A 72089-nucleotide genomic window follows, 5' to 3' on the forward strand; every position below is an offset into this window, starting at 1 on the left:
CCTGCTCGTATCGCCAACACTCATGGCCACTACTGAGTGTTGGCCCTCTCGTTTCCCGTCGGCCTGTAGTTGCAGGGGGAACGGCACCGTTTAGCTTTCGCACCAAATCGAGCGTGGTACATACAGAGTCCAGAGGGCTTGTAGCGGTCTGATGCTGTGGCGCCACCGTCGGGCCACGCCCGCGATGTCGGCGGGGGGCCAGTGAAGGTAGGAGCCAGCACCCCGGCATGGGAGGAACGTTGTATAGCGACGAAGAATCGGTCAGCCTCCTTTGCCAGCTCACGGGGATCAGTGATGGTGGAGTTAGCGAGCGCAGTCTGGACGTGGGGCGGCATGTTGCGCAGAAACAGCTCCATAAACAGGAAACATGGCTTTTCTTGACCCAGTAGGTTTAACATCCTGCTCATTAGCTCCGATGGTTTGCCATCTCCCAAGCCCTGAATTGCGAAGAGGCGACGTGCTCTCTCCGTTGTTGACAGTTCAAAAGTTTCAAGGAGGAGATGTTTAAGTGCGGCGTATTTACCATCGGCCGGTGGGTTGGTTATGAAACCGCTTATCCTGGAAGCCGTAGCGCACCCCAGCGCTGCCACTACGTAGTAGTACCTGGTCTCGTCTGCTGTTATGTCTCTGAGCGCGAACTGTGCCTCAGCCTGCGCGAACCATGTAGCCGCGGAAGACTCCCAAAACTCCGGCAGTTTAATTGCAACGGCGTTCGTAGCCATAATGTGTGTGGTTTCAGAAAACTTATCCGAAAACCGACGTCGGGGTCACCAGTGTAGAGCCGAAGGAACGGAGAAGACCGTAGGTTCACACTTTAGCCGTGTAGGCAACTTTCTTTAATCCACGGTAAATCAGAGAGCAACCAAACCACAGCTCGACTCAGCGGAGGTGGCAAGAATAATCAGAAAACTGGCTGGACAACCATAACTTAACCCTGCGTTAACCTGCCAGGGCAACCATGACTTAACCCTTAGTTCCTGGGTTGAATTCTGTCCCCAATACGTGTCCACCACAGCGTAGTATTGGTAGAGGATCAATGACCACACGGTTATAGAACTCAGGTTTAATCGTGGCTCAGTAGGCAGACGTAATAACCATACATGGTAGTGGTGTAACCATAATAACAGTCCGGGTAGTACATAACACCTAGTGTAGTTCCAGTGGATATACATAGCATTATATCACTACAGGTACCAGCATCTTACGGCCATACATCTCCATCGCCACATCAAAAGCACATCTGGGCTTTACACATAACCCACCACATCCAACTAGGATCACATTCACATCAATTCGTTTCTGGTAAATTATAACTCCAGCCTCTCTGTTTCATTTCAGCTGTTTCACTGATACTGCATGCCATTGAACCACTGTCTTAACATGCCACCCATTGTCACTGTCCCACCCTTCACCACAGGTATGAAGAAAAGACTGTCACTGCTGCCAACCCTGTGAATATTCTGATAAATAACTTTAGAGTCAGTACACAAGTCTTTCAAAGATGTGTAAACTGATCAGCATCAGACATGTCATCATTTTGGGAGTTTGTGGTGCGACCTGTACTGCCTCCTTCCAAATACAGGTCAGCTAGTTTCCCTCAGGCTGGAGCTGGGTGGAGTTGTTGGCACGGCAACTTTGTCTGGTGTGGCCAGGGGCGAGGCAGGCAAAACACATTCTCTCTGACATGCAGTGTAAAATGGTGGTGTGGCTTGAATCATTACACACATTACAAGCTGGCTCTCTGGGACGTCTTTCGCGGGGGGCACGCTGAAACCTCCCACCTCGACTTGGATGGGTAGTATTATGCTGCTGCATTTTCTCCATCATCTCTTGAAATATGTCGACTATATGGGTGAGAAGTCTTTCTTCTGACTTTTGGAGATTTTGTGCTACAACTGGCAGAGAGGCATGTCTTGCAGCACAGTGTGACACACCTTAAACTGGGACAAATGTTGGAGAGGGGCAAGGAGGATGACACACATGATGCTGAGCTTGGAGAGAAAATGGTGATGTATGTATGAAAAAAAGTATATACACATTAGTTATTAACAGTTATAATTTCACTGAGGAAAAACTATGTAAAACACTATACCATAATCCACAGTCTTTTCTTAACATTCTTCTTTTACTTTTTTTTCTAACCACTCAGTGCTGCTGAAATAGAGATCAGGACAGCAGCACAGCATCCAAGGCGACGAGCATCAAGCTGGTCTGAAGATCCCAAGGGTCATGGCACCAATGTAACGGTTTCAAACGGGTCTCACCACCAGTGTAGTGGATCTGGATAGGGCATAGAACGAGGCAACTCTCAATGACTGTTTTTCAGCATTTATTGGCTCCTGCAGAAGACAAACACAACGCACACTTTTGGTGTCTCTTCTGCACCTCTGCTCCTCATCAATGCAATGTGAGGAGAAGGCGGAAGCTATGGAAGCATAGGAGGTACAGAAGGTGTGACGTGAAGCAACATCATTTCCGCAGGGAATATTAATAACCGTAAATTGAAACAATAACTCAATAAGATAAAATTCACAAATACTTAACAAAATTATTAAATTAAAATCCATCCATTCCATTATCCAAACTGCTTATCCTGCTCTCAGGATAGCGGGGATGCTGGAGCTTATCCCAGCAGTCATTGAACGGCAGGTGGGGAGGCACGCTGGACATGCCAACACACACACACACACACACACACACACACACCTGGGGACACTTTAGTACGGCCGATTCACCTGACCTACATGTCTTTGGACTGACTGGGAGGAAATCGGAGCACCCGAAGAAACCCACGCACAAACGGGGAGAACATGCAAACTCCACACAGAGGACGCCCATAAATGTTTCAACTTGATCTCTTTCCCATTAAATCCGAAAAAATTATATAAGGCAGATGTGCCGGAAAAATTCGCGACATTTTTGCTGGTTTTTAAAAAAAATGTATTTAACTGACAGTAGAGAGACAGGAAAGGCAGGGAATGACATGCAGCAATTGGAAATAAAGAAATTAAGTTATTTTTTTTAACTCCGTTACACCTACTACAATGGACATACTGCATATAATTAGCACCAATCCGAAAATCGGAGAATGGCTACAGATGAGCGTAGTGGAGGCGGGGAGAGCTGCGACGGGTAGGGAACGGTAGAAGAGACTTGTTGAGGCATCAGCTGTGCGCCTACGAACTCCATAGGTTACGGAACTGGTGATAACGATGATGAATTCGAAAAACGTGATGGGGGCTCTGTTCTCGGACAGAAAAGCAATGCTTTCCCCTGTACTTGCTCATCCTCCTTTCATATGCTCATATTAAAAGAACACTACGTTTATGGATGGTGTGCCGACGCACAGAGGGCATTGCTTACATATGCATCTGATCATTCAGAGTAGGTCTGAAATTATGGCTTAGAAAACCCCGCACTCACGGCGAACCTCTTCAACTGTCATATAATCAAGAAATGTTCAACGGGCTGATGTCGAGCAACCTCATTAGCCGGCGAATCTAGTATGAATCTGGATTATCAGAATCAACTTTTTTTGGCCAAGTGTGCCTATGCACAGGAGGAATTTGACTCCGGTACACAGCATCTTCTAGCACTTGGAGACGTCCCTAACGCACAACCCCCCCCCCCCAAAAAAAACCCAAACCTAACAAACCCAAACAGTTCAACTAATAATACACGTCTCAGCGAACGAGAGGAGATGGGGTCAGCGGACTATGTGACCGGGCTGGTTACCACAAACCGGAAACCCGTCTGACCTCACGGAAGCTGTGCGCGGGTAGAGGAGGAGGAGAATTGTGACACAGCAGCGGCGCGTGATATCCTTCCGCGGGAGCCTGGCGCGGCCCTTTCCCTCCCGACAACACAGGATGCAAGCAGGCGGCGTTGCTGCTAAAACACGCTATTTTGTCCTACTGCTGTTAGAATTTCGAACGCGTCCAGAGTAAAAAAAAAGAAAAGAAAAAAAAACGCCAGGTGGGGAAGCATTGGGAGCGTAACGCCTTTCTCGCCGGTTTAGGTCGACTCGCCCACGTTCCGGTTAATATCGGTTGTGCACTGAAGAAATATAATCCGGTTTGAGTTGTGCGCGGCAATCGAGCCAGCTAGCTAAGGCGACGACTTCTGTGGAGACAAGCGGCTGCCGGGGGGACGGAATGGAGCTCATCACGATCCTCGAAAAAACTGTCTCTCCAGGTGAATATGCAGCGTCGGTCCGCATCGGTCGCAGCATGTCCAATGTTGACGATTGCGTCTCGATGCGGCTAGAAGTTGGTTGAAATTGCAGTCGGAAAGGCCTCGCTAGCTGGTGAAAGTTTGACTTGGAAAAAGAGGGAGGAGGGTTAATGCTTTGCTAGCTGACGAAGCAGGCAGTTGGTATTGCTAACCTAGCTACGGCCTACTTGCTACAGATGTAGCTTCTTGCTAACGCTAGTTGTCTTGGACAACCGCGCGTTATCTCGACGAGGTGGCTATATGAAATGATGGGCACTATTGGCTGACGAGCCGTCAAAGTGTCAGAGAAATAACATGTTTTACAAGTGGTACAGAAATGTGCCGTTATACGGCACATTTCACCGCCTGTATTGGCTGCCGACCCTGCCCATGCCTCTTCGGTTAGTTTGCTAGCTAGTTAGCCTGCTAAAGTGCCATTCATGTGGAAATAAGTCGGCCCTTCCGTGCACGCCTATACCGGTCGCCTTTCAATAGTTGCAAATTTCAGCGAAACGAAAGAAGACGCGAAATGCGCCATTTTACGAACGCCGTGTCGCAGGATTTAAAGTTAACATTGTCGATATTTGTAATTGGCGTGTAATAACCAGGACAAACTTTCGATAATGTTACCTGGAGAGGTCCTCGAGCAGTGAGTTGGACAGTTAGCATGCTAAAGCAAGAGTTGAGGGGCTTGGGCATATTCATGGCTAACAAGCATGTTTGCATCGGAACCGCATCCTGTAGCCCGCTGTAGACTTAACGTCAGCACTCACCATGTTTGTCAGGCTGGTTGGCTGCAAATACAACTGTACCCGAACATTATGCGCCTCACTTAACACTAGTATAAAACCCGAAAATTAAATCGAAGCTCGGAAAACTTAATTCCCTGTATCTGAGAGCTACATGTGGATATCCCGCGTTGTTAACGAGACAGTTTCCAGCATATTGCTACTTTGTGGGTTTCTCGTGAATGTTATCGCAGATTGTTAGCTGTGGTTTTGTCGTTAATCTTACCGCAGATTGTTAGCTGGCGTTATCAACCTGCTAATTGGCTATGTTACATTGAATAACCCCGAGTTCCCAACTCCCCCCCTCTCTTTCGCCCCCATCAGATCGGAATGAACTGGAGGCGGCACAGAAGTTTCTGGAGCAGGCGGCGATTGAGAACCTGGTTAGTATCGTGTTTATCAATGCAAGCTACAGTGCAAGTTGAAGTGAAAGTAGGTTAGCACTTTTTGCCGGTCACATTCATGGCTGGCGCGCCTCGTGCTAGAACCAGCATAGGGGATGAATCGGTGCAGTGAGAAGCGGGCTAGCTAGAAGTAGCCCACCCGGCTTTTTCTGTGCTAGGCCCACCCTTCCTCATTGCACACCACAAACCCACTATGGCAAGCTTGCGACACACTGTGGCAGACAGCAGATTGGGGGAGCGAATGAGGCCGCCCAAGCATGCTAGCTTTAGCATTCCATGACATGCACTCATCTCATCTGAGAACCACTGGAGCCTGCTGGTTGCATTAATTTCTACATTAAATAATACACTGCATATAAGAAATGCTTTGCCAAATCTATTTTATGCACATTAGCGTGATCCAATTCACTAAACAGATGAGTTTAATTATACATCATGATACCTATACCTTAGGTTAAGCAGATCCTCACAAGTAGGGTATTTTACCCTGGTGTATAACAAACTAGGGCATATGCAGTAGTAATCCTTTTTAGTAATTTGACATAGCTGTGTATGAAGGCCTCATGATGGACCCCATTAATCAAAGTGATACAGTGGTAGAATACCATGAAAATGCTGATAGTGCATTACAATGGCTGACAAGTCTTTTCAGCAGGTAACCAGTTGGATTTGTATGTATGTTTAAAAGAAGTTTGAACATTAAAGACGCACTGATGGTAGACGATCTTGGGTTTAGTATTTTGCCATGGTCTTAGTTCTACGTGAGCTTTACAGACCATCTAATCCAGTAGCTTCATGACCAGGTAGTTACCTAGTGGCCCCAACCAACATCCTAATAATGTCCACTCACTAAAACAAAACTGTCAAGAAGCTTGGGTGTTAATATAGCCATCAGGGGAAGGTTCCATGAAGGGGTGGGGTTTAAAGTAATACCACACTGCAGCCGAGAAGCAAATAGTGTGCCGTTGAATCTGATTCACAGGTGTTATGCAAGGGAAAGATGTAGAGGATTTGCAATGCCACTGATAAGGTGCATGTTTTCACATTTGATTGTAGGTGATCTGAAAACTGGTGTGGGTGGGCAGCCATAGCTTTCATCAGAGTGGCAGAGGAATTTAAATTGTCAGATTTAACACAGTAGTCTGGCTCCCTTTTGGAAACTAGCTGCACTTAACATAGCTTTTGATCTACATATTTATGTAATCCTGGTTGTTGGAAATTGTATTCATCCCTTCAGTTTTGTTAAATATATGTTTTGATTTATTTAAATTCAAAACTTGTTGCATCTTAAGAGATGCGCAAGGATTGGATGTACTTGCAGGAGTGATTGTTTTATTTTTGTAGGGTCGTGACTCAGCTGTTATTCTACTGTGATTGACACTATGCCAACAACGCAAGATGAAATCCAGTTGAGGATCAGAGAAAAGGGTGCACTAAATCTGATGTAGATGGTCTGCACTGGAATTTCAGTATCAGAACTAAATGGCATTGGGCATCCGGGTAGCGTAGTGGTCTATTCTGTTGCCTACCAACACGAGGATCGTCGGTTCGAATCACCGTGTTACCTCCGGCTTGGTCGGGCGTCCCTACAGACACAATTGGCCGTGTCTGTGGGTGGGAAGCCAGATGTGGGTATGTGTCCTGGTCGCTGCACTAGCGCCGCCTCTGGTCGGTCGGGGCGCCTGTTCGGGGGGGAGGGGGAACTGGGGGAAATAGTGTGATCTTCCCACGGGCTACGTCCCCCTGGTGAAACTCCTCACCGTCAGGTGAAAAGAAGCGGCTGGCGACTCCACATGTATCCGAGGAGACATGGTAGTCTGCTGCCCTCCCCAGATCACCAGAGTGGGTGGAGTAGCGACCGGGATGGCTCAGAAGAATGGGGTAATTGGCCAAGTTCAATTGGGAGGGGGGGAAAAAAAGGGGGGGGGAATCCCCAAAAAAAGAAAAGAAAAAAGAACTAAATGGTGTCAAGTGATTGGCTTTACATACAGCCAAGTGATACACTATGAAGTCTTACTAACATTGCAAATCAACTGACCTTGCTAACACCTTAACTGGCCTTGAGTGACCCTCCTGGCTACAATCCAAAACAAATCTCTCTTGAGTTATTTTGATTTACTTAAACAAGTATAAAGTTATGCAGCAGTTTCCTGACATTTCAGTGTTCTCGGGTACTTGGTCCAGCTTTGTTGGTCCAGCTTTGCCCCCCCCCCCCCCGCCCAGAAGTATAAACAAAAATTGGTCATCCTCCATAATGTAGCTTGCAGAAAAACTTAATCGGTGTTTTAGCCTACACTGCAAAAAAAAGGGAAAAAAAGAGTGCAATATTGAAATCACTCTTCAAGCAGGGTAGAGCATTTTTGTAGTTCCACCGAGCTGCTGTAGTGACAATTGTGAGGCAGTGCCTTCATTCCTAATTTGACTAGTGGCTATCTAATGGCTCCATGGCAACTAAACTCAGTTGAGCTCAGACACAATTAAAGCAGCCTGAAAGGGGTTTATGTGATTGCCACATGATTCCTATCTTGGTTTCCAAAGAATCAGTCTCGTTTTATCTGGAATTTTATATACCTATATGGAGGCAGTCCACTTACAATGGAAATAGTGTTTCAATACCAAAACTTCAATAGCATGTTAACTTTGCTTCTTTTGATCTCTCCCTCCCTCTCCAACAGCCAACATTCTTGGTAGAGCTGTCCAAGGTTCTAGCAAACCCAGGGAATACCCAGGTTGCTCGTGTGGCAGCCGGCCTGCAGGTTAAGAACTCTCTGACCTCAAAAGACCCAGATGTCAAAACCCAGTACCAGCAGAGATGGCTCGCCATCGATGTCAATGCACGCCGCGAAATCAAGACCTTTGTAAGACAACAGGGCGACCTATATTTTTGTTCTCCGATGTACATGCCTCCATTAAAACACATCCTTGAGTTAGTACTTGAGTAAGTAAGAACATAAGAGCATCACTGCCAAGATGTAAAACTATGTAAGAACTGGAATTTCCATACATGTGTAGATATTTATACGCATACACACCTATAAAGTCCTCAGTGAGTTCATGACACAAGCAAGATACAGTAACATGAAGAATGCACACTCGTAAACAATTGATGTGTAAACGGATAAGTATTAAGATTTTTCACATGGCAAATAAATATTTTATCAAAATAAGTCGTATTTTTGCCTTAATTGAAGCTACCAAAAAAGGCTATTGGAAGAGCAAGTCCAGTTCAAATGTGTCAATCCCCCCCTTCAGTTGTGTGATACTATCTGATCACCTCTCTTTGGATATTTCGCTCTCTCTCATTTGGTTTTTGGTCTCCCTCCCTATCTGTCTGTCCAAAGGTTCTTCAAACGCTGGGCACAGAAACGTATCGGCCCAGCTCTGCATCCCAGTGTGTTGCAGGGATTGCCTGCGCCGAGATTCCAGTCAGCCAATGGCCTGAGTTGATTCCCCAGCTGGTGGCTAATGTGACTGACCCCTCCAGCACCGAGCACATGAAGGAGTCCACTCTGGAAGCTATTGGATACATCTGCCAGGATATAGTAAGTGAAGGGCAGCTTCCTCATACAGTTATACTTTTTTACCACTGGATACTAGCCATAAAGCTTTTCGTAAATATTTGAGGTTGCAACTAAGAAAATCTGAATGGAAATTCCAATTACAACAAATCCAACTGAAAATTGGATAGTGCAACAATAAGTGGTGTTTAGGAGAGAGATATATCTTTCTCTTTGCATGTACTTGAGTTTGTGTGTCTTTCTTAGTCATTTTGACAAGCCAACTTTGGTTCTCTTGCATGTAAACTGTAGAATAAGCCTGGGCAAATATATCGGCGATTAGCTGAGTCCAGTCAGCGGTTGGGGGGGGTCCTTTAGCAATTTTTTTGTGCTAATTTTGTCCTTTTGCTAATTTAATGGTCTGCCTTCTCAAGAATTAAACTCTGTAAATAATTAACCTGTTAAGCACAATTCAAAGTGTGCGTGAATAGGAACTGGCGGTTTGAGATGGGGCATATGCACGTTCTTGTTGCACAGATTTTCGACGAGTCTTTCATAAAACAGGGCGGTGACTAAAAGACAGTTAAGCTGTCTTTAGTCGTTGCTGTCCGATTGATTGGTGCTTAAAAGCAACGTCAATTCATAAATCATATTTGAGAACTAGACCAAAAACTATGTGCAGTTTTGTACCCTGATCATTTAATAGCAATTATGTTATCTCCACCCGTTTTCATTTGGAGGCTGCATTTAAAAAAAAATTTTTTTTATGTATCATGTCGGATTAGCCGGTTTTCGCAGCTTATTGCTTAGCGAAAATCTCAAGGTGAGTTTATTTTGTTTAATTGAAGAAGAGTAGCCTATAAGCTGTAATGTTTCAGTAAAATAAGATTTTCTGATTAATGCTCATGCATTTTGGTAGTGTTAGAATCTTTTGCCGGTACTAGTCGTTTGCAAAGATGACAAATTACTTCATTTAGGTCCTTCGGCTTGCTGGTTGCATCTGGTTTAAAGCCAAAATAATCCCAAATAGGGGGTTTTGTATTCTTTTCGCAACAAGCGCTTCCATGATTTCATCCACTGAAAATTGGGGAGGGTCAGCAGTGGCCGATTTTTCGGCTTTGGTGGCCGGTAGGAAATTTTTAATGAATCGCCCAACCCTACTGTAGAATAGTGATGCTGGTCCAGTCGGACCACATCTCGGGACGGGAAAATTTTAGCAAGCAGTCAGTTGAAGTGACACAGGAAGCAGCAAAACTACCTGCTACCATCTACTGTCTGTGGACGTGGCGTCTTGTTGATAGACATATCTGTTGAAAATTTTTATGCCCAGTCAAATTAAATGAATGAAAACAGCCCACGTAAGATCAAAAACTAACCAAGACACATTCATGGCACGCAGATAAGATTGTTCTGCAGTTTCTCACCAAGTTAGTGACCTCTCATTCAAAATGAATGGAGGCAGCCATGCTGGGTGGTAGACTTGGGCGATTGGACAAATATATTGGCTGTTGATAGTTGCTGGGCTGACGGTGTCCGGTAGGAAATTTTTGACATCACCGACCCTACTGGGTGGCTTTGCCACTTCTGATTATGACTTCAGCCATGCTGGAGAGATGGTGCAAGAATGAGCGACGTGAATTGGATTTTTTTGATAGCTTTAATGTCAAGTAAACTCTTGCACCATTCTCCATATCATTGTTCTCTCATTATTTTAACGTCTTTGTACATCCTGCCGACAGGGAATATCTTTTATTCGCCTAGAATAGGGGTTGGGAATCTTATCCTGAAAAGGCCTGTTTGGGTGCAGGTTTTTGATTCCAGCCAAGCAGTTGCACACCTGAGACTACGTATTGAGGTCCTCAGGAAAAAACTCTACTAGTTGATTTATAGAATCAGGTGTGCAGCCTGCACCCACGCTGCCCTTTTCTGGATAAGATTTTCCACCCCTCTCCTAGAATCAGCTTGTGGGAGTGCAGATGATTCCATTATTTTTCTCAGTATTTCTAAAGGTATCTTAGTGTTGCTTTATATTTGAATTCAGACTTGGGTAGTTGTATTTCAGCAACTACAAACTTATTTGCTACTGTTACAGCCACAAACTTCAAATGAATCAATGGAGAAAAAGCCTAGATTTCAGCCTTAACTGAATTCATGCACATTTAGCGTTTTTGAATTTCTTTTTCATACTTGTTTACACACACAAATGTACACCTACACTTTTGCATGTTTCTAAAAAGTTAGGAAACATGTTTTTTTTTTTTTGGATTTTCCCCCTTTTTTGTCTCCCAATTTAGTGGCCAACTGATCCCTATTTTTTAGCTCAAACACTCACCCTCCTACTGCATGCGTTCGCCATGCATGCGTTCGAAACATAAACCAAGTTCCAGACAATCCAGCTGCCACTGAAGCTGCCTTACTAAATAGACTCGAGAATCCAGGTGATAACTGTTTACCTAATAGGCTGTATGGCAGTGTGGATACATTTTTAACATGTCTCCACTAAGATTCACAAGCTATTTCTAGGGGACTTCTATACCTACATCATTTGGTTTGGGTTTAATGAACTGTAAGTTTGAGTCATTTTTGCATGTGTGAACAGTGGGGCTGAAAGGACTCAAGTCATTAGAATACCTTGATTTTTAAAAATTAATTAGAATTTTCATCCTTGAGTACTCTACAGCATGAAATTTGGCAGAGTAGGCAGACAGTGGATGTGGGACTAGGAACAATCAGAAATTGTCACTTGGCGCATTATGTCTGTGAACACTGAGCTATCCCATTTTAAGAGTTCGTCTTTCGTGTGAAAATAAAATTTGAAATAAAAGCATATGGATTCACTGAAGCTTCACCAGATGTCACTCATTTAAAAAAAATCTCTTTCTTGCGCTTTTACTTTAGCACTGGTTTTGCTTTAGATGCTTGTTGAGAGAGAAGATGCGCTTATGACCTCTGATGACTTGTAGCTCTCCTGATTTCCTACGTTAAATGCACTTATTGTAAGTCGCTTTGGATAAAAGCGTCGGCTAAATGACTGTAATGTAATGTTATGGCTACTGTTGGCTAGCTTTCTGATAATGCATTAAAACAATATTGTAAACCATTCAATACTAGAATAATTGTGTTCTTTGCTCTCAGTGCACACCAAGCTCATCCAAGACATTGCCAAATTTGGGTGTCGGTCCATCTCCAGACTGTGGTGCAGACAGTTTCTGTTATGAAAGCAATTTTAAAATTACAAACAAATTTGAGGAAATGATAACGTTACTCTAGTTTAATGACGTTTTTTTTTTTTTTTAAATTTCTGATTTTTCCCCTTTTCTCCCAATTTAGTGACCAATCGATCCCTATTTTATTACAAACACCCACTCCCGTACTGCATGCGTTCGCCAACTGCATCTGTCCGGCTGGCAGTCTTGAAGGAGATGCCTTGTCACGAAAGTGGCGAGGCGAATCCAGGCCAAAGCACTGCTTTTTCCGACACACACAGAGACGCATTCATGTGACGAACACAAACCGACCCCGCCCCCCTCCCGAAGACAGCGTTGCTAATTATTGCTGCTTCATCGAGCCCGGCCATAGTTGGATCTGACGAGACTGGGGCGTGAACCCCAGTCCCCAGTGGGCAACTGCATTGACACAAAGCCAATGCTTAGACCGCTACACCACCTCCGACCCCTAATGACATGTTTTGATTACTGTAGAGTTCTAAATGCAATATAACCTTATAGACCCAGTATGTAGAAAAAGCCTTTTGCGTTAGTTTCATCCTCTAATGTTCAATCTGGTCCCTGTGCTGTTAGGACCCAGAGCAGCTACAGGACAACGCCAACCAAATCCTGACGGCCATCATCCAGGGCATGAGAAAGGAGGAGCCAAGCAACAACGTCAAACTGGCTGCTACAAACGCTTTGCTCAACTCGCTGGAGTTCACCAAAGCCAACTTTGACAAGGAGGTAAAAAAAAAAAAAAAAAAAAAAAAAAAACTACCTTTGGTAGTCTTCATTAAAAAAAGAAAAAAGTTCTCGAAATGCGACCAGTTAAAAGCGGTGCAAAAGTACATAAAATGCTTAATGTACAATAGGACGACTACAGCAGCTGTTTTCTTTTTCTTGATCTGCACGCTTTGGTTTATTATCTTAACTATTTCCCTATTCTCTGTTGGAAAGATGGGGAATTTGAACTTGAGTTTGAATTAGGGCTCTGTGCTTGTCTGTCCATCTCCACCTCTCCCATTATCTATCTTTGTCTCCTTCCTTGTCTCCTCTAGCCTCATTCTCATTTCTGTCCAGGCAACTAAGACATAAGTGGAGATTTGTTTTCCATACAGCACAGCATTAGCTCATCAGAGCCCAGTCCATCAAGTGTTTTTCTTTTTTTTTCAGGCAGGGATGAGTTACGTGTTCCAAGTTAAATGTTTTCACACAAATCGGTTATTTTCAGTTTAATTTTCAAATTATGTTTTTATACATAATTCTTATGTCTGATTTGGGTTAAAAGCCATTCATTTTTTTGCATTTGTTGCAGACGGAGAGACACTTCATCATGCAGGTGGTGTGTGAAGCAACGCAATGCCCTGACACCAGAGTGAGTAACAAAGATGGCCATTAAGAAAGAAGTTTTAAAAGGTAGAATCGGTAAAAAAAATAAATAAAATAAAAAAATTCTAGTGAACGCTATCAGGAATTGTAACAACACGGGCAAACATCCTACAACTTCGAAAGCTACCTAATGTAGAGATCCTGCCAAAATGTCAGGGTAATGTTGTTATAAAACTTAACAATATTTATAACTTCTCACATGTCATTAAATGACAATGGTGCTTACTTGTTCTTCAGTGGCATGGCCAGCTTAGCATTGTTTGTTTCTTTTAATGCCTTGATAGTTGCAGTTTTTGCTCCCTCTCGAAAGCGATATCTGTATTTATTCTACTTTTGGGGTGGCATTTGTTGTAATTTCTTTTCTGCTGGATGATGCTTTTTGAATTCTTGATGGTTGCGTTGTAAAGCTGGAACGTTGAAACATGCACGAGATTAACATATGGGTACCTGTCGTTATGTGGAAGAACATTGAATTTCTAAAGAGCGAGGAACTCTCAACTGGTTTGTTTGCCAAAATAAAGATTGTGGACCAGAATGTAGGTTTTGAAAGCCAGAAATTTCAGCATCTGGTAAAGCTGTCGTTTACCATTCGGTAAACTCTTGATTGGCAACTACACTCACCGGCCACTTTATTAGGCACACCTGTCCAACTGCTCGTTAACGCAAATTTCTAATCAGCCAATCACATGGCAGCAACTCAATGCATTTAGGCATGTAGACATGTTCAAGACGATCTGCTGCAGTTCAAACCGAGCATCAGAATGGGGAAGAAAGGTGATTTAAGTGACTTTGAACGTGGCATGGTTGTTGGTGCCAGACGGGCTGGTCTGAGTATTTCAGAAACTGCTGATCTACTGGGATTTTCACGCACAACCATCTCTACGGTTTACAGAGAATGGTCCGAAAAAGAGAAAATATCCAGTGAGCGGCAGTTCTGTGGGCGAAAATGCCTTGTTGATGCCAGAGGTCAGAGGAGAATGGCCAGACTGGTTCGAGCTGATAGAAAGGCAACAGTAACTCAAATAACCACTCATTACAACCGAGGTATGCAGAAGAGCATCTCTGAACGCACAACACGTCGAACCTTGAGGCAGATGGGCTACAGCAGCAGAAGACCACACCGGGTGCCACTCCTGTCAGCTAAGAACAGGAAACTGAGGCTACAATTCGCACAGGCTCACCAAAATTGGACAATAGAAGATTGGAAAAACGTTGCCTGGTCTGATGAGTCTCGATTTCTGCTGCGACATTCGGATGGTAGGGTCAGAATTTGGCGTCAACAACATGAAAGCATGGATCCATCCTGCCTTGTATCAACGGTTCAGGCTGGTGGTGGTGGTGTAATGGTGTGGGGGATATTTTCTTGGCACACTTTGGGCCCCTTAGTACCAATTGAGCATCGTGTCAACGCCACAGCCTACCTGAGTATTGTTGCTGACCATGTCCATCCCTTTATGACCACAGTGTTCCCATCTTCTGATGGCTACTTCCAGCAGGATAACGCGCCATGTCATAAAGCTCGAATCATCTCAGACTGGTTTCTTGAACATGACAATGAGTTCACTGTACTCAAATGGCCTCCACAGTCACCAGATCTCAATCCAATAGAGCACCTTTGGGATGTGGTGGACCGGGAGATTTGCATCATGGATGTGCAGCCGACAAATCTGCAGCAACTGCGTGATGCTATCATGTCAATATGGACCAAACTCTCTGAGGAATGTTTCCAGTACCTTGTTGAATCTATGCCACGAAGGATTAAGGCAGTTCTGAAGGCAAAAGGGGGTCCAACCCGGTACTAGCAAGGTGTACCTAATAAAGTGGCCAGTGAGTGTATTTCCAATTCCCTTGATAGATGATGGTCATTTTTGCAATGATTGTCAACATTTTACTAATGGTACCTTTACAGGCAACTCAAAATTTGCATCTGCAGCTACACAGTATAAGTACAAAAGCCTCAAACTTCATGTCAAAAGCCATAAATATATGCAATGTAGGGAGCTGCCCCCTTCCAGCGGGGTTTCAACACCAAGAAATGGCCAACATCTTAACGAGGCATAGATGATTAAGTTTAACAGCATGCAATATCACTAAAGAAGAAATTACGTTCATGAAATGTAAATATGCTTATGAAAAAAATGTCTGTCTGCAAATCCAACATACAGACTAAAAAAAAAGAAAAAAAGAAATGCTGGGTTGAATTTAACCTAACTTGGGTTGTTTCTGTAACCCAGCGCTGGGTCAAATATGGACTAACCAAGTGTTAGGTTAATTTGACTCAACATGTTGGGTTATTCATTTAACTCCGCAAGTGGGGTTGATCATTCAACCCACTTATTGGTTCATATTGACCAGAATGCCGGGTTAATTTTAACCTCATAAATGGATTGTTATTATTGTTGTGTTTCCTTACAGTAAAATCCACAACAATGTTGTTTAAATAGACTATACATAAAATAGCTTGGATATGTAGGCTTAATCCAAAATACATTTTAAGATTTGGTCATGCAAATTATAAATTTTTGCAATAAACACATTTTTAGAAAAAGTTCTTAAAAAAATTCTAGACATTTTACAAAAATGAAGAAAAATGGCAATTTATTTTAAAGTGGAAGTAGACACCTTTTCAACACACACACACACACCATCACGTTTCCAAGTGATATTATTGTTTGCGGCACTCGCAAAGACAACCGGATCATTTTTTATTTATTAGCAGCCTGGCAACTGTCCAAAGAAAAACAACCGTAAGAATCACAATTTGAACTAGGAACCCCATTCTCAGTGCTTTGATAAAGACAGAGTAAAATATCACAATTTGAACTAGAAACCCCATTCTCAGTGCTTTGATAAAGGCAGTGTAAAATATCTGATAATATTAATAAGTAGGCAGGTTGTGTTGCTGATCAAGTAGAAATAATACCAACTGAAAGTAGGTTTGGAACCCTCTCAAGTCCTAGGGCTCTCCAAGTGAATTGCCGTCCGAGGTTCACTTTTGTTTTATCTCGTCTATCACGCTCCCTCTTTGCCTTGTTTGCCTCCTCCATCAACTGGGTTCTTTTTTCTTTTGCTAGGTAGAGTTTCCACAGTTACTTCGGTTGCCCACTACTGGGTGGTTGATGCACTTCCTGTGTCATAAATCGATTTGCTGGGAAAAATCCTTCCCGGTGGCAGACAGAGTTGCATAGTGAATGCAAGGCGTATAGAGAACCAATCTAAATGCCGATGGTGTCATTGTTCTATAGCCATTACACTGTAATATCAACATTTACTTTATAATGATAAGTTAAAGCAAAAAAAGTTGTGTACTTCCACTTTTTTTTTAATAAATTTATTTCTGATTTTTCCCTTTTTCTCCCAATTTAGTATCCAATCGATCCCTATTTTAATTCAAACACCCACCCTCGTACTGCATGCGTTCGCCAACTGCATCTCTCCGGCTGGCAGTCTCGAAGGAGGCGCCTCCCCACTTTCGTGACAAGGGGAATCCAGGCCGAACCACTGCTTTTTCTGACACATCCAGAGACGCATTCATGTGACGAACACAAGCCGACTCCGCTCCCCTCCGATGACAGCGTTGCCAATTATCGCTGCTTCACCGAGTCCGGCCATAGTCGGATCTGACGAGATCGAGGCGCGAACCCTGGTCCCCAGTGGGCAACTGCATGGACACAAAGCCGATGCTTAGACCGCTACACCACCGCAGACTTGTCTACTTCCACTTTAAACATTAAATTTAAGTAAATCTTTGAACGTCAACTTTTTGAATAAACTCCCACGCAGGAGCACGCTGCTTGGGGTATTTGATGTCAAAAATACAAAATGCCTTGAAGCACACATCAACTGCCTCAAGCAGTGTGCTTTGCCCTAAGGCCTGTCCTGCTAGGATAACAAATGCTTGGGAGAACAGGTGTTCATCTCCAAGTGAAAAGGCGTAGGGGTATGCTGTTGACACCTCAGCCTGTTGGAGGTACTCCACCATGTTTGTTCCAACCTATGATAGAGACAAAGAAAGAAATGAAGGTAAACACGGTAAAGATAAATTTAAAAAGCAACCAGTCAGTGGGATAATGCATTTTCAGGGCCTTTTCTTTGAATTCTAGCTTTGAGAGAGAGTGGTGCATATTCAAATATATAGACTGAACTGTCCTGGGTCCCAGGAATAACATGTGAATTCCCAAAAGGAATTGCATCCCCCTTCAAATATCCTAGATCTTACTTAAAGACCGAAGGTCAATGAAGGCCTGTCTGGCCTCGTCAGTGCTGGGCCAGACCTCTTTTCGGCCAAGTCTAAAAACAGGAGGTGGAAGCATGATGGGTAGCAGCCTCAGTGCATTTCCCCCTTGGCATCTGTAGGAAGAAAATTTTATGGGTATCAATTTGATATGGATTGGCATAGCTGTGATTTGGTGGTTTAGTAGCCTAATATACCAAAATCTATGCTAATATTCACATTTGTGTTGTAAGAGGGGGGGGAACTTTTCATACATCTGCATGTGTAGTGTTTGTTTGCTGTTGCGGTCCAGTCAAAAATCAATTCCAAAAAGCTGAAGACTTGAAATTTCCAATAATTTTCCAAGTATTCCAGTATATCAATTTCAAAGGGCTGAATTCGGTTACTATTAGCACTTAAAACTCCTTGTGTAAGCCTCAATTCTACACTGTCAGTTTCTTACCTGCAGTCAAAAACTCTTATCAGATTTGGCTCTGTTATTCTAACAAACTTTTGGACATCACCAAGTTTTGCTTTAAGCAGCATGTTCCCTGCAGAGAGTATCAGCTCATAATTTCTCATAGTTAAAAGTTCATATGCTCATTATTACAATAACAAAAAACAAATACATGTATAACAATCTCATGCATTTTAACGGAACAGGCCTGCTGCAAGACCAACTTTTATGAGATGAATCATGTTCAATGTATTCTAGATAAGAAAAGGTGTTGTTTCAAGCCACCAAACAGCTGACAAATAATCGGCTCTTTTGTAGAAATGGCCAGCAACGTTTAATTCTGCTTATGTTTAATCATGTCTTGTTGAAGGTGCCAACTGGCACATGAAATCACTCTACAAATCACGTTTCGCTACCTGGGTCCACTACCAGCATAGTAAGAGGCGAACTGGCTCCTATCTAGACTCAAAACACATGTTGCAATAATTAAAAAGATTAATTTAATTAACACGGTTGAGCAAGTGGTGTCTCCTAATCATCACTGAACACCCGGGAGATTGTCTGACATCAAAAACAGAACGGAGTTTGTCAACACCTGTAGTAACATTAGTTTATTTTAACATTACTGAGACAACACTATCAAGTTAAATTTATTACCAAACACATATTAGAGAGGGCTACACGACCCGAATGTCAATCTTCCTCGTGAACGTCAATCTCCCCAACGGCTGAGCCACCTTGGCCATGGTGAACATCAGTGGTTTGTGGTCCACAAATGCCGTGAACTGTCGGGCCTCCAGCAGGGAATGGAAGTGTCGAATGGCAAGGTAGGAAGCGAGGAGCTCCCAATCGAAGGTGCTATACCTCTGTTCGCTGGGGTGTAACTGTCTGCTGAAGAAAGCAAGCGGCTGCCAAGTGCCGTTCACCCACTGCTTGTGCACCACCCTGTCTGCGTAGTCCGAAGCGTCTGTGGTAATGGCGATTGGAGCCTTGGGTGACAGATGCATTGTTGCGTCACCCAGAGCAGTCTTAGCGTCCACAAACGCCTTGTCCCTCTCCACAGACGAGTCCACAGTGTGTTTGGCGGCCTTGTCTTTCAGGGCCTCATACAGTGGTCGCATGAGTTCAGCAGCTCGGGGGATAAAGCGGTGGAAAAATCACCATGCCAAGGAACTCCTGTAGGGACTTGACTGTGAGTGTTCAAGGGAAGTTCACGACGGTGTCCACCTTTGATGGGAAGGGTACCGCCCCCCCGTCTTTGGTGACTCGGTGTCTGAGGAAGTCGATGGTTGCAAACCCGAACTGGCACTTGACTGGATTGATGATCAGCCTGTGCTGGCTGAGTCGCTCAAAAAGAGTCCGGAGGTGGGACAGGTGTTCCGCTTTGGAGGTGCTGGCGATGAGGAATGTTGTCTAAATAGACAAAAATGAAAGGCAGCTTCCGTAGCACTGAATCCATGAAGTGCTGGAATGCCTGCGTGGCGTACTTGAGGCCGAATAGCATGTGCAGGAACTTGAACAGTCCAAATGGGGTGATCACCGCTGTTTTGGGGGCATCCAGCGGATGGACGGGCACCTGATGGTATCCACGGACAAGGTCCACTTTGGAAAAGATGACTTTTCCAGCCAGGTGGGCGGAGGAAAAAAATTTTTTTTTCAATTTATTTCTGATTTTTCCCTTTTTCTCCCAATTTAGTGGCCAATCGGTCCCTGTTTTAGTTCAAACACCCACCCTAGTACTGCATGCATTCGCCAACTGCATCTCTCCGGCTGGCAGTCTTGAAGGAGACGCCTCGCCACTTTGGTGACAAGGCGAATCCAGGCCGAACCACTGCTTTTTTCTGACACACATGGAGACGCATTCATGTGACGAACACAAGCCAACTCTGCCCTCCTCCCAAAGACAGCGTTGCCAATTATTGCTGCTTCGTCAAGTCCGGCCATAGTCGGATCTGACGAGACCGAGGCGCGAACCCCGGTCCCCAGTGGGCTTACACCACATCTTATAACTATGAACATTTTCACCAACACTGGGGGGCAAGCTGTTACACGGGCGAATTTACTGTGTTGTGAACGTGGAGGACTGCTCTATGAAAAGAATCGGAAAGACCACTCGTTAAAAAAGCCTTTTCTACGCCGCAGGTAAGCCAGCAGCTGAGTTAAAGTTACCCAGCTCCTGAGCAGGTACCAGGTGGCGGCTACATGGTAGTAGTGAAAGAGAGGAGGAGGACAGTTTTATCTGCATTGTTTCAGCTGTCACTGAGAGTGACCCAGCCACTAACTCAGCAGCTGGGCTGTACCAGAACTACCCAGCACCCTGGAAAAAACTAAATAAAATGACTAAAAAGGCTCAACCCAGCATTTGGGTAGATTTACAATCATCAGTTGAGCCGGGGGGTCCGGGTAGCGTAGCTGTCTATTCCGTTGCCTACCAACATGAGGATCGCCAGTTCAGATCCCTGGGTTACCTCTGGCTTGACCGGGCGTCCCTACAGACACAATTGGCCGTGTCTGCGGGGGGGAAGCTGGATGTGGGTATGTGTCCTGGCCGCCGCACTTAGCGCCTCCTCTGGTCAGTTGGGGTACCTGTTGGAGGAGGGGGAATAGCGTGATCCTCTCACGCGCTACGTCCTCCTGGTGAAACTCCTCACTGTCAGGTGAAAAGAAGCAGCTGGCGACTCCACATGTATCGGAGGAGGCATTTGGTAGTCTGCAGCCCTCCCCGGATCGACAGAAGGGGGGGAACAGCGATCGGGACGGCTCAGAAGAGTGGGGCAATTGGACGGGTACAATTGGGGTGAAAAAAATCATCAGATGAGCCTTGCAAATATAAATTATTTAATTTGTGTTGATAAAAATCCTTTGACTGGGCATCTTTATTAGGTGTGAGCATGGTTGAAAAGACTTTTACCACAAAGTTTAGCTTACATTATACTTTGTAGAACCTGCATTCACTATCTCCATTTCAACTCAGTAACTTTTCTGTTCTATTACCATACTTTTTGTGTTTTATTGTATTGAAGGTTCGTGTTGCAGCCTTACAAAACTTGGTGAAGATCATGTCTCTGTACTACCAGTACATGGAGACCTACATGGGCCCTGCTCTCTTCGCGGTAAGACACTGCTCACATCTTTATTGCAGCAAATGGGAACACACTGAAAACCCCAAAAAAGAAAAAAAAAACTTGGAAAAAGTCTGAGCAGCTCAAAGACGATGTTTTCCATGTTTGGAAAATGTTTTATTTTGAAATGATTTGGAAATGTATCTTTGTACACAAGTGGTCAGTTGTCAGTATAGTAATTCTTTCTGAACTGAAAATAATTCATAAATGACTGACTGAATTCCCAAATAAGAGGTAGCCACCCCCAACCTTGGTCCCAAACCTGGCCACCAGTTCTCCAAAAGAAAAAAAATTACCATTCTCTCAAATGAGAAATGACAAAAATGTCTTTACTTAATAGCACCCAAATGCACAGGTCCTCACTTGTAACACAAGTACTCAAATGCATAACTTATGTGTTTATGGTCTATGATGAGAAACCATGCACCACGCTGAATATGTGATGTATACCCCTACCACAGTATCTGAGACCGACACAAACCACACTGTAGATGAAAATTTTGGTCCAGCTTGTCCTACAAACTTTTAGGATCACGTCTTTCCCAGAGCACTTTTCCAGGCCTGGAAAAGTAAATGCTTGCTAATGTCATAGAAATGCTTTTCTACAAATGTGGTGGGGACCCCCCCCCCCCAGTGGTCAGTAGTTTTTGTTGGCTAGTTCTAATAAAAAAAAAAATTCAACTGAAAATAATCCATAAATGGATTACATGTTGACTGAAATCCCAAAATAGGAATTTAGCTTACTGAAAGAAAGCACAAAAAAAGAGTCTGGCCCTCAGATCAGATATTTGGTGAAGTAACATTTGTAAGTCTGTGATGAAGAACATTGGATATAAATGTTGCCTTATTTGGTTTGGAATAATCATCATTTATGCCCCCCCCCCTTCCTCTATGTATCACCTCATACTTGCTTTCCCTTCCCTCCTTTCTATCCTCCTTCCCTTATCTGTTTTTACCTTGGCCCCACTTTTCTCCCTTCCTGTCTTCACTTTCTCTCTCCAGATTACTATAGAGGCCATGAAGAGTGACATAGATGAGGTCGCCTTACAAGGCATCGAGTTCTGGTCCAATGTCTGTGATGAGGAGATGGACTTGGCTATTGAAGCCTCTGAGGTGTGTGTGTGTGTGTGTGTGTGTGTGTGTGTGTGTGTGTGTGTGTGTGTGTGTGTGTGTGTGTGTGTGTGTGTGTGAGGGAGAGAGAGAATGAGATGATCCTAAATTTGTTTAAAGGATAAACGTAATTAACAATTTTAAAATTCAACACATGGCTACAGATGTTTTTGCTGTGTACACTATACTTGGTCTTGTGGGGATTTTTGCCCCCCCCCTTTTAAAACCAGATTATCTTTTTGCTATTGTCCTGATCACACTCCTCTGACTGTTCATCGTTTCCGCCCTCTAATGACAGGCTTCCGAGCAGGGGCGCCCCCCAGAGCATACCAGTAAATTCTACGCCAAAGGGGCCTTGCAGTACCTGGTTCCCATCCTCACCCAAACCCTCACTAAACAGGTATATCAGTATGGCTTCTGTTCTTGTCTGTCTGTTTGTCCCTCTCTGTCTGGCTGTAAAGCCTATAAATATAATGTTGCCTGTAAATGTGATAAGAGTATAGCTGTAAATGTGATCACTGTAAAATATCTCATGTTAGACAATGAGTTTGATAATGGCATGTGCAAAAATGACTTTCTGTCTAATTGAAATAATTAATTTATTTCCTGAATGAAAGATTATTAGCTAAGAAGGATAACTGTCCCTAAATGCTCAATAATCCAAGTAAGAAAATCACAGAAAAGTGAAACAGTTCATCTGGACACAACATTTAGTTGGAGAAACGTTTCATCACTCATCCAAGTGACCTCGTCAGTCTCAACTGACTGCAGGTGTCCCCACCCTTATAAACAGTACAGTTGCATAACGACCAAAACCAATGATTGATTTCATGTGCAAATAGGCATGACCACCAACTAGAGTTTCAGTGGCCATGTATACTATTCACAGAGGATTGGGAAATAGTTGCAATCACAGCATTGTAAGATGGCTACAGATGTACTCGTAAGCCCCCCCCCCCCCCCCGGTTCAGGGATGGTCATTCCCTCTTCACATAAATGGCCTCTTTGACTCCCCATCCAAACCAGCATTCCTCCCTATCAAGGATGTGCACGCCCTCATCCTTGAAAGAGAGGCCACTGGCCTGTAGATGGGTGTAGACTGCTGAGTCTTGGCCTGACGTGTTAGCTCTTGTTTTGTTTTTTTGTTTTTTTATTTTCCCCCTTTTTTCTCCCCAATTGTACCTGGCCAATCACCCCACTCTCTGCTGTCCCGGTCGCTGCTCCACCCCCTCTGCCAATCTGGGGAGGGCTGCAGACTACCACATGCCTCCTCCGATACATGTGGAGCCACCAGCCGCCGCTTTTCACCTGACAGTGAGGAGTTTCACCAGGGGGACGTAGCACGTGGGAGGATCATGCCATTCCCCCCGAACAGGCGCCCCGACCGACCAGAGGACGCGCTAGTTCAGCAACCAGGACGCATACCCACATCCGGCTTCCCACACGCAGATGCGGCCAATTGTGTCTGTAGGGATGCTCGACCAAGTCGGAGGTAACACGGGGATTCAAACTGGCGAACCCCGTGTTGGTAGGCAACGGAATAGACCGCTACGCTACCCGCAAGCCATGTTAGCTTTTCTGTGTTGTGCCATCCTCTTGGTCTGTTTGGTTTCCCCGATGTACAAGTCACGGCAATCCTTCCGGCACTTAACAGCGTACACTGTATTGCTCTATTTGCCACACATGGTCATTATGCAACTGCTGTTTATAAGGTTGGGGGATACCTGCAGTCAGTTGAGACTGACGAGGTCACTTAGATGAGTGATGCTTCTGTTTCTCCCACTAAACGTTGTGTCCAGGTGAACTGATTTCACGTTTCTGTGACTGCTTATGCTGTGTGTGTGAATCTATATGATTTCTGTGATTAATGCAGAATGGACTGAATTATAAACGGCTATAGGTAGAAGTTGAATTTTTCAGTCTGTTTGATATAAAATGTTGATGGCGTAGTAGGCAGATTAGCTAATGAAAAAGTGCTTTTCTGATATAAGAAAAAAATGTAATAATTTTTCAGTCCAAGTGATTTGACGCAAGTAAAAGCAACTTGCTTCCAAGTGATAATTTTACAACTAACGAGCAGGAAAAACAGTCTGGTTGGGTTTCAGAGCTATTCTTTTGCCGGTAACAGCAGCTGCATTTTCACCAAGCCTTTGAGTGATGGTGTAAGTTATGACTAAAATCTCATTTATAATGCACAAATGTTTCACTCATTTTTCAAATTTCAACATTAAACAGTACTTTTCACCCCTTTTCCTTTTTTGCGGCTGTAGCGTTAGTTCTGTGTACAAGGAGATTGTTTTATTGCTTATAATGTACTAATAGAAATGCAATCAATTAAAATATTTCAATTGTCAAAAGGTCTTTATATTAACTTAGTTTGAATGGAAAAATGTTTGCCCCTGTGCTTAAAACCCTCTGGTATAGAGGCCCAAGTAGCACTTTGCCAATAATCCCACTTTGGGAGTGTTTCGTTTGGGCCAACCAAATTCACTACCTGGGAGTGTAGCGGTTCATGTTCTCGTTAGATATGGGGCAGAAGACGTGTTTGAATAAACTCAAGAGTATGTTCAATTTTTTCGACCCAAACCTGGTTAAAATGTTGGCAGGGATCTTTTAGAATTGTACAGATCAAAACTTGACTGATTGTTTCAATATTGAGAAACATGTCACTTCACTGAATCTTCTCACTAGCTTCAACACAGTCCAATGGGACAGTTGTTCAAGCTATCAAACAGTGATATATCGCCTTATATCTCTTTTGAAAAGGAGACTGTAACAGTGTTGGCTGCACCCTGCTCAGATCTAAAACATTTTGGTCTGCATTACGGTTGGTTTATAATTTAAAATTTTTTGATACCGATACATTTAATTCAATATGATGCCTTCACGATACTTTATATTATGAAAACTTTATAGGACTATCAGCCAACTACTTTTCTGTAAATGATTATATAGTGACCAACATAATTCATACAGTGGAACATTGTTGTTTTGGTTCTGTACTCCAGCACTTTGAGATTGAAAGCGTACAATGACAATGAGGTCAACGTGCAGACTGGCAGCTTTAATTTGGATCTTTTTTTCTTCTTCTCCTTTTTCCTCCCCAATTGTATCTGGCCAATTACCCCACTCTTCTGAGCCATCCTGGTTGCTTCTCCACCCCCTCTGCTGATCCGGGGAGGGCTGCAGACTACCACATGCCTCCTCCGATACATGTGGCATAGCCAGCCACTTCTTTTCACCTGACAGTGAGAGGAGTTTCACCAGGGGGGACGTAGCACATGGGAGGATCACCCCATTTCCCCCCAGCCCCCCCTCCCCCGAACAGGCACCCCGACCAACCAGAGGAGGCACTAGTGCAGTGACCAGGACATATACCCACGTCCGGCTTCCCACCCGCAGACACGGCCAATTGTGTCTGTAGGGACGCCTGACCAAGCCGGAGGTAACACGGGGATTTGAACCGGCAATCCCCGTGTTGATAAGCCACGGAATAGACCACTACGCTACCTGGACGCCCAATTTGGATTATTTTTTGACAGGATGCTCTCACGTCAGTAGTAACTGGTATCTCTCCATTCAGTCAGAATCCTTATGGGGGAAGATAATCATATCTGCCTTTTCTGGGAGGAGACCCGACCTTTCCATGCTAATTGTCTCCCCAGCTGTTGAGAAAGTGCGCTTAACTGGAATGGAGGATGCTTGGGTACACAAGTACCTAGCACTAAGGTCAAACAAGATTGGCAAAGTCTCCCTTCTCTCCAACCACCAGATTGCTACATTTGTTGAGGTCAACACATCAGGCTTCTATACAGCTCAAACTCCTTTCTTGTCCTCTGCACCAGTCTGTGTGTTGGTGCTGGCACCCTTCACGTTACCGCTGATGGTTAGGGCCTGGTCTTCTTTCACAAAGAGTTAAGCGAGTGCAGTCAGGGGTCCATCTCTTCTGTGGTGGAATCTGGAAAAAAAAAAAACATGAAAGCAACATGGCTCAGAATAGCAACACTCAGAGGACAGTGGCATGGCATTGAGATTATACTCGTAATTTTTTCTTAGCCCTTACATAATCCACACCATCATACTCATTCTCTACCAAAGCTGCTGCTTCTTTCTCCTCCGCCTGGCCATCACCAGATTGATGTTCCTTTGTAAATGGAAAGAGATGTTTACGATTACTTCGATACATATAAGAGAGTCTGTCAGCTTAATATAAACCCCTCCGACGTGCCTGTCTCTGGTTCTGCAACCGCAAGCAAGCCCCTTTCTCAAACCTCATCCACATGACAGCATCCTGGACTTGAGCTTTAAACTGCGGCTCCAAAGCGGTGGCCTCTTTGAGGAACACCTGGATCTTCAGCTCTTGTTAGAGCAAATAAGACATTCAAGTCAAACTTGTGGGGGAAGTTCTAGTACCTCACTATTTAACCTCACTATTTGCTAGTATTATTACTAGAATTCGCTTGGCTTTTTCTCTACAGGTAAGTGGGTATAAAGGTGTGACAGGGAGTTGGGTTTATGTAGAATACGCATTTTCCTAATAGGTACATTAGGTTCAGCGTAGAGGTAAGAAATACTGTAAGTAAGCTTAGGGTGTTGTAGGCCATCAGAACTTGATTCTGCAGCAGAAAAACTAATTCTGAATTGGTTTTAATTAAAATTAATTTAATTAATTCCATTAAATTCCATTATTCAAGCCGCTTATCCAAATTCAGGTCCAGGAATGCTGGAGCCTATCCCAGGAGTCATTGGGCAGCAGGCGGGGAGACACCCTGGAAAGGCTGCTAGTCCATCACAGTAATTTAATTAATTAATTAAATTATTTAATTAAGAAATGAATGAATAAATAAAATCTGTGAAAATTTTGATTTTAAGACCTTATAAATTCAAATTTAAGACTATGTAATGACTCAAGGCCTGATACTTGTAATATTGAATTTAAGACATTTCAAGACTTTAAGAAATAAATCGATAAATAAAATCTTAGAAAATGTTTGTTGAAATTAAGACCATGTAAATTCAGCTTAATGACTTTTAAGGCCTAATATTTATAACTTTGATTTAAGACATTTTAAGACCCACAGACAGGCGCCCTGAACTTACTTTGTACCATTTAGAGAGGTCATCCCAGATGTTCCTCTTGACAGTGTAAGAGGAATCCTCACCGTCTCCAACTTTGAAGTGGGCTTCCAGCTTCTGTATGATTGGCAAAATCTGGCTGCAAGTTGGGATATGCTCTGTACAAACGCAGAGTTGACGTGTACAGGACTCTCATTTTACTAACAAGGTCCTCGGCCTTCTTAAGGGCCTTGTCTGATTTTTTTTCCAGTCTGAAAGAAAACACAGCCTTTTGTACAGTAGTCTAGCCTATAAATTGTAATGCTCTAAACATATACAAAAGCAAATATGCCTCTACAACCTTACCTATCTCTTTTCATTGACCTTCTCAGGCGAGGGTCCATACAAGTTGCCTGAATGGCAGGGTACTGCTCAGTGAATCTCAACCATCAGGAACAATGTATTCCATCTGGTTTTCACATCCAACACTAGTCTGTGCTCAGGGAGGTCTTAAAATATAAAAACAGTAATTAGCTAGGATATTTATCTACATATAAATATAGTTCTCTTTTTATTGAAAATAATTTTGGATACATACTAATGAGGCATCGCTTTTCTTTGAGGATTGGTTTAGCCGAGACTGCTTTCTTCAACCCCAACTACCACTGTGCGGATTCGAGCTGCCCATCTGTCAACACTTTGTTCTGTATAGAGCTTCTGTGCTGCAAGATTAAGACAATGAGCAAAGCAAGGCATTTTCATGTAGCTCATTATCCTGGCCGCCACATCCATATTTGTGGCATTGTCCATTGTAATCACCAAAACCATCTCTTTGATGTGAAACTTATCCAATATAAGCTGCAGTCACATTCACTCCTGTCTGCACTTGGTAGACGGGTTTGGTCTGAAGAACTCTCTCCCATCACTTTGCCTGACTTTATGAAGTGGGCCGTCACTGAGAGATAATGGTCCTTTGCAACGCTTATCCATCATCCATCACAGGTCAGCTCCGCCTCCTTCACTTCCCTCAACTCCTTGTTCACTCTCCCTCTACCTTGTACCTAGCAGGTACTACAGTATTGACAGTATGTCTCTGGATGGGGGCTGGTAATGCTGATTTAGGGCTGCTACCATCTCCCTTAATAGAGAAAAAAGGAACTATGTCTTGCAGACTGTTCATTCAGAGGTGGAAAACCTGTCTTCAGTAAGTAGAAGCACTACTAACCATGTAATTGCCCCACCCAAGCACTAAACCAGCTGATTCTAATTAACACAGTTCTTCAGACTCCTAGGTGAACTAGTTTGTGAAATGGGCTAGTTTAGTCCATTATTGGAGTAAATATATTACAAACATCCAGTGCGTACCTCTACTTTCTCAAGCCAGATTTTACAAATATAAGACTGTTATGCTTACTTTCCCTAGTAAAGTCATTGCAAACCTACCTAAGAATGATGATTCGATTGTGTTGAAAGGATGCAACCCCTTAAATATAGAGTGGATTACAGCATAGTGGCATTCGTCTTTTTTCTTTCCTTACCTTTGCATTACTAACTGCCATAATAAAGAGAGTCATGGAGGGGTTGGAATGGGCTGCACTGCTGCTGGCTTGGACAGAGGGGCCTTAGTTTAAGATGAAATGGGAGTTAAAGGCAAATGCAAAGCCAACTAACTAACGAGGTATGCCAACTAATGCGGTAATGTAACTAACTTGCTAGACAAGTATCGGGGTTAGTATTAGAACCAAAAGTTGAAACCGTTAACCTGCTATGGGGTGGGGGGGGGGCTGCCCATTGTTCCAACAACCCATTATTCCGAAACCCCGATTGTCCGAGAAATGTCCTCTTGGACCGAAACCCCAGTTGTCCGGCAGCCTGTTATGCTGAAAACAAAAGCCCACTGTTCTGAAGGTCTGTTGCTCTGAAAATACACACTCCCCCTGCAGTTTTTTTTAATACCTTAATATCTTAGTGTATTTTGATGTGCAAACGCAAAGATACCGTTTACTGCTAATTCGCATGAGTAGGAGGTGTAACATTAAAAGCACTTGTCATCTCTACTTCACCAGAAATATCAACTTTTTTACTGTTTATCTCTGGCCAGTTCAGATCAATGATTCACAAAAACATTGGACAGGGTAGATCTTACACCGAAATCTGTGATCCATCAGATTGTGACCATGTGTTTAAAACTTGCTTTTTCAGACAGGATACAGCAGTCAGAGTAATGTGGTTAAATTTAGGCATAAAATTAGAAATGGTTAAGATTAGGCATTCTGTTAGAAACAGTTAATTTTTGGCATGGATTTGGTGTGGTTAAGATTTTGGATTAGTATCTGGGGGGTGGCCAAAATAGTGCATTTTTAGGGCAGAGTCACAAAACTGACAGGTAACAGATTTTGGGGTAACCCTGCCAGTTTCTGAATTAACAACTCCAGGGAGAGTGTATTTTTGGAAGAACCGGTCTTCGGAGCAGTGGCCGTTTCTTTTTGGGATAACGGGCTGTTGGACAAGTGGGCTTTCGGTCCATTGGGACATTTTTCGGACTATTGGGGTTTTGGAATAATTGGCTGTCGGAAATATGGCATGGCACCGCTGTTAGCTTGCCAACTTCTAATGAGAACCTTACCTTTCAAAAACATTGGACAGGGTAGATGTTACACCGAAATAATTGGATAGTTTCATCATTGCCAGCAGAAGAACCAGCACTGGTGGTGGTGCTCTCGCGCTTGCCAGGCGGAGTGTTGTCAAAGATGGTGCAGCTGGCCAGTCTTAAGTTGATGCCATGGATGGTCATGATCATGGATGATCAGATGTTTCATCATATTTGAGGTGTTCCCGGACTTGAACCTTGCAGTGGTTGCATTTTACAGCATCGCTGTCAGTTTTGACAAATTGTAACCATGCATCTTGTCTAGAGCGATGGTAGCTTACCAAATTTGTGAGACCCACTTTCAACTCGGAAGGCAGTTGCGAGTCCATTTACCCAAATAGCTTCATGCTGATTTGTCAGTGAATTCGCTTATATACAGCACTGGTTGTTATAGTGTTCACGTCATCTACCATAAAGTATTGAAAACTTTAATGGCCCCCCCCCCCCAAATGGATACTCGGTAGGACCAACATAATTCAATGGATTCCAAATGGCACTCCCTTTCAATACCCAACCCTAGTCTGCACATTCATATTTGTGATATTGGTAAATTCAGTCTCTGAAATCATAGTGTTTGACTTGTTAAAGCCTGTAAGCATCACTCCCAAGCACTGTCCAACTGCTCCCTTTATCCCTTACCTGCAGGATGAGAACGATGATGACGACGACTGGAACCCATGTAAGGCGGCTGGAGTGTGTCTGATGCTTCTGTCAACGTGTTGTGAGGACGATGTGGTTCCCCATGTCCTGCCCTTCATCAAGGAGCACATCAAACACCCTGACTGGCGCTACCGGGATGCCTCTGTCATGGCCTTTGGGTCTATCCTGGAGGGACCTGAACTCAATCAGCTCAAACCCCTCGTCATACAGGTGATTTCATTGTTTTAACTAACTGGCTAGATGGGTAAACATGCCACTCATAAGGGTTTTGGAGGTGCGAATAATGTTATTCGTTTACTATGTCAGTGACCTGACTACGGTTGACCCCTAATTCCCATCACCTCATGAGAAAAGCCTAAACCAAAGCTTCTAACCCTAAAACTAAGCATGATTTTACATAAACATGCTGTCATAAATGGGAAAATCATTCTACTTAAATTACCCTAACACACACAAATCCTTGCTCGAAATACAGTAATCACACACCCAAGGTATGTGTGTATGGTCTGTGATGAGAAATCATGCACCACGCTGAATGTGTGATGTATACCCCTACCACAGTATCTGAGACCTACATGCATAAGCCATATTGTAGATTTAAAACTCTTAATATTTGGTCCAGCTTGTCCTACAAGCTTTAGGTTTCCATCATTCCCTAGGACCCCTTTCCAGGTCTTAGAAATAGAATCTATTCAATAATTCTGGGTTTTACCTTTCAAGAATCCAAATACTTGGGTAGTTCCCTATGACATAAAGGTAATGAGTTGGTTGTATACCTTGTTGCTCGGCTTGATAATTCTTTGGCTAGCTCAATGCTTCTGCTTAGTCTTGACTCCAATCCTTAATGGACTTTGCTGAGGTAAAGACCATCTCTATGCAGATAGTTTTGTGGCTTTGCAGTCATAAAAGCCTCTCTGTTAGCTTGTGTGAAAGTGGCTACTCTCCTTTTAATTCAAGCCTTAGTATTGCAGATGTTGCCTTGCTTTGCTTCTTGCATTGTACGTTTTAAACTAAATCAAGGGTTCACTATTCTGCATTCATTATCTTGTTTTGCTGTAACGCGTGCACCAGGTTGTAGTTTTTCAGCTAGTTGTCTCAAATGGACTGAGCATGTTTTGTGTCCCCCTTTCACAGGCTATGCCCACCTTGATAGAGCTAATGAAGGACCCCAGTGTAGTGGTGAGGGACACCACAGCCTGGACAGTTGGGAGGATCTGTGAACTGCTGCCCGAAGCTGCCATCAATGAGGTGTACTTGGCCCCGTTGCTACAGTGTCTGATAGAGGGATTGGGAGCAGAGCCTAGAGTTGCCTCAAATGTCTGCTGGGTAAGTTAGAAGGATGGCTACCCCATGTTTTCATATTGGTGTAAGGACAAACTGCATGTGGAGTAGCGCCCCGTGCTTTAAACAAACATGCACAACCGAAAACCTATAAGGGGCGTCCTGACGGACGACCTAGGTGAGGTGAGGGTGTTATGACAAATATTGTCCTTAAAGTGAAATGGTCCAGTTTACTTAAGTTACCTACCCAGTTGTAAATATGATGCCTGATATTTGATACTGACCAAAATCTTTACCTCACCGTGTGTACTTCAGTTATGAATTATTGTGACATAAGTGTTTGAGGCTGTTAAATTTAAAAGCCTTGAAACAAGCTAGTTGGTTCAAATTGTTCAGAAATTTTCAAAAATCTGCCAGTGTAAGAAGAAATTGTAGGTCCTAATGCAAGAATGAATAAACAAGGTTCTAGTGGTTGGTATTGGACAGATTTTACAAGGCCTAAAAGATACGATATTTAAATATTCTTAGACATCCTGAAAATATAATTATGGAACATTTCAGTTGGCCAAGAGCATAGTGCAGAGCAGTCTCCAGCTTCTTCAAGGAAGTGAGAAAAACAGTCGTACTAATAGATGTTCCTCTCTAACTCCCCGGCTCTTGTCCTTTGGCTCTCTACACCTTCCGTCTCTCCCCTTCTCCCAGGCGTTCTCCAGCCTGGCAGAAGCAGCATACGAGGCCACAGATGTAGCGGAGGGCCAGGAGGAGCCTAGCACATACTGCCTCTCCTCTTCCTTTGAAATCATTGTACAGAAACTTTTGGAGACCACAGACAGGTAGGTACAAGAAGACACACAGAAATTTAAGGTATTTTAGAATCACTGAAATGATTGTAAAACAATACCTTCTATAAATACTTTTTTTTTGGCTGCACAATTTGTCAGCCTAAGTATACTTATGATCATGGAAAACCTATTGGCTTTTGTAAGAATCCTACCACATATCAAACATGGTATGGTACTGATGGAATTAGTTAAATGAAATAAGTGCCTTATTTTACATTTGTGTGTGTGCGCATGTGTGCGTCTGTCTTCCAGGCCTGATGGCCACCAGAACAACTTGCGCTCTGCAGCCTATGAGGCGCTAATGGAGATAGTCAAGAACAGTGCCAAGGACTGCTACCCTGCTGTCCAAAAAACCACCCTGGTTATCATGGAGCGGCTGGAGCAGGTCCTGCAGATGGAGGTGAGATAAGGTGTGGGGCGAGGTATAGAGAGAAACATTTGGGCCTGTGTTGAAATTGTATATGTAAAGGTGACTCAATGGTGATGTCAAGTTAGTATTCAAAAGGTTAAAAGGTAAACAGCCTAAGTACAAAAATATTTTGTGACTGTAATCGGCTGGTGTACTGTATACTAAAATAAGAAACCTGATTATACTTGGCCCTGGATAGACATGGATAGACAAGTGTGTTGGGTCAATGCGACAAATAAGATTAGCTGCCTATGATCAATTACTTAATGTCTCCAAGAGAGTTCTCATTTCAGCTTCAGTGATCATTACAGTGGAAACCTGCTGCTACCTTATGCGTTGCCCCCACTTGGTTGTCTACCAGTCACCAAGCATCACTTGGGTATTGGAATAGATGTAGTTAGTTGGAGAGCCAGACTCAGTGAATATACCATTTTTGTAAATAAGTAAAACCTGAAAGTGGGTTAAGCCTCAGCAAAGTTCAGTGTGCCAATTTTGGGATTTTAAGAATTGGCCTTCTACCTCAGCTGAAGAATTGCCTACACTTGTTAACTGCTGTATTTCATAGCCAATGATGTAAAATCCTGTCTCTTAGTCTCACATCCAGAGCACCTCAGACAGAATCCAGTTTAACGACCTGCAGTCGCTACTGTGTGCCACTCTTCAGGTGAGATCACGCACTCGGATACACGAACACTTCTAAACACTTGTATCTTTCCATGTGTTTTCAAAGACGGATTGTTTTTTTGTTTTTTTTTCATTTCACAGGAATATCTTTACATTTGCTGAAGAGTTTAAATAACTTGAAATTAGTAAGATTAATGATGCATAAGAACTTGGTACAGCTACTACAACGCAGTCGTGCCAAGTGCGCTTACTTTCAAGGTTTATATATATATATATATATATATATATATATATATATATATATATATATATATATATATGTCATTGCAAGCTTAACTTGTTTGTTCTGCAGGTATGGCGACCAAATAATGAAAAATTATATTTTAACCTTATGAGAACCAGGTCTAATTGCAATAGCATTAGCTGTGACCAGCACCTCCACATGTATTTTATTGTCCCCTGCTAAAGATAGAAGAGCCCTACTGGTAATGGGGGTAGGGCTCAACTTCTAACACTACCTCTTGCAGAATGTGCTTCGTAAGGTTCAGCACCAGGATGCGCTGCAGATCTCAGACGTGGTGATGGCCTCCCTGCTCAGAATGTTCCAGAGCACCGCAGGCTCTGGGGGGGTACAGGAGGATGCCCTCATGGCTGTCTCGACACTTGTGGAAGGTACACACCGGTGATCACTCACACTAACAGTTAGCAAAGAGTTGGCCAGGAAAGAATTGTCAGTGATTGTGAAACTTTTCAGGTCCTCAAAAGTGTATGCTCAATGTCAAGTCCTTCAGTGCAGCCTATATTGGGTTCTTATCCCATTCCTCATTCTTTGATTTAAGTTTTTTTCCCCCTATTGTTTATTAGCTTTGACAGAAATATCAGTGACCATTAACAATATTTCACTGTGCCAGTAGCCTAGTACAGATCAATCGTGAGTAGAATTGTCATTTATAGACCATAGTCTACACTTAGACCGCTGCAAGGGATTAAGATGAATGAAAGTAAAATACTTCAGTGTATACACACGAAATCAAATGTATCCACAAATACTCTCTCACACACAAGTAAATCACTATTACTGAAAGTATTTGTCCAGTGGATTCAATGTTTTATGTTTATGAAATTTTAACTTATCACAATATAAGTTCATTAGTATACAGAAGAGGAGCTTGAAGCTGGAAAATTACTGAACCAGTTGGGTTTTCTGTTTGTCCTCAGTGCTGGGTAGTGATTTCCAGAAATACATGGATGCCTTCAAACCTTTCTTGGGCATTGGACTCAAGAACTACGCTGAATATCAGGTAGGACACACACACACACACACACACACACCGAACATGTTCTCGAATGGCATTCACTCAATAGATGCATTATAGCTTTTACATCAAGCCAGTCTAGTTTTTTAGCTGCAAGTAAGAAAAGCTGATTGGCAAAGCCAAGTTTAAAAAAAAATTATCAAAACTTTTTAAAGCTTGCCTGAAGTGAAAAAATAGACATGTTGATAGATTTTAATAAAAACAGTGTAAACTGTTAGGTTGGGGATAAACTCTGGGGTTTCTGCCATTTGCCTGATGACTTCTCCAGTAAATGTTGCGAATCTCTCTCCATTTTCCTTGTGTATGTTTTGATTATGTAGTCCCTCACGTCCTGTATAGAGGGATGCTGTAGCACATAGAAGCCGCTAAAGACTACAACACACCTGACATGAATCCCCCCACCCACACACACAGAAGAAGTTTGACTAAAACGTGCATTGCATTTGGATAGAAATGTGCCTAGTGTCTCTTTAATCCCTGCCAATTTATTTTCACGGTCATTTAGCAAGATTGAACCAAGTTGCTGTGTTCTAGCTGTCAAGGGCTCCATCCATACCGTAATAATGGACTTCCTCTTCAGCAAGGTCAAAGTGATACAAAGTACAAAGTGAATACAATAGTAACACTCGTCACAGTGGGCAGTTTTTCTTGAGGAATATGGTGGAGGAGACACAAGTGGAAATTTAACATTTTCAATACTGCCGTACATAGTATTGCATTGCAACTGAATTAAATAAAAGCTCACAACAAAGTGCTTAACCTATAGTTTTAAGTTATTTCAAATGCTGTAAGGGACGTGAGGATATTCAGTAGCAAATGGTGTTTCCTGTGAAACAAAAAGTTTGCCATGGGGACAATGTGAAAGGGGGGTGGTCAGTGTTTCCTGTGGCATGAGAGTCTCTGAAGAAGTCACTTGGATCACAGATGAACTGATTCAACTCTCTGGGATTTCCTTACCTGGATTATTGAGCATGCACTCTTGGTAACATGCCAGTTAAGCAAAATGTACATTTCCATCTCTTTAATTGAATACATTCAACAATATAATCATGCTATTTTCAACACTTTGTTGTTGTGGATTACTTACCTATAGTGTTACTGTCCTATTTCTGTCACTGCAGTTCATGTGTTAATTTTCCCGAACTGCATTTTGCAGTAACATACAAGTGCCACACGATGGCATTTATATATTTGAAGTACCATATGGAAACCGCGCAACTCACTGAATTTTCCACAACGCATTCCAGTAAATGTTTCACAATAAAAGCCTTTTTAGGAAGTGAAGGGATTCTGTCCACTGCTTTAATTTGTGGTAAAATTCTCGCATTCTCTTGTTATCTTTCAGTGACAGTAATAGCTACGTTTTTCTAAGTTAGGTTAGCATACCCGTCCTTTCTTGTTTGCAATGGTGATGGACAGGTTGTCGGACGAGATCAGGCAGGAGTCTCCGTGGACTATGATGTTTGCGGAGGACATTGTGATCTGTGGTGAGAGTAGGGAGCAGGTTGAGGAGAGGTGGATGTATACACTGGAGAGAAGAGGAATGAAAGTCAGTAGGAGCAAGATGGAATACATATGCGTGAATGAGAGGGAGGACAGTGGAATGTTTCAAGATGCAAGGAGTAGAGGTGACAAAGGCATATGAGTTTAAATACTTGGGGTCAGCTGTCCAAAGTAACGGAGTGCAGAAGAGCGGTGAAGAAGAAAGTGCAGGCAGGGTGGAGTGGGTGGAGAAGAGTGTCAGGAGTGATTTGCGAGGGTACTAGCAAGAGTTAAAGGGAAGGTTTACAAGATGGTTGTGAGACCAGCTATGTTATATGGTTTGGAGACAGTTGCACGGACGAAAAGACAGGAGGTGGAGCTGGAGGTGGCAAAGTTGAAGCTGGTAAGATTTTCATTGGGAGTGACAAAGGAGGACAGGATTAGGAACGATTATATTAGAGGGACAGTTCAGGTTGGACGAAGACAAAGCAAGAGAGGCAAGTTTGAGATGGCTTGGACATGTGTGGAGGAGAGATGCAGGGTATATTGGGAGAAGCATGCTGAATATGGAGTTGCCAGGGAAGAGGAAGGCCAAAGAAGAGGTTTATGGATGTGAGAGGACATGCAGGTGGCTGGTGTGACAGAGGAAGATGCAGAGGACAGGAAGAAATTGAAACGGGTGATCAGCTGTGGCGACCCCTAACGGGAGCAGCTGAAAGTAGTAGTAGATTAGCATACCCATATAATTGCAATAACATTAATTTACACTACAAAATTTTACCTGTCTAGATATTATGCACATAGGCACATAGTCTAGCTAACTAAATGCCTGCCCTGTTTACTTCGTCTGCTTTTCTTTTTCTTGGAAAATATCTGAGTAAACCAATTTTCTTAAGAACTGTGCTGTTAATTTGTTACATGAACTGACTGGATTTTGTAATGGGGGCGGTGTCAGGCTTTGAGGGTAGAGTAACAATCCCCCCCCCAACACTTTATTAGCGGAAACACTGAAATAAACAGCTACTTTCAAGTTGTTATGTGTGAACACACTTTGGTATGCTGTGGTTTTGTGAAGATGCATACCAGGGGTGGAAATTAGCACCCGCTACACGCCAAATGCGGGTGGATTTGCGTATTGGCGGGTGAATTTGCTCAACCTACCAGCCACGGTGGCGGGTAAAGAAAAGTAGCAATTTGTGACATACTGAATCGCGAATCTGCGTTATTTTCCCCCCTATGACCCGCCCTACTCTTTCTCTGATTGGCTAGTACTTGTTGCCATCGTTGGTTAGCCAATCAGAGGCAGAGTATAGGGACGCTTGTCTTGCGAGTCTGCTAATTCACACAGACACTTTCGAGGACGAAGAGAGAGCCAGAAAACACAATGTGGCGTTACATCGCAGGGGTTAAGAGGTCTGCAGAGAAAACATCCCAGGAGGAGACACAGGTTAAAGAGGCGAAGACGAAACGAAAACTTTTTTTAATGAGAAGTGGAGAATAACTGACAAGGCAGACAGAGAGTCCCGTGATCAGTTAGTTTACAAGGAGACAAGCCAGACAATGTTCTGTTTGGTATGTCGTCAACACGCTTCGGATGCCAACAAGAAAGCTAACAGTTTCATTATTGGGACTAAAAACCTAAAATTGGAAGCCATAAAAGACCATGAATCATCCAAATGCCACATCCATGTAATAAAGATAGTACAGGGAAAATCGACCCCACAGGATACCGCTGCCATGAAGGCACTAAACAGCCTGAAGACGGCCCAGTTGGAGAGGATGAGCCTACTGTTTAGAAATGCCCACGCAATCGCGAAAAAAGGAAGGCCATTTACAGATTACGTGTGGCAATGCATACACATCGTAATTTTAAAAAAATCTATTCACTAAAGTTAGATTAAGTGTTGAACTAAGGTCAGAATATAGCTGTCATGTAATGTCATTAGCTAGCTAACGTTATGTGTAGTTAGCAAATGGAATCGTCATTTACTAACGTTAGATTAAGTGTTGAACTAAGGTCAGAATATAGCTGTCATGTAATGTCATTAGCTAGCTAACGTTATGTGTAGTTAGCAAATGGAATCGTCATTTACTAACGTTAGATTAAGTGTTGAATTAAGACCCATACTGACACAATTCCTTCTACTTGTTACAGTCTTGGTTTATGTAATAATAAAGGGAATTTTGGTGGCACTGATACACTGGTTATTTTTTGACAAATATGTTAAATGTTTTAAAGGTAGTGCACACAATTTTGAAAACCATAGAAGAGTAAACTAGATTTTGAAAATAGTATTTTAAGAGTTTAAATATTTAAAATAGCCTATTGCTTGAATGTTGTAGATCTTGTTTTATTATTTTTCACATGCAGTTACACACTGCCGGTTAAAACAAGAAAGTGGCTGGTAAAAAAATTGAGTGGCTGGTAGATTTTGGAATCCACCAGCCACAGTGGCAGGTGGACAAAAAAGTTCATTTCCACCCCTGATGCATACCCTCATTCTGGACTGGAGCTCATTATGGTGTGTGTGTGGGGGGGGGGGGGCGTGCATGTAAACACACATGCTGTAATGTGTATTCTGCTGTTGAAGGTGTGTCTTGCAGCAGTGGGTCTGGTGTGCGACCTGTGCAGAGCTCTGATGACAAACATTCTGCCTTACTGTGATGAGATCATGCAACTCCTACTGGAGAACCTGGGAGTGAGTTTTCCGCTTGTTGACTATCATCTTTCTATCGTTAATCTTTCTGCTCATCTCTTCTCCAACTGCTCTTCCTCTCTTCACCTTTTCCCTTATATTAATTTCCCTTCTCATCAACATCCAGTCCTCAGCTGACCTGTCTTCTCTTCTCTTTGCTTTAATCTGCTTTTCTGATTCTCTTCTGCTTCTGTTTTCATGCTTTCTTAATCCCTCTTTCCCTGTCCCTTCTATAAGATATTCTAGACATGACGCCAGCACACCACATGATATATGATATTTGGTTTGATGGAAGTCGGTTGCTTACTTAGCTTTGGGTATGTGCGTTTCAATGTGCAGAATGAGAACGTGCACAGGTCTGTGAAGCCTCAGATCCTGTCGGCATTTGGTGACATTGCTCTGGCGATTGGAGGAGAATTCAAGAAATACCTGGAGATTGTCCTGGATACGCTGGAACAGGCCTCACAGGCCCAGGTTGACAAGGTAACACACGCATACCATTTGAGCAGCCCTTACAAGCTCAAGTCAGCATGGTCATGCACACTGGATCAGGCCTCAAATGGCCAAATCAACAAGGTGACAATCATACACAATGCTACAGGCCTCATTTTCTTGTGTTCCTCCCTAGCATGCACAGTGTCCACTCAAATTAATTCTTGGTTGGGTCAGACTGTCTAGTTCACACACTATCTGCTAAAGGAAGGTAATTGTATCAGATAATGCAGTTCTGTGATGTCACAGTATTGCATACTCTATTGCATGCTCTATACTATCACAAATTGGTGCTTTGAAACTTTTAAAGGGGGGGGGGAACCCTGGCTTTTCTCCCAAATAAATTGCCTGTTTGCAGTTATGATTTTACTCACAATTGCATATGCATGTGATTTTTTTTTTTTTTTTTTTTTTAATGACTGGTGGGAGTCATTGGAATGTAATTTTTTTGATCATTTTGTGTGTGTTTGCAGACGGACTATGACATGGTGGACTATCTGAATGAGCTTAGGGAGGGTTGTCTGGAAGCTTATACTGGGATCATCCAGGGCCTGAAGGGAGACCAAGAGAATGTCCACCGTAAGACACTCATTTAAATGTTTAGTGCCTTGAAAAAGTATTCAGCCCCAACCCTCATTTCCCCCACCACCCCCACTCCCCACATAAAAGATTGTCGTAACCTGGGATTTTGATCTATTTGACCGGGAACTTTTGTGACCCACTGCTTTTCACATTGCAGCTCATGAAAAGAGAAAATTGCAAACCATTAAAGAATAAAGATTAAAAAGCTTATATGTTAGCAGTTCGTAAGTTGTCACTTTTTGGATAAGTGTCTATTAAATTTGCTCATCGTGATGGAGCAAGATTTGCCTGTTCCTCCTTTCCAAATCGTTCAAGCGTTTGCCAAGTTTGTTAGGGAGCGGCGGTGGATGGCAATTCAGAGGTCTTACTCCAAATGTTTGATGGGGTTACAGTCAGGACTCTGACTGGGCCACTCAGGGAAATCAAGTTTTTTCATTTTAAGCCCCCCCACTGCTACTGTGACAGTGTGCTTTGGGTCTTTGTTCTGCAGAAAGACAATTTTTTCCCCCGTATTAAACGTTCTAACACAGGGGAGAAGGTTTTTAGCCAGGATCTCCTTGTTTTGTGCACCATTCATCTTCCCATCAGTCATGACTCAAATGCTGCTGAAATCTATCCCTGTAACTTGATTATACCACATCATACACACCACTTACTGTTCAAGCCAAAACGTTCATTTTTGGTCTATCTTGGAACTGCTTGTGCAGCAGTTTTACTTTGGCGTTTGGGCTGAATAGAACTCTTGAATTCATCACCCCCTTAACCAGCAAATTGTCTTTGCATCAGTGGCATGTTTTTATCAATATCGGCTGACATTTTTTGTGAACTTGCTTAAATGAATACAGCTAATGTCAACTGTAATTGATGTCAGAGTGGCTGGATATGTTATTCACTTGTGACTTGTTAGAGAAAATCAAATACATCTCCCCAGACAGACGCACAGAAAATGGCTTACATGAAGGCAACTTCAGACCAAAAAATGGAGTGGTAACAAAATTGCTATCTTTCTGAAAATCAGGCAAGTATAACCATCGTGTAGGCACACAATCTTTGTCTACACAATTTCTTATTCACACGTAGGAGTTATAAAGTAAATTTGATGCGGTTGTACTGCCATGCAGATTTTGGCCCATGCATACACACTTCTTGGAGATGGTGGGAAATCACAACTCCAATGGCAAAGTAGTAAAACAAAGCATTATGGCCTTTTCACTGAATGCATTTCACCCCATCAAAATGCAAATGTTTATCCACGAATTAAGTATCGGATAAATCCTACATCCAGATGTAGCCTATAGACAGTTTATGGCCTTCCTTCTATGAAAAACACCGATCTTGACTTCAACTCGCATAACTTCATGCTTTTTGGATTTTCCCAAATTACAGTTGATGGAAGGTTTAGAAATATTCACCACCCTTGTACACAAACCATCACACTGTTGTGTAGTTTTTTTGGCTGGTCGAAGGTTTTCATTTTGTGTGGTGTGATATTAACCTACATTACATTTTATTTTACCGTAAATTGTTCGTCCATATGCTAAGCAAATCTATCAGCTCTCAGATGACAGTGGTTACCCATTAGAACTTGGCTCTTTGCCCGCACTACAATGACTTGCATTCTCAGGCTCATTCTGTTGGTCAAACAGACAAGACTAAAAGGTGGTTGACGATATCTGCATTTCGTAGTTCAATATTTCTTTATAAAGTCAATAAAAATGTGTTGCATTGTTAGTGCATGTGCTTTTTGTTGCACACTGGCACAGGAAAAAAAGGCTTGCCGCTCTCCTGAAAGGAGGATGGATGAATCTGACCCTGTCCCACCTACCATGCAGCAAGTGCTGCCACAATTCAGACACATTTTAGATGTGATAGGTTGAATGTAAATGAAATGGCAATAATTGAAATCATACTCGTTGCAATTGTGTTTTGTGGGGTGGGGGGGCGGTTTCCCTGTCCCCCCTGGTTTTTTTTTGTGGTTTTTTTTGGGTGCATGTGTACTACACTTAGACTTTCATGTCAAAATAATTCTTCAAAGTAATAACAGTGCTGCAGTAAGAGCTGGCTGCATTTGCCAATTTTGAGACATTTTGCAGCTTAACATATTCCCTTTTTGTTGAGCTCCAGCTGACAAAAACCACCAAATATATTTTATTGGCCTGTACTTCATCATCCAGTGTCTCCATTTCAAAGTGTGAAATTGCATGTTTTAGTTTTACATTAAGATGTTCCTACTGAATTCGTGAAAGAGTCGTCCATTTTTTGCTTATTTTTGTTGGTAACTGGGTGGGATGAGATGCACACGCGTGCAGTTTTAAATTGTTTGGGACACAGATAAAAGGATTTGGTGCAGGCAAATCTTGTGCATTTGCAATCTTTACGTTAGACTCTATACAATATTTTATAGGCCCCTGTTTATCTTATTTAACGTGATTTACAATGTTTTGGAGATCGGCTGGAGAAAAAAATCTGTCATTTGTTTTAAATTTAGTGAGTCAAAATGTGAAAATGGTTTTGGGAGCTGAATACTTTTCCAAAACAATGAACATTCACTAAAACCATGTGCTCTCATACACAACAACATATATTCATATAAACGATTCTACGCTCATTCCAATACTCAGACTTCCCTCTTAACACTAGAACGACCAAGACGGTTATTATGACCGTTTTGGATTTTTGAAGTTTAATATCTGCGGAGAAGAGAAAAAAAACACAGACGTGCCACTCCCTGAATTTGCCTAAAATTGCATATATTTGCATTTAAAATGTGTTCTAGATCAATTGCACAAAAAAAAGTTATAAGATTACCTAAAACGACAATGAGCAGTCAAAGTGACCGCTTGTAATTTGCGTGTGATGGTGCGCGTGATTTCACTATTTATGACATGTTTTGGTCGCATCGTCTCCTTTGCAAAGTTCATTGCCCCCCCCATCGGTGTTGGTCACTTGTTGACAGACACCGACTGTCAACATTTAAACTGAAATGGCACTTTAATGGACTGTGTTGCACTTAAATGGACTGTGTTGTTAATTGTCTGCTTTTTAGGTTTTGTTCTCTCTGTATGTTTTTAGTGGAATTGTTTTTAGGGAATTTTTGGATGTGTATTTTTATATTCTCTTGCACTGCTGTGTGCTGGGAGAAACGGCAATTCATTTTTATTTATGTGTGCAGGTACATAATGAAACGACAATAAACTAAATCTTGAATCTTGGTCATTTTAGGTAGGAGTGAAATCCTGGTCGTTTTAGTGTTAAATTCTCTCTTGCTCAAACACCAAAAACCCACTGAACTCAAACTTTTGTACACACTGCTGACGTCTGTTCCTCCACCTGTTATAAGTGTGTCAGTGTGGATTTTATGGCGTCACAGATTGAAACAGGGTCTGTTTCACCCAGAAGGGATCAGGCAGCAAGCTGCTGCCCCCTTATACCCTTTTGGTTTTGCGGGACCCTACAAATTTCATGTTTTGATCACATCAAATGTTGTGCTCAAATTTTCGCTCTCCATCCCCTTCACGGCCTTGCTCTCCTGTAAGGCCCTTTCTCTACCTCTTTTCCCAGTCATTGATGATTAATTTTCCCCTCCAATCTGGTTTCAGCCTGTTTCGTTCACCTGTCCTATCACAGTCCACCTTTTTTTGCTACCTTGCCTGCCTACACCCTGTCTCTTCCCCTTTTTCTTTGTAATTTGCATACATTGTATTAATGTTATGTAGATTAAGGAGACACTTACATTCTTGTTTTTAACTTTATTATATTTTGCGTTTTTACTTTTTTATTTTATAGCTTGTTTTACTTTTATAAAAATTGCTTTTGAGAGCAACTACAGAGGAGCATTTCATTGCACTGAATGTAATGGGGCTTTCACACTAAATGTGGGCTTTCACACTAAGCGCGGGGCAAACCATGCTGTTTGTTCGCAACTTTTCATATGACAAATTTGAAGCCTCCATCCTATGTGATCTTCCCTTCTCAGCTGATGTGATGCTGGTTCAGCCTCGGGTGGAGTTCATCCTATCATTCATCCACCACATAGCAGAGGATGACGACCACTCTGATGGAGTGGTGGCCGACGCTGCAGGACTCATAGGGTAAGGGGAGAAAGAAGAAGCCTTTATTGTCATTGTATAGAATACAACGAAATTAAGAGCACTGCTCCTGATCGGGGCATTAAAGACACAGGGAAATAAAACAAAACAAAAACAACCACAATATCCAAACAATCACAGCCAACAAGAGGTTCTTAAATAGTGTGATTTTGTTCTTGAGTAAATATACATATTGAACTAGAATAATTACTGCACTAGTATGAATATAGTTATTGCACTAGAATGAATGTGATTATAGCACTAGTATGAATGAATGATATGCCCTAGAAAGACAGTCAATATATTGCACACAAGGGGTCATTCTGTGCTTATTGGAGTTCATTGTACTTATGGCCTAGGAAAAGAAACTTTTTAAATCTGGTGGTCCATACTTTGATGGTCCTGTAGTTCCTGCCAAAGAGCATAAGGTGAAACAAGTGGTGTCATGGACGAGAAGAGTCTTTTAAAATGTTCTCGGCTTTGCTGAGGCAGCGGGAGCTGCAAATTTCTTCCAGCAGACATTGAAGGCAGCATATAGAAGGCAACCGATGATTTTCTGTGCGGTGTTGATGACCTACTGAAGACCACTGCTGTCTGCTGCTGAGCAGCTGGCGTACCATGCTGAGATGCAATACGCTAGTAAGCTCTCGATGGAGAAGCAGTAGAAGGCAACCAACAGCTTTCCCTCAAGCCTATTTTCCTGAGCAATCTCAGGAAGTGTAGTCACTGCTGTGCCTTCTTAACAACTGCTGTGGTGTTGGCTAACCAGGAGAAATCCTCCGAGATGTGGGTTCCCAGGAATTTGAAGGTTGGAACCTTTTCCACACAATCCCCGCTGATGTAGTGGGGCAGGGTCTGCTCTGCTTCCTGAAGTCATTGATGAGTTTTGGTGTTAAGTGTCAGGTTGTTTGCTGAACACCACTCTTGTCAATTTCTGGATCTCATCTCCATAGGCCAACTCGTCCCCTTCTGTGATAAGTCCGACCACAGTGGTGTCGTCTGGGGAATTTTGATGTTGGTGTTAGTGGGGTGGGTTGGAGTGCTGTCATAGATGTATAGAGCATGGTGTAATGGATTCAGCACACAGCCTTGTGGAGAGCCAGTGTTGAGCATGAGGGTGGGGGCCAAGTTTAACAGTTTGTGGGCATTAAGTGAAGAAGTCCTTTATCCATGTGCAGGTGGGAAGGGGGGGGGTTAAGTCAGACAGTTTGCTGACTAGTATGTCTGGAATGATTGTATGGAATGCTGAGCTATAGTCTATGAAGAGCATCCTTACATAGTTCCCCTGGTCTGAGTGACTCAGCGTGGTGTGAAGAGCTGTGGTGATGGCATCTTCAATAGACCTATTTGCTCTGTATGCAAACTGATGTGTCGAAGGAGGCTGACTTCAATGTGCTGTGAGACCAGTCTTGAAACATTTGATGGCTACCGAAGTGAGTGCGATCGGTCTAGTCGTTTACATTGTCGAAAGCTGGCTTTTAGTGGGGACAGAGGCGATGGCTTACTTCAGACAGATTGGCACAATGGCTTGTGTTAGGGAAAGATTGAAGATCTTAGTGAAGAAATTGATACTGCGGTGGAGAGAGAGAGAGAGAAAAAAAAGAGACTTTCAAGTGTTGGAACCACCAAATATTAAAATCTCTCTTTAAAGTACCCATGCTCTTATCTTGCCTCAATAGCAGCACAAGCACTCGCACACAGGCAGGGTCGAAAATTAACTTTTTGGCTTACCGGCCAAGGGGACTGGTAGATGAAAAAATCTACCGGCCAAGCATATTTTTTACCGGCCAAAATAATAAGTTGCCTTTTTTGTGCCATACATACGTTTTCAGTACATATCAATGAGAAAATAAGGTATTGTGTTGAATAAGAGCTTTTAAAAATGTGCAGATTTGAAGCAAAAATATTTTAATGTAAAATTTGTCAGTGGTTAAATGATAAAATGTTACAAGTATGATTTCATGTTTTATTTGCAGTATTATTGTAACTACTTGAGTGCTCCACATGCCCGTCCCTAGTCCCAGACTACTTCTCGCTCTGCAGCAGCCACTCTCTTTGCACCGTCCATGAAGTCTGGCCTCCTGCTCCTGACAGAGTCTTGGTGCCCCAGATTAACAGCACTGGTTGGGTCATACTCCCTGATCTCGGGAGATGACAGCTGCACCATCAGTAGATCCGAGAGTGTGACTGAGTTGAGTTTTTTTTTTTTACCCTCCCAATTTAGTGGCCAATCGATCTCTATTTTAGTTCAGACATCCACCCTCGTACTGCATGTGTTCGGCAACTGCATCTCTCCGGTTGGCAGTCTCGAAGGAGACGCCTCGCCACTTTTGTGACAAGGCGAATCCAGGCCGAACCACTGCTTTTTCTGACACCCAGAGACGCATTCATGTGACAAACACAAGCCGACTCCGCCCCCCTCCCGAAGACAGCATTGCCAATTATTGCTGCTTCATCGAGTCCAGCCATAGTCGGATCTGACGAGACCGGGGCGCGTGCCCCAGTGGGCAACTGCATCGACACAAAGCCGATGGTTTGAACGCTACACCACCGCCGACACGCCAATCAGTTTTAACCTGTTTCATGGTGTTGAAGCTAGCACACAGCTAACGTTAGTGCAGACTAGGTGTCGCAAACTAGTGCTAGCTGGCTAACATTAGCTACAGCCAGCACTTTGTTTACGCTGTATAAGGATGTTTTGAGATGACAACTAAATTCACTTACTTGCACATCGATTCGAAGTCGGAGAGATTTTCATGCTGGTCTGCTCAGACATGGCTGTTGGCACCTTTACGGAGGATGTTGCGAGGAGAGGCTCCGATTGAGCTCGAGAGACATTCATACAGGTAATGTGACATCTGCAGGTATCATGTTCCTTGATGTTTTCTACCTTCATTATCTTGTTACCGATGACAAATGAATGACTACGGTTTTTGGCATACTGGCGACAGACGGAGCAACTCATTATTACGGTCTGTGCGTTATATTCCAGCCAGCCTCTCGCAGCTCCTTTATCGTCATACCTCCACTTTTCACTAAATTTTCTTTTTTTTCGGTTTGGTGCCTCCTCTTCGGGGCACGGTTGTCTTTTTGATGGTGGTTTTGCGCCTTCTAAATATCGCCACGTAACTAGTGTTGCTCACTAACGTTAGTTAAAAGAATAGAGTAGGCTAGTACCAAGTTTGACGGGTGCTGCTGTCGTTATTCCTCTCGAGTGTGTGCGTAATGTTACCCTCCAGTAGCGTCTAGCAACATTCTAATGCACTTTGATTGGTTCATTTCTGTTATGGCTGTTGCTTTGTTATTGTTCTAATGCATTTTGGTTGGTTCATTTCTGTTATTGTTGTTGCTATGTTATTGCTGTTGCTAACAAGAGAGAGCGAGAGAGATGGGGGGGATTAAGTGGTTGGATTTCACTTTTTTTGTTACTTGCCATTTGGCGGGTAGGCTTCTGAGATTTACTCGCCAATCAGAAAATCTACTCGTCTTTGGCAGGTGGCGAGTGTTAATTTCGGACCCTGCACACAGGTATGTGGTCAATAATGAGAAATCGATTCTTAGATGCATTGAGATTCTCTCATAAAAGATTGTCTCGATGCAGAAAGCTCAATAATCGGAAATTTAAAGCTCAATTCTTGACTGGGCTGTACACTCCTTACAGCTACTGAACCAACTGGATGGTGAAATGTAACGGACGTGTTTACGTTCTAAGCTAGGCTACTACTTCAGTTTTGGTGAGGGTGGCTGAGCGTGAGCAACTGATGTTGGATACAATCCAACCAGCACCCTCTGGCGTAAAAACCAGTGTATGGCGTCCGGGTGGTGCAGCGGTCTATTCCATTGCCTACCAACACGAGGATCGCTGGTTCGAATCCCTGTGTTACCTCCGGCTTGGTCGGGCGTCCCTACAGACACAATTGGCCGTGTCTGCGGGTGGGAAGCCAGATGTGGGTATGTGTCCTGGCCAAGTACACCTGGGGCGAAAAAAGGGGGGAAATAAAAAAAAAAAAAACCCAGCGTATGGAAACATTTTGGCTTCTATTAAGTTGAAGGGAAAAGGGACCTAGACAAGAGCCACACTGTGCAAGTTGTGTCTAACTAAATTAAAATATGTTGGGAACAAAACAAACACGAGAAACTATATTTCACATTTCCACCCGGAGTTGGAGGAAAAACAGCTGGTTGTAGTTGCTGCCAACCAGCGAACAATTGAACAAGTGATATCAAAACTTCCACCAGACTCGGAAAGGGCGAAGTTAATCACAGTCGATCGCAACTTTTATTGCCAACGATTTGTGCCCCATCTCAGTCATTGAGAACCAGAGCTTTGGCGCTATGCTGCGCACTTTGGAGCCAAGATACAATATCCCATCTCGACGTTTTTTTTTCCCACCGACACTGCGATACCCTCACTCTACAACAAAACCAAAATCAAAAGTCATGGAATCATTGAGGAAAGCGGGTAGGATAGCAATAACATGCGATGTGTGGATATCCGTTGCTACAGAATCTTGTGTCACTGTAACTGCGCACTTTATTACCAATGACTGGTAATAAAGTGCACAGTTACGGAGAATTGATTTATTCAGTTGTATGTAATTGTATGTATGTTGATGGACTGGAGGATGTGCTCCAATTATTGGGGAATCACACTGCTCAGCCTCCCTGGGAAAGTCTACTCTAGGGTGCTGGAAAGGAGGCTCCGACTGATTGTCAAACATCGGATCCAGGAGAAATGATGCGGATTCCGACCTGGCTGAGAAACAACGGACCAACTCTTTACCCTTGCGGAAGTGCTGATGGAGGCATGGGAGTTTAACCACCCAGTTTACATGTGTTTTGTGGACTTGGAGAAGGTTTACGACCATGTACCCCGGGGCACTCTGTAGGGGTACTGCGGGAGGATGGGGAACTGGGGCAGTTGCTACAAGCCATCTGGTCCTTGTATAACCAAAGTGAGAGCTGTGTCCGTATTCTCGGCACAAAGTCAAACACGTTTTCGGTAGGCGTTGGACTCGGCCAAGGTTGTCCCTTGTCTCCGATTGTGTTTGTGATGTTCATGGACAGGATCTCAAGGTGCAGCCAAAGTGAGGAGTGTGTCCATTTTGGGAACCTTAGAATTGCATTTCTGCTCCTTGCAGATGGTGTAGTTTTGTTGGCTTCATCAGAACACAACCTCCAGTGCACACGGGGGGGGGGGGGGGGGGGGTTGTAGCTGAATGTGAAATGGCCGGGATGAGAGTCAGCACCTCCAAGTCTGAGGCTGTGGTTCTCTACCGGAAAATGGTGGCTTGCTCCCTCCGGGTTCGGGATGAGTTGTTGCCTCAAGTGAAGGACTTCAAATATCTCGGGGTCTTGTTCACAAGTGAGGGTAGGATTGAGCAGGAGATGGATAGACTGATTGGTGCAGCATCAGCAGTAATGCGGATGTTGTACTGGACCGTTGTGGTGAAGAGGGAGCTGAGCCGGAAGGCAAAGCTCTCAATTTACTTGTCAGTCTTCGTTCCAATCCTCACCTATGGTCATGAGCTTTGGGTATTGACCGAAAGGGTGAGATCGCGGATTCAAGCGGCTGAAATTAGTTTCCTCCATAGAGTGTCTGGGCTCAGCCTTAGAGATAGGGCGAGGAGCTGGGATATCCAGAGGGAGCTCGGAGTAGAGCCGCTGCTCCTCGCGTCGAAAGGAGCCAGTTGAGGTGGTTCAGGCATCTGATTAGGATGCCTCCTGGGCCCTTTCCTTGTGAGGTTTTCTGGGCAAGTTGAATTGGGAGGAGACCCAGAACTCACTGGAGGGACTACTTGTCCAATCTGGCCTTGGGATCCCCCAGGAGGAGCTGGAGGGCGTTGCTGGGGAGAGGAACATTAGTGTTGCACAGGAAAAGATTTGTATTCTGTAACATCCTGTTACCCTTACTACAGCTGCTGCTCGTGTTCCCTGACAACTACCTGTCCAGACAGTTGAAGACGTGCTGGAAAGATGGAATGTGTCCTCACTGGAGCTTAATTTGTCACGAAACCCATCAGTTTCTTAACCTCCAGTTTAAATGACATTTGACGTGCTAAAAGTGCTGTATTTAACAAATTTAACAAAAAGGCAACACTGCAGATTGATTTGTGTATAATGGCCATGTAAATTTAGCCTGCTAGCCGCACTAATCATGCATTCGTAGTTGTGGTAAAAGATATACCAACTCGATTGCCAATGTATTATGCTCTGTCATTTTGATGCCTGTCTAGTAATTTAACATTTCATTATCTTTCACTATTTTATAAAGAATACAAATTATCTAAAATGTAGTTAGCAGTCATTTCAGTTGTTAGCGTTGCTGCACCGTGCACTCTGTTATCCCAAGTGCGACTGCAGTACAAGACTGCGATTGCAAATTCTGACCAGGATGCCATTATTCTGGCAAGCTATCACATGGACTTTTGTCTTAACGGTTTTGCATGAAATCTGGTTTTTTTTTTTTTGTATATTTAAGTTTGCAAAATTCCTCATTCTCATTTTAAGTGAGTTTTGTGTGTTTGCAAAGTTGTTAAATTTCTTTCCTTGCTCGTCCTCAGTGACCTGTGCACAGCCTTTGGTAAGGACGTAATGAAGCTGGTGGAGGTGCGTCCACTCATCAATGACTTGCTGACAGAGGGCCGTCGCTCTAAGACCTCCAGAACGAAGACTCTGGCAACCTGGGCCACCAAGGAGCTCCGCAAACTTAAGAGCCAAGCCTGGTCAGTGGAGACACACAGAAAGGCACACAAAAACCAATTAAAACTCTTACTCTTAAACATATATAATAGTCAACACTAACAGTCCTTCTCGGGACAAACTGAACAAAACCCAAGCAAACATAGAAAAACATTGACTATCATGCACCCAAGTGAAAACTCATTCTTTCACGAATTAAAATGTTGTAATGTACTTTCAAGCCAGATGCTTTTCAAATCTGAAAAGTACTTTTTCTAGCACTGCTATTGCCCCCCCCCCCTAAAAAAAAGAAGATATTGCTAGTCTGTAGGAGCATTCTTGCTGCAGAATAGAAGCAGTGTGCTGAGCAGATGTGCATCTAGTTAACGCTAGATGCCCATGCAGGAATTTTATATAAGCATAAACCAGTGCCTGTGTGTTCTTGACTTTAAGATGATGCTAAAATGCATCTCACACAAACATTCACAATAAAACTCAAAATGAATTCACTCATTTACATACACATTCACTTACTTGCTCTTGGACTCTTCTTTCTGCATTTGTCTCTAAATTCCTAACTTTCACCTCATGAGAACTAACCTAAACCTAAACCTAAGCTATTTCTAACCCAAACCTGACCACTAATTCTACAAAATATACCTTGTCACAAGCTGACCAAACTCTGAACTGACCAAAATTTCTTTAAAAGCGCCTGAACACTTGATGACAAAAGTACTCAAACACAGAAGGTATGTGTGCATTGTGGTCTGTGATGAGAAACCATGCACCACGCTGAATAAGTGATGTATACCCCTACCACAGTATCTGAGACCTACACATGTACACTATATTGTAGTTTTAAAATGAAAAAACATTGGGTGAGCTTGCCCTTCAAGCTTTAGATCTTTTTTCTAAGTTGCTGGAAAAAAGGGATGAGGGGTGGCATTCTCCAAATATCCAGTTCTGCATTTTATATGTAATTTACAACACAACTTGTCAAACTGCTTTACGTTTAAGCCAGCTACGTCATACATCTTATGAAGCAATGAAAAAAATGTTCAACTTATACTGAAGAATCATTATTTTTATAGAATATATGTAGATACTCAACATTTTTAAGGTTTTAAGTTGGTATCTATATGTGTCCCTGTGTGCCACATTCTCCTAATATTAAAAACTAGCATCAAATTTAGATCAATATATAAATACATTAAAATTCACATAAAAAAAATTTTCGCCAATGTTTTTTAAACTTTTGTCTGTACTTGATTTGATTTATTTATTTTGCTCATAAATCAGGTTTATTACTTACATTTTAAATGTCATTTCAATGTGCTTTTAATTTTCCTATTTAACGTTCTTTTAGTAGAAAAATTGATAGGATGGATTAAGATGTTAGTTCCTGGGGATCGCCAGTTCGAATCCCCGTGTTAACTCTGGCTTGGTCGGGTGTCCCTACAGACGCAATTGGCCGTGTCTGCGGGTGGGAAGCCGGATGTGGCTTTGTGTCCTTGTCGCTGCACTAGCGCCTCTGGTTGGTCAGAGGATGCGCTAACCTGTTCGGGGGGGACTGGGGGGGAATAGTGTGATCTTGCCACGCGCTACGTCCCCCTGACCCCCTGACTAAACTCCTCACTGTCAGGTGAAAAGTGGTTGGCGACTCCATATGTATCGGAGGAGGCATGTGATAGTCTGCAGCCCTCCCTGGATCGGCAGAGGGGGTGGAGCAGCGACTGGGGTGGCTTGGAAGAGTTGGGTAATTGGCCGGATAGATTGGGGAGAAAAAGGGGGGAAATTAAAAAAAAGAAAAGAAAAAGATATTAGTTCCGTTGCTGTCTTCCATCATACTATGTCAACTAGAAATGGCAACAACGACCAAAATTAGGCCTATGTGAACATATGGCCAATTTGACTATTGAGTGTGACAGGTAAAATGATGGAGAAAAGCTGCGTATTTGCGAATGTTGTGTCTGGTAATGGTGTAGAAAACAAGTTTTATTTGCTGTAAACTGTATGCCAGATTTTTGACAGCATTTTTTAATGCCTCTGAAATTAATGCCCTCTTTTCTCATTTTCTCCCCTTTTGTTTGGTACACCCTGATGAAAATTCATGTTGAGTCCTATTGCGTTGGTTTCCGCTGTCTAGCCATGTGTGAATAAAGGCTGGTTAACAGATTCGCCATTGGCGTTCCTTGACTTTTCCTAAATATAAAAGAATAAATGTGATATATGAGCAAAATTCTAAATATATCAAATTAAGTAAAGAGAAAATATAGTTCAAAATGCATATTGTGTAAAAATTTGTTTGATGTAAATGTTAATGTATTTGTAGAAATATCCATATTTGATTCTGAATTTTAATATTTGAGAAAGTAGCACTCAGTATAGTACTGGGTATAGCAGTAAAACTAAGAATGTTTTGGATGCTTTATTGTAGTAAATGCATCTAGGTTTGCAGTTAAAAAGATTTCTGTTGGCATTCCTATCACAAAGCTCCACAGCTAAATTCTGTAGCTAGTTTTCTATTGGCAATTTATGTTGATGGCAGACATTTTTTATTACAGTATCATTCAGTAAATCATTTTTTCTGATTACTCGTCATGTATGTTGGAATGTTATGAGAATACTCAGACCATCTCACAATTCTCTGCTCTTCTGGGTTCTTCCTCAGATGCACTGCTGGTCAGGAGAGAGATCGACATCAGTGAACAATGAGGAAAAATTGCCCCACTGGAATTAAATCTTCTGTCTTTTGCGCGTGTGGCCAGGTCAAAGCAGAAGCCAAGTGTGTGCTGAGATGAGTGTCTGTGTGTGAGAGAGCGAGAGAGCACAAGCGAGAAACGTGTGAACGAGAGAGATGATTGACATCACACCACCTTCTGAGTACAATTCCAGCAGTCGCCAGCAGACTAGCAGCGGCTCCCCCCTACACCTGCCCCTTGGGTCATTTTAAATGACCCTTGAACCCCCTGAAACTCCCACCTGTCTTGACCTTTGAACACCCCCACCCTTCTTTGATGCCCTGTGGACTGTACTGTATCTGGACTAAGATGAGAACCCCACCCCCGCTCACACCTTTTCCAAAATAATTAGAAAAACTTTCCCTGGAGCCCCACAAGTGAACTCTAACCCAAACTGCCCACCGAATCCTGAACCTCCCACGCTCCCCCTTTGCGCCCTCACTGTAGTGGGGCTGGCTGTATAGCTCTGGCTTAGACAAGCCTAAACTAACATGTAGTAGTCAGCAATGATCTGTTGCTAGAATACAACACATCACCAAGCAGTTCGCCTCCCTGTAGGAAGTTGGGTTGGAACCCAAAAAACCAGAGACCAACTACAAACATCAACAGTGACTAGAGATGAAACATGGGGTGTTGGGGGTTGTTTGGAATTTAAAAAAACAACAACAAAAAGAGAAAACGGACTTTTGAATTCAAAAATGACATAAGGAAGAAAATACTCCACGGATGTTTGGACTTAAGTTGCTTTCTGGTCTGTGGATTACTTAATGCTTCATTTTGATGTTTTGTTTTTTCTCATCTGCTCATCTTCCAACCACTCTTACATTGTCGCAGAAACCCCAGTACAGCAAAGATGCTCTGAATAGGACTGTGAGTTTGGACCAGAGTAGGATTGTAGACAGTAAAACCATGTAAGAAAGATGGAGTGTGGCTTTCTCTTAGATGCCTGCTAGAAATGTCCCTCACTCAACATGACTACCACTCATCCACCTTCACTCTTTCTAAGGGGGCCCAGACCCACTTTCATGGGTTGTGTTTGCCAACAATGATGCATTTTTGTCATTCCTAAAACTTGGTTAAAAAGTTAAAATTTAAGGAGGTGGTGGTTATGGTTGAGTTTGCTGTTAAAAGGTATAATAATAAAATTAAAAAAAATAGAATCTAAACAATAGGAAGGTTGATAAGACATGTTTCACTATTAGATCTGTGTCTTTTCCAACTGGGACAGACAGACAGGCAGGTTAGTGTCTGTAGCACCAGGCACTTGGCAGATGTCTGTTGGCACTGACAACACCTCTACCTGTTTTAGTTTTTCCTGTGGGGGATTTATTTTACATTGTGTTATCTTTTTCAGCGGCATTCTGAGTTGCTTCTCTTGTCTAGTGTGCACGCGTCACGGATTCTCATGAATTGGAGCTGTTGGGATTTGCTGCTTGCGACTCCTAGAAACAGAACAGCCTTGGACTAAAGCATCGGTGAGGATTCCAAAGATCAAGAGGAATGCTCTTAAAGAAAATTCAAGTACTAAAATTTTAACGAAAACGTATCACTTGGGAAAATCTCCTTTTCTGACTTACTTTGGCCCGAGATAGGGCCAAGAGGAGAGTGCCAAATTGGGGAGACTAGCTCAGTGGCAAGGCTGTGACAGGCCAGCTACCTGGCCAGGTATGCGAATCATGTCTGCCCAGGGAGAAGATGGCTGTCGATATCCTTGCTGTTCCCAATCGACCAGTCAAATTGGGTTCATTGTGCTTGGAGATGCTTCAATTCTCTGCTGGTAGGTTTTTTTTTGTTTTTTTTTTTACCCCTTTTCTTTCTCTTTTTTCCCCCTCCCCCGCTGCACTTGGTTTGGGAAAGGGTCACTCACCATTTGCTTGTTTGAAAATTAAAATTGAGAATTGAAGACGTTTGTATAAGGTTATATTTTTCCATTGCTATGAAAAATAAAGGAAAAAAAAAACAATAAAATGATATCAAACATTCCCCAAGCATTTCTGGTGATTTGGTCTGATTCTTTTATTTTTCCAGCCTTTGGTAGCCATCTCCCACATCTTATTTTTTTGTATATTGTTGAATGCCAGACAAATGACTGCATGTCAGTCAGACCTGGTTTCATCTTTAGGCAGCGGCTCAGTTGACTCGCTGCCTTGGAGCTACATGGGGCATGTTTTCTGGTGGACTGTGTAAATTGTTTTTAAGTTTTGCTTGGATTTTTCAATTACCAGATGAACACATGGTGCTCTGTCTTGTTGGGGGGTGGGGGCGACTTGATTTTCAGCTGCTAGTTCATCAAGTTTATGTTACTCATTTCAAACCTAGGCCAACAGGAGAGATTGTTGTATCTGATCTTTGATGAGGGAACTAAGGGTAAATAGGCCGAGTCTCAGTTCTGGGATCATATTTGGTATTGAAAGTGAACTGAGTCTAACCTTGGTAGCTGTTTTATCTTTTATTTTTCTTTCTTTTTTTCTTTTCTTTTCTTTTTTTTTTCCTTCTGTTGACCCGCAGCAGTTCAAGCTTGGGACTGCTCCAACATGGAAAACATTCTCACTGTGTTGACATGATGAACCTGGCAAATCAGTTATTACCGAATTGTGATAATTTAAAGCCAGTCTTTCTATTTCTTATTCAATTTTAGTGAGCTAATAAAGTCTATATTGCACTGAACACTCCTCCATTCTCCTTGTGATGTGCTGGCCACTTGGCAGCATGTCGTTACCACCATCTACAGTGCATCCGGAAAGTATTCACACCCCTTCACTTTCCCCACATTTTATGTTACAGCCTTATTCCAAAATGGATTAAATTCCGTTTTTTTCTCATCAATCTACACACAATACCCCATAATGACAAAGTGAAAAGGTTTTGTAGAAATTTTTGCAAATTTATTAAAAATAAAAAACTGAAATATTGCATGTACATAAGTATTCACACCCTTTGCTATGACACTCAAAATTGAGCTCAGGTTCATCCTGTTTCCGCTGATCATCCTTGAGATGTTTCTACATCTTGATTGGAGTCCACCTGTAGTAAATCCAATTGATCGGACATGATTTGGAAAGGCACACACCTGTCTCTATAAGGTCCCACTGTTGACAGTGTATGTCAGAGCAGAAACCAAGCCATGAAGTCAAAGGAATTGTCTGTGGACCTCCGAGACAGGATTGTATCGAGGCACAGATCTGGGGAAGGGTACAAAAAAATTTCTACAGCTTTGATGGTCCTGAAGAGCACAGTGGTCTCCATCATTCATAAATGGAAGAAGTTTGGATCCACCAGGACTCTTCCTAGAGCTGGCTGCCCAGCCAAACTGAGCAATCGGGGGAGAAGGGCCTTGGTCAGGGAGGTGACCAAGAACCCGATGGTCACTCTGACAAAGCGCCAGCGTTCCTCTGTGGAGATGGGAGAACCTTCCAGAAGGACAACCATCTCTGCAGCACTCCACCAATCAGGCCTTTATGGTAGAGTGGCCAGACGGAAGCTTCTGCTCAGTAAAAGGCACATGAAAACCCGCTTGGAGTTTGCCAGAAAGCACCTAAAGGACTCTCAGAACATGAGAAACAAGATTCTCTGGTCTGATGAAACCAAGATTGAACTCTTTGGCCTGAATGCCAAACGTCACGTCTGGAGGAAACCAAGTACCTCTCATCACCTTGCAAATACCATCCCTACAGTGAAGCATGGTGGTTGTCGCATCATACTGTGGGGATGTTTTTCAGCAGCAGGAACTGGGAGACTAGTCAGGATCGAGGGAAAGATGAATGGAGCAAATTACAGAGAGATCCTTGATGAAAACCTGCTCCAGAGCGCTCAGGACCTCAGACTAGGGCGAAGGTTTACCTTTCAACACAACAACTACCCTAAGCACACAGCCAAGACAACGAAGGAGTGGCTTCGGGACAAGTCTGTGAACGTCCTTGAGTGGCCCAGCCAGAGCTCAGACTTGAACCCCATTGAACATCTCTGGAAAGACCTGAAAATAGCTGTGCAGCGACGCTCCCCATCTAACCTTACAGAGCTCAAGAGGATCTGCAGAGAATAATGGAAGAAATACCCCAAATATAGGTGTGCCAAGCTTGTAGCTTCATACCCAAGAAGACTTGAAGCTGTAATCGCTGCCAAGGGTGCCTCAACCAAGTACTGAGTAAAGGGTGTGAATACTTATGTACATGCAATATTTCAGTTTTTTATTTTTAATAAATTTGCAAAAATTTCTACAAAACCTTTTTCGCTTTGTCATTATGGGGTATTGTATGTAGATTGATGAGAAAAAAAAGGAATTTAATCCATTTTGGAATAAGGCTGTAACATAACAAAATGTGAGGAAAGTGAAGGGGTGTGAATACTTTCCGGATGCACTGTATGTTCAGCTTACAGTAATGTAATGTTTTTATCCAGTAGGGTTGAAACAATTTTTTTCCTATTGATTCATTTTCTTGGCTTGTGGCGCACCGCTGTTTATCAACAGGCTCTGAGAAAGTTATGTGGAAACACATTTAGCTGTATGAAGGTTACTGTTATATTTAAATTTACTCCAGTCTTAAATGGGGTTTTAACAGGAAAAGGGGGGGGGGGAAATTAAGTATTTTAAGTCATTTTGACATAGAGCAGTTTCACAGGACGTGAACATCACCATGTGGAAGTGGTTCCAAAAAGATAGTCAAGCACTGGGACTGGGCTTTATTTTGATGCTGGAAAAGTTTTCTTTACATTTCCTCAAGTTTGTAACTATTGGCTAAAATCTACGGTATTTGCATGGCATTTGGACATTTTGAAATGTCATTTCAAGTTAAATGGTTGATAGTTTTTACAAAAGTTTTCCTGCTCATAGTCAAAATAAATTTGTAACCAAAATTTAAGTTTATTTATTTTCAAAGAAAAATTGACCCAAACTAGGGGTGCCATGCCACGGTGGCTCACCTGGTAGAGCATGAACCACATAAGAAGAAAGCCACTTTATTTTGTCATTGTACAGGTTACAATGAATGTGTCTTCTGCATTTAACCCATCCTATTGTATAGGAGCAGTGGGCAGCTGCAGCGCTCAGGGACCAACTCCAGTTCTTTCCATTGCCTTGCTCAGGGGCACAGACAGGAATATTAACCCTGCATGTCTTTTTGACGGTGGGAGGAAACTGGAGCACCCGGAGGAAACCCATGCAGACTCGGTAAGAACATGCAAACTCCACACAGAAAGGACCTGGGACGGCCTGGGGTTCGAACCCAGGACCTTGCTGTGACTTAACAGTGCTAACCCCTGGCCCACCATGCTGCCCTTACCACAGTGGTCCGGGCCCTTTGCTGCATGCCATCCCCTCTCTCCCCGCTGCCTTTCCTGTCTCTCGACTATCACTATCAAAGGCAAAAAATGACAAAAAAATATATATATAAAAAATATTTTAACCAAACTCAAAACACTGATCACTCAACACCAGTCCAAAAAGAAGGAAGCTGTCAATTTAGCAGTGTTGTGTATGATTTTTACGGGTATGTCAAGACAATATAAATGTATACACAAATCGATGTGGCACGGATTGCAAGCAGACTTAAAAATGGAGCTAAAAAACACCTGTGATGTATTCATTTTTATTCTTGTTGGCTCTTTTATCTGCACTTAATTTATTTTTTTGAATTTTTGCAACATACTTTCAACAATCTTTGTTTTATTTTTGTGTTTGAGTTTTTCCCCCCCCCGTTTCCTGAAAAATGCAATAACATTTTCTTAGTTGCAAAATGTCCAATGATTTGGAAGCGACATTCAGAAAGACGAGTGATCTACTGTTTCATGGGACCCTTAAAGGAATATCAACCTAAGTGCTCTTTCCCTCCAAACATACAGCTACTGATTGCCAAGAAAATACATTTATTTTCCCTTACCCCCCCACTCTCTTCAATAGATGCTGCACACCGAGCTGCAGCGTAATCCTTCAGGGCAATAGGGCTCACCTAGTAATGTGCACGACAAGATCTTCTTTGGCACCAATAGGTTCAGAATGCATTGAGACGTGTCTGAAAACACCTTCCATTATAACAAAGACAATCCCAGTACATGTAGTCAGTCAGCACAGTGATAGTCTCCCGCCCCCCATTTCCTAATGTTTTCAAGGATTCAAAGGTTTATTTGTCACATACTTGATGTACAAATACAACAAGCAGTGAAATTATTTTTTTTTGCAACTCCAGAACTGTGTGATAAGAGAAATGAACAACAGTAATAACAAGATAATGAATACAGTAACAAAATGAAATACAATTAAAAACAGATATACAGAAGGTATATCCTGATAAATATATGTATATATACAATGTGCATTTGCTATATACAATACAAGTAAAAGTATAACCGTGCAAATGGACTGAATGAGTAAAATGTTTGTGGACAAGTGTCTGAGGAAAAGTGGCAGGATTATTACGAAGGTAATTATGCTGAGTTTAGTGTCCTTATGGGCTGGGGGAAGAAACTCCTTTTGAGTCTGTGTTAGCCTTGTGGATGTGGAGGCATCTGCCTGACCACAGCGGTTGAAACAGTCCGTTATCGGGGTTATCGGTATCCATAATAATCCTTCTGGCCCTGGTCCTGGTCCTGCACTGCATGGTTTATACCTCCTGTAAGGGGGTGAGTGTAGTCCTGGTGGTACGCTCAGCCGACCCTACCACTCTCTGCAGGGCTTTTTGGTATTGAGAGGTACCAGGCAGTGACGCACCCTGCCAGGATGCTCTGAATGGCATCAGGATAAAAGGTTTTCTGGATCTGTGGAGAGACACTGACCTTCGGTGCCTGAGATGATGAAGACGCTGGCTCACCTTTTTCACCAGAGTGTGCGTGTGCACTGTTCATATTAGGTCGTCAGTGACGTGAACACCGAGGTACCTGAAGCTGCTTACCCTCTCTACTGGGACCTCGTTGATCGAGAGAGGAATGTAGGTCTTTTGCTGTGTCTTTCTAAAGTCCACAACAAGCTTCTTGGTTTTACTGCCGTTCAGGGAGAGGCATAGTGACAGGTCCTCCACCTCTTCAAAGTAGGCCGTCTCATCATCGTTGTTGGAGATCAGGCCCACCACTACTGTGTCATCAGCAAACTTAACGCTGGTGTTGGAGCTGTTCGTGCCTCGTCTCCAGCTTTGTTGATAGGAAAAGTGGAACAGTGCCACAAGCCCATAGACACCCACTTTGCAGCCAAAAAGATGTTACAGCCATAGCGTTTTAGTATTACCATAGAGAATGAATTGAAATCGGTTTAGAGAGTTTTAGCGCTAAAGAATCGCCGCATGCCGCCCCGAAGGCCAATCGACAGTATCTTTTACGATGTATATATTGTAACGTGCATGGATAAGTAGACACGCTGGCCGCTGGCTGGCGGGTCTGACCCTTTAGTCTAGCGGTTAGCGCCGTCTCCTGCGGTGCGGGCGATACGGGTTCGCGCCGCGGCAGTTCCTGTGGTTGCGTTGTCCTCCGAATTCGCTACATTGGTGTCAGAAGTGGGATGGAGCGACCGTAAGGCCATCGGAAGTGTATGCGCCCTGAGGCGTGAAGGAGCTGATGTGCTTAAGCGCGGGGACGCGCTTCCCGAAGGAGGGGGGTAGTGTAACGTGCATGGATAAGTAGACACGCTGGCCGCTGGCTGGCGGGTCTGACACTTTAGTATAGCGATTAGCGATGTCTCGTGCGGGTGCGGGCGATACGGGTTCGTTTCCCTGCCGCGGCAGTTCCTGTGATTGCGTTGTCCCCCGAATTCGTTACAATATTAAAGGCTGGACTCTAACCAGTGTGTTTTTTTGTTGTTTGTTTGTTTTTTTAGTCTGGTATAAAAATTATTGCGAGTCTGTCAAAAACGGATTACTCTTCCTTAGATTTTGAGTATTAGAAAAGCGCTATATAAGTTTAATTATTATTATTATTATTATAGATTTCCTCAGATTTCACGTTCTTACAGGCGATACGCGGCATACGCCACCGTCTTCTCCACTGGAGAGGTAACTTCGATAACTTCCATGTTTTTTAACTCTTAAACTCTCTTCAATCTGTCTCTTGATTAATGTCCCCATCCCCTCCTCTATTTTCTGTTCTTTTTCTGTTCTTTTTTTATTGTTGGATTGATTTATTAATCGATTTGCTTCCTTCATAAAAGTGTTCTTTTTTTCGGGTTTATACTACAAAATTTTGTAATAATAAAAAAAAATGTATAAAGAAAATTTTTCGCCCCGCCGAGGACTCGAACCCCGGTCTCCCGCGGCCAGCCTTCTCTACCTGTAACGCGCTGAATAGCCAATCAGAGGAGCCTGTGGGCGTGCCAGTACGTCTGGAGGAAATAAAGAAGCCCATGAAGTCTTGGTATCGAATCCCGGTCTTAACCTTGATAACTCACGACTAAATCAACGATGTTTGAGTAATCATTTCAATAATAATATTTTTATGTGTGTGACTTTGTTTAAAATGATTGTATTTGTTCAGATTGTTCCATTTTAAAAATGGCAGTGAATCAATTCTGTATGTCACATAGTCGAGTTCACGCAAAGCAAGACATTAAAGAAATAGTTCACTTATAAAATTAACTTTATGGCTTTGTTTACTCTCTCTCCCTGTGTCAGTTGAACCCCAATTGAAGTTTTTTTAATCCATATAATGTCCTTATATTAGGCTATTGGGGTCCAACACTGAATCAGTGAAGACAAAATGTTTCTAACTCTGTGAATATTATATGGATTTAAAAACTTAAATTGGAGTTTGACTGACATGGGGAGAGAAAGTAAACAATGCCATAAAGTGAGTTTTATAAGTGAACTGTTCCTTTAAAAGAATGCAAGAAGACAGATTGAATCTTTAGGGGGTTGTACTGCCACTTTCATTGGTCAAATGACAGTGAACAAGAAACAATGGGAAAAGTAAAATTGTGCCTTTACGATTTTAGAATTGTGCTGTTACCTTTAGTGTTCCTCCTTGTGATTGCTATTCTTCTGTGTTTACCCCCTGTGCCTCTTCTTACCTGTGCTCTCCTCTGTCCCAGGATCATCGCCTCACTCTGCCTGCTGTTTTCCACTACGAGGCGTTCACCCACACCCACCACCGGACTGCAGCCAGGCCACAGCTCCTCACTACCCTTGGACTCACAATAACCATACCCATACTTGGGTTTAGCCCTTCACCTGTCTCTGCCTCCCTGAGTTCTGCATTTGGGTCCAAACTAACACCAGCCGAACATAATTGAGATTAACACACAATATTTTTTTGGTTATTTATTGCCATAATTAACTAAGGCTTGTAGAAAAAACACACATCAAAAAGTAAATGGTCGTAAAAGTTTTTTAACAATATTAAGGTAAAATAATATTTTACATAGTATCACATAACCCTCTCAGCTCCCAGCTGTTTATTTACAGCTGGGGAGCTTTGAACATCGTCTGTACATTATCTACAATATTGTTCCTAACATTGTCTATTTGCAATATGATTGATTGATTGATTTGATTTTTCTTTTACATTTTATTCGATGTCACGCATCATGAAATGTCCCAGCCCACATGGGCTTATAAGACACCAATAAACAATATAAAATGAAAAGGTATAAACAATCCAGTACACTGACATTAATTTCAAATAATATCTAGACATTCCTCGCCATGTGTATCCCCTGCCACAGATGCAATGCCTAGGCACTGCTACAGATTATAATATATTTATGGCACATATTTATTATGTTTCATGTTTTGAAAGTGAAACCTTATTCACAAAATTAAAGAATTTGTCGGTTTTTTCAAAATTGCTTTGGTCAAATGTTCAAATATTTCGGACCATTTACATCTGGCGCTATGTCCTGACCCATATCTGTGTCTCATCACAATTTCAGAGAAATCGATGAAGAATTACACCTTGCAGAGCACTCACAAGCTCCATTTGCTCAAACCCATATAACAGTCAAATATTTAAATATTTTCAATTTTTTTTTACGATCACATTTTTTGTGATTTCAAATGTTTACCAATCAACGCTCTTTGCTTAGTGGCCAAGAGAAAAAAAACGGAACAGGGCTCCCCAAATCTGCTTAGTGGCCAAAATTGGAACTGATCAGTGAGACTAAGGCTTACCATAGAGAATGAATGGGAAAATTTAAGAGAGGTAAGCTTAGCCATAGCAGGCCGCCGCGCGGGACCGGGGTTCGATTCCCCGGCGAGGAGAAATCTGTTTTTGACAGACTCGCAATAATTTTTATACCGGACCAAAAAGAACAAACTGGTTAGAGTCCAGTGTATAATCTACATTGTAAAAGAGACTTGATTGGCAGAGAATCGAACCCGAGCCTTTGGGGTGGCATGCAGATATTCTTTAGCTAAGGATCAAGTGTGGGCAGCTATGAAGAGGATGAAGAGTGCAAAGGCAGTTGGTCCTGATGACATACCTGTGGAAGCATAGAGGTGTTTAGGAAGAGATGGCAGTGAAGTTTTTAATTAGATTGTTTAACACAATCTTGGAAAGTGAGAGGATGCCTGAGGGGTGGAGAAGAAGCATACTGGTACCGATTTTCAAGAACAAGGGTGATGTGCAGAATTGTAGCAACTACAGAGGTATAACGTTGATCAGCCACAGCATGAAGATATGGGAAAGAGTAATAGAAGCTAGGTTAAGAGGAGAGGTGACAATTAGTGAGCAGCAGTATGGTTTCATGCCACAAAAGAGCACCACAGATGCCATGTTTGCTTTGAGAATGTTGATTGAAAAGTATAGAGAAAGCCAGAAGGAGGTACATTGTGTCTTTGTAGATTTAGAGAAAGCATATGACAGAGTGCCGAGAGAGGAGGTGTGGTATTGTATGAGGAAGTCGGGAGAGGCAGAGAAGTATGTAGGAGTGGTGCAGGATATGTATGAGGGCAGTGTGACAATGGTGAGGTGTGCAGTTGGAATGACAGATGGGTTCAAGGTGGAGATGGGATTACATCAAGGATCAGCTCTGAGCCCTTTCTTGTTTGCAATTGTGATGGGCAGGTTGACGGACAAGATCAGGCAGGAGTCTCCGTGGACTATGATGTTCGCAAATGACGTTGTGATCTGTAGCGAGAGTAGGGTGCAGGTTGAGGAGAGCCTGGAGAGGTGGAGGTATGCACCAGAGAGAAGAGGAATGAAAGTCCGTAGGAGCAAGACGAAATATCTATGCGTGGATGAGAGGGAGGACAGCGGAATGGTCAGGATGCAAGGAGTAGAGGTGACGAAGGCGTACGAGTTTAAATACTTGGGGTCAACTGTCCAAAGTAACGGGGAGTGCAGTAGAGAGGTGAAGAAGAGAGTGCAGGCAGGGGGGAGTGGGTGGAGAAGAGTGTCAGGAGTGATTTGCGACAGAAGGGTACCAGCAAGAGTTAAAGGGAAGGTTTACAAGATGGTAGTGAGACCAGCTATGTTATATGGTTTGGAGAGTGGCACTGACGAAAAGACAGGAGGTGGAGCTGGAGGTGGCAGGGTTGACGATGCTAAGATTTTCATTGGGAGTGACGAAGTAGGACAGATTAGGAATTGTACTGTCCGTAGACGCCTTGTCTTACTGACATAAGAATAATTCAAGAACGAGCCGACTTCGTAGGTTCTTAACTGTGTAGCTTTTACTAGCGTTCATCCGACATACAACCTTCATAACATGCGCTTCTCCCTTCCTGTATACGTCACGCACTGCACGTACACCCGTGAGTAGGTCAAGTTAAACACGTGACCTTTCATTCATTACATCTCCCCCTCTAAGATGATTTTCTAACCTGTATATCACCCCCCTTTTCACAAAAAAATAAAAAATCCCCCACAGTACACAAGTCCATACGCCTCACAAATCCAGCCGGATTGCAGGCTTGCTCACCCTGCCAGAGCGAGTAACATATGGTGTGGAAGTTGGCATTTCTGCTGCTCGGGACTCATCCGTGTTTCCACTCTCCCCTGGAGTGACATGGTCAGGATCCCTGCTGACAAAGGTGAGTGTTTTGGGTGTGGCCAACAGGTGGCGCCTGTTCCTTCTGTAATGTTCACCTTGAGCTGTCTCCACTATGTAGGATCTGGGAGTGGAGCTCTGACTGTGAACAACTGCTGGCATTGTCCATGTTTTCTGTCCATCAAGTTTGGTGAGTACTGCGTCACCCGAGTTCAGTGGGCGCAGTGTCCGCACGCCGTTCCTGCGGTTGTAGTAGAAAGCCTGCCTCGATTTGGCTGCGGCGTCAGCGGTTTTGATCAGTTCCTCTTTAGGCCAGGCCGGTTTCAGGTTATGCTGCAATGTGGGTAAGGTGGTTCTGAGTCTCCTACCCATGAGCAATTCCGCTGGACTGGCTCCAGTGGAAGAAGAGGGTGTAGCTCTGTATGTCAACAGGGCGAGGAGAGGGTCTTCCTGCCTTAATATGCTTTTGGCTATCTGAACAGCCCTCTCTGCCTGTCCATTACTCTGGGGGTAGTGTGGGCTTGAAGTCACATGGATGAAATCATAATCCTCACTGAACCTCCTCATCTCTTCTGAAACTAGCTGTGGCCCATTATCGCTAACTACAATTTCAGGGATACCAAAACGTGCAAATGTAGCCTTCAGCTTAGCTACAACCTGACTGCTAGTAGTTGTTGGTAGATTTAGGATCTCCAAAAACCTGGAATAATAGTCAGACACTATCAAGTAGTTTTGCTTTTTGTACTCACACAGGTCTATGCCAACTTTCTGCCATGGTCTGGATGGGAGCTCACTTGACATTAAAGGCTCTTTTCTCTGTGTGTTCTTGTGTTCTCTGCAGAATTGACATTGCTGTATCTTTGTTGTAATGTGCTCTGTCATTTTGGGCCACCACACTGACTGGCTAGCTCTCTCTCTGCACTTAACTATCCCCTGGTGCCCGTCGTGTATTCTGTCTAAGATCACCTCCCTCATCTCTGTGGGAATGACGATACGACTGCCTCTTATGACTAAACCATCTACCGCAGATAACTCCCCTCTCACCTGATAAAAGTCTCTGACTGTCTCCGGCACTTTATCGACATACTCAGGCCAGCCGTGTCTGATGAAGCCCAACACTGTCTGAAGCTGCAGATCCCCATCCGTGCTCTGTTTTATCTCCTGCATCCTTTGAGGTGTGGCAGGCACCTGGCACACGATGGCATCAATGTGCGCTGCAACATCATCATGAGAAGCACCATCTCCGTAGCACTGCTCTGGGCCTCTGGAGAGTGCATCAGCCACAGCTAAAGTTTTGCCTGGTGCGTATTCAGCCACTGCATTGAAACGCATCAGCCTCATTAACAGTCTCTGGCACCTAATGGGCACATTATCCAAGTCTTTGCTGTTCATGAGAGGCACTAGTGGTTTATGATCGGTGACAAGTCTGAAATTGTCAAGCCCAAACAAGTACTTCTCGAACCTTTCACATGCCCAGACGCTGGCTAAGCACTCTTTCTCGATCTGTGCGTACCTTGTCTCTGCGTCACTCAGCCGTCGGGAGCAGTAGGCCACGGGCTTCCAGTGTTCCCCGTGCTGCTGGAGCAGAACGCCTCCCAGCCCGTAGCTGCTGGCATCTGCTGACACCACCGTAGCCTTAGTGACGTCATAAAAGGTGAGTACCGGGGCAGTGGCGAGTGCTGCTTTAAGGTCTTGGAATGCTGTGTTCTGTGCAGGTCCCCACAGCCACTCTGTCGTTGCTTTAAGCAGTCCATAAAGCGGCTGACCTACAGTGGACAGCTCTGGGACGTATTTTGCCAAATAGTTCACCATCCCGAGGAACCTCTTGAGTTCCGTCACGTTCTGGGGCTGAGGAAAGTTCTCTATTCCGGCCACTTTGTCCGGGTCAGGTCTGATGCCTGCCTCGTTGATGATATGACCAAGGAAGCGGACTTGTTTCTGTTTGAACTTGCATTTCGCTTGGTTCAGTTTGAGACCTGCTGTTTCAATGACCCCCAGCGCCTCTGCTAGGCGCCGGTCATGGATTTCCTCAGTCTCTCCATGTATAAGGATGTCATCCATGTACACCTCTGTGCCCTCTAGCCCGGTCAGAGTTTCCGCCATCTTTCTCTGGAAAATCTCTGGAGCACTCGTTATACCAAATGGAAGGCGGCAGAAAGCATACCTCCCAAATGGGGTGATGAAAGTGGTGAGCCCCCTGCTGTCTTCATGCAAGGGGATCTGGTAAAACCCACTTGCTGCATCCAACATTGTGAAGAACTTTGACCCTGCGAGCCTTGGCATTATTTCCTCCATAGTGGGCAGCACATATTTCTCACGTTTCACCGCTCGATTCAGCCTCCTGAGGTCAGCACAGCAGCGAACCTCTTTCTTGTTCGGTTTCAGCACCGGCACCATAGCGGCGCACCATTCTGTGGGCTGAGTCACTTTTTCAATAATGCCCTCATTTTCCATGCGCTGCAGTTCTTTCTTAACCAGTGGTACAAGTGGCAGCGGTATCTGTCTGGCTGTATGCACCGCGTATGGCTGGGCACCCTCCACCAGAGCTATTTTCACTGGGTCTGTTTTCAGCAGTCCACTTGAACCAAAAACTCCACTGACCTCATTCATCCGCTTCACTAGACCCATCTCCACTGCCTCTGGACGACTCAGCAGACAGCTGCCTCTCCCCTTGATCACATACACTGGAAAGGAGTATTGTTTCTCCTTGTAGTTGGTTGTGGCTTGAAACTGTCTTATGCAGCTGATGTTTCCACCTGGGCTTATGAAGCATGTGTCAGGAGGTCCCAGTTTTATGTTTGGCTTCAGCTTTTTAAATGTCCCTTGGTTGATAACAGTAGCGTCAGCCCCCGTGTCAATTTTAAAGGTTATTGGTACATCACTTATTGTTAAACTAACAGTCCAATCTTCCTGACTGCTCTCTTTGCCAACTTCTCCCAGAAAGGACAGCTGTTTAACCTCTTCAGTGACTTCTCTCACCGCTTAGAGTGACATACACGCTCCCAATGTCCCTTTTTATGACACTTGTTGCACTTACTGTTCGTTGCAGGACACTTCCGCTCATCGGTGTGCTGCGTCTTGCCGCACCTCCCGCATTCATCTACTTTGTTGGTTGCAGGTCTGCTGCCACCATGACGCTGTCCGCCCTTTTTGTTTTGGCGTCCGTCCCGCCGTCGGACAACATTGACGTTAGCCAGCTGGGCCTCTGGTTGGTTAGCTTGGAGGCTGAGCTGCTTTGTTATTGCCTCCGCCTGGCGCACTTGTTCAATGACTTTCACCAGAGTAAGGTCCGCTGTGAGCTGGAACTGACGGGAGAGCACCTTATCTTTTGTGCCCACTACCAGACGATCTCTGATATGTTCATCCCTCTTGTCCCCAAACTCACAGTGTTCAGACAGCTCATACAATGTCCGGATGTACATCTCCGCTGTCTCTCCTGGCTGCTGGCTACGTTGATAGAAGCACGCCCTCTCATGTATGATGTTACGGCGGGGAATAAAGTAGCCGTCGAACCTTTTCAGTACGATATCATAGTCCACTTTATCACCCTCCGCCGCGAAGTCAAACGAGCTGAATATCTTTTCAGCCTCGCTGCCCATTGCATAAATCAGCGAACTCACTTGAATCTCCCCGTCGTCTTTATCCAGCTTTGTCGCGAGCCTGAAGCGCGAAAACCGTTGTTTCCACTCCGGCCATTCAACGGGGCAGTCAAACTTGAATTCACTCGGCGGATTAAACTTCGGCATGACCGCTCGTGTTCCGATACACAGACTATTCTGACACCATGTAATGTCCGTAGACGCCTTGTCTTACTGACATAAGAATAATTCAAGAACGAGCCGACTTCGTAGGTTCTTAACTGTGTAGCTTTTACTAGCGTTCATCCGACATACAACCTTCATAACATGCGCTTCTCCCTTCCTGTATACGTCACACGCACTGCACGTACACCCGTGAGTAGGTCAAGTTAAACACGTGACCTTTCATTCATTACAGGAATGATTATATTAGAGGTACAGCTCAGGTTTAACGGTTTGGAGACAAAGCAAGAGAGGCAAGACTGAGATGGTTTGGACATGTGCGGAGGAGAGATGCTGGGTATATTGGGAGAAGGATGCTGAATATAGAGCTGCCAGGGAAGAGGGAAAGAGGAGGTTTACGGATGTAGTGAGAGAGGACATGCAGGTGGGTAGCGTGACAGAGGAAGATGCAGAGAACAGGAAGAGATGGAAACGGATGATCCGTTGTGGCGACCCCTAACGGGAGCAGCCGGTAATAGTAGCAGTAAGTGTATTGGGTGGAATGTCTAACGCTAGAGCGTCACAGCTAAGTGCCATCCCTGAAAATTTTCCCAAAAGACATTTTAATCTCTTTTAAATTCTACAATTCTCAACCATCTGGGACAATTTATACATAAAACGTAGAGAAATTTGTTCTCTTTCGCCCAGTGTGACTCTCTGTGAAACGGGTTTTTGAATAAATCGCCTCCATGTGTCGCAGTTGTCAGATGGTTGCTCACAGGCTGAAGAACACCAGTCACACCGGGAATCAGGATCTGCACATTTATTCTAAAGAAAGCAGCATGGGGCGTCTCTTGTGTGTCACCAATTGAAGTCCCCCTTGCTACAACAGGTAAACCAGAAATACATATCCATTTGCTAAACATAGGGTTAGAGATATACAGACTATAACAGAAAATGTTACACACAGATTTTGGGAATGTTCACCAAATAAATAAAACACAGATAACATGAACACCATATTGACTCAGCTACACAAGTAGTAGAGTGCTGACCAAAGCTCCCATAGACTGCCGTGTTAAACTGAGCTCTGAAGTTCTTGTCAAAAACAGAGATGGTGGCAGCTTTAAACTGCGACAGCTCCTATTCCGTAAACAGTAGGTACACATATAATACATCACCGTCTTCACTGAAGCCTTGTGATGCCCATTGTGATGCTCATACTATTCGGAGGGCACCAATCAGCAGGCACACTCAAAAAAATTTCCAGAATTTTTCTGGTTTTAGCATTATAACTGTTTAAAAAATGTCTAAATGTTTAAACAAGAGTATTTTATATTTTTGTGTTTTTCTAAAAATATCATAACCGTAATAGTCATAGTTGTCTTGATGTTCATAAAGTGAATATCTTGCGTCGTCTTTATGCATGCTCGATAATCCAGGTAAGAAAATCAAAGAAAGTTGAATCAGTTCAAGTTCACTTTCTTTGAATATTTTTGCGTTGGTTGGATCTTATGTTCTTTTGGTAGGAGAGGGCTTTTATGCCCTGCATCGGTTTTTTGGCAGATGTCAGAAAGAGTGAATCTGTTTTTGAAGTAAAAAAAAAAAAAAAATTGGGAACCGAACAGAAAAGAACCCCTTGAAATTTAGGTACAAGGAAACGTTTGCTTTGACCGCGATGGACTCATTTGACCAGCAGAGGTCGCACACCGTTTACATTTCACCGTGTGACAATGGTGAGGCGTGTGGTTGGAATGACAGATGGGTTTAAGGTGGAGGTGGGATTACATCAAGGATCGGCTCTGAACCTTTTCCTGTTTGCAATGGTGATGGGCAGGTTGACGGACGAGATCAGGCAGGCGTCTCCGTGGGCTATGATGTTTGCGGATGACATTGTGATCTGTAGCGAGAGTAGGGTGCAGGTTGAGGAGGGCCTGGAGAGGTGGAGGTATGCACTGGAGAGAAGAGGAATGAAAGTCAGTAGGAGCAAGACGGAATACATATGCGTGAATGAGGGGGAGGAGAGTGGACTGGTGAGGATGCAAGGAGTAGTGGTGATGAAGTATGAGTTTAAATACTTGGGGTCAACTGTCCAAAGTAACAGGGAGTGCAGTAGAGAGGTGAAGAAGAGAGTGCAGGCAGGGTGGAGTGGAAGGAGAAGTGTGTCAGGAGTGATTTGCGACAAAAGGGTACCAGCAAGAGTTAAAGGGAAGGTTTACAAGATGGTTGTGAGACCAGCTATGTCAGGGGTGGCTAACCATGTGCCATGGAGAGCCATGTGTATGCATGTTTTCATTCAATCCGGACTCCACACCAAATGATTTCACTGATTAGCAACCCTTCAACCAAAGGGTTGCTAATCAGTGTGGAGCCGGGCTGGAATGAAAACCTACATACACATGGCTCTCCACGGCACATGGTTAGCCACCGCGGAGCTATTTTACATA

The 72089-nt window shown here is 43.3% G+C and overlaps 1 protein-coding gene and 1 non-coding gene across 2 annotated transcripts; both read left to right on the forward strand.

Moving 5' to 3' along the window:
* Positions 1–3850: 3850 nt before the first annotated feature.
* On the forward strand, positions 3851–55983 carry kpnb1 (karyopherin (importin) beta 1). The gene is made up of 22 exons (XM_056287818.1): positions 3851–4194; positions 5325–5383; positions 8080–8262; positions 8746–8946; positions 12702–12854; positions 13426–13485; positions 21193–21282; positions 22294–22404; positions 22700–22801; positions 30752–30976; positions 31901–32092; positions 32750–32880; positions 33142–33289; positions 33891–33962; positions 34450–34594; positions 35141–35223; positions 39312–39419; positions 39756–39899; positions 40382–40487; positions 44467–44581; positions 51142–51303; positions 53931–55983. Coding segments are annotated over exons 1-22 (2631 nt in total). The 5' UTR covers positions 3851–4154; the 3' UTR covers positions 53932–55983.
* Positions 43803–43949, forward strand: LOC130120253 (small nucleolar RNA SNORA79). The gene has a single exon (XR_008810956.1). It is a non-coding gene; the product is annotated as a small nucleolar RNA SNORA79 (small nucleolar RNA).
* Positions 55984–72089: the final 16106 nt, after the last annotated feature.

Source organism: Lampris incognitus, chromosome 10, assembly GCF_029633865.1.
Source record: "Lampris incognitus isolate fLamInc1 chromosome 10, fLamInc1.hap2, whole genome shotgun sequence".
NCBI classification, from domain to species: domain Eukaryota; kingdom Metazoa; phylum Chordata; class Actinopteri; order Lampriformes; family Lampridae; genus Lampris; species Lampris incognitus.

Coding starts and splice junctions, on each gene's coding strand:
- kpnb1 (XM_056287818.1), top strand. CDS start 4,155: ATGGAGCTCATCACGATCCTCGAAAAAACTGTCTCTCCAG. Junction 33,290..33,890: donor AGCAGGTCCTGCAGATGGAG/GTGAGATAAGGT, acceptor CCTGTCTCTTAG/TCTCACATCCAGAGCACCTC. Junction 39,900..40,381: donor CACAGGCCCAGGTTGACAAG/GTAACACACGCA, acceptor GTGTGTTTGCAG/ACGGACTATGACATGGTGGA.